The sequence below is a fragment of the Leptinotarsa decemlineata genome, unplaced genomic scaffold, assembly GCF_025532065.1.
Source record: "Leptinotarsa decemlineata unplaced genomic scaffold, Ldec_3_MD MMD2_P_RNA_scaffold_9, whole genome shotgun sequence".
NCBI classification, from domain to species: Eukaryota; Metazoa; Arthropoda; class Insecta; order Coleoptera; family Chrysomelidae; genus Leptinotarsa; species Leptinotarsa decemlineata.
In genome coordinates this window covers 15,535,964-15,596,911 of record NW_027412536.1, presented here as the reverse complement: position 1 = coordinate 15,596,911, position 60,948 = coordinate 15,535,964, and the positions used below count along the sequence as shown (strand labels likewise).

General features: G+C 33.7%; 2 protein-coding genes and 1 pseudogene across 3 annotated transcripts; 2 read left to right on the top strand and 1 right to left on the bottom strand.

Moving 5' to 3' along the window:
• Nucleotides 1-331: 331 nt before the first annotated feature.
• LOC111506911 (gonadal protein gdl-like) lies at nucleotides 332-1,502 on the bottom strand (annotated as a pseudogene).
• Nucleotides 1,503-6,740: 5,238 nt separating this feature from the next.
• On the top strand, nucleotides 6,741-13,048 carry LOC111506913 (lysosomal acid phosphatase). 2 transcript variants are annotated; one of them, XM_023162134.2, is made up of 3 exons: nucleotides 6,741-6,896; nucleotides 11,826-11,924; nucleotides 12,082-13,048. In XM_023162134.2, exons 1-3 carry the CDS (start codon nucleotides 6,798-6,800, stop codon nucleotides 12,985-12,987), a joined length of 1,104 nt encoding a protein of 367 aa, XP_023017902.2. In that variant the 5' UTR covers nucleotides 6,741-6,797; the 3' UTR covers nucleotides 12,988-13,048. The 2 variants fall into 2 exon arrangements, with proteins under 2 accessions (XP_023017902.2, XP_074026801.1); XM_074170700.1 differs by lacking the exon at nucleotides 6,741-6,896 and adding an exon at nucleotides 7,702-7,884.
• A 7,572-nt stretch (nucleotides 13,049-20,620) lies between these two features.
• Nucleotides 20,621-41,627, top strand: LOC111506914 (polypeptide N-acetylgalactosaminyltransferase 1). The gene is made up of 6 exons (XM_074170708.1): nucleotides 20,621-21,291; nucleotides 23,185-23,348; nucleotides 24,472-24,750; nucleotides 25,962-26,209; nucleotides 29,506-29,735; nucleotides 37,238-41,627. The coding sequence occupies exons 1-6, from the start codon at nucleotides 20,948-20,950 to the stop codon at nucleotides 37,683-37,685; spliced, it is 1,713 nt and encodes a 570-aa protein (XP_074026809.1). The 5' UTR covers nucleotides 20,621-20,947; the 3' UTR covers nucleotides 37,686-41,627.
• Nucleotides 41,628-60,948: the final 19,321 nt, after the last annotated feature.

Sequence of the window (60,948 nt, the reverse complement as noted above, 5' to 3'; positions counted from 1 at the left end):
ACGTTCTATGCAAATTGGTATGATGACATCGAGCAATGATGATCAACCACCTGGACCCAGAAGAACTTTTGCATTTTTTGCATTCGAAAATTACTCCCAGCTCCAGGAAGAAGACCTAGTATCCACCTCGAGGATCCTATTGAAGAGATACAAATAAGAGATACAGTAAAAATATAATTTTGAAATGTTCGGTTTTTCTTGTATTTCCGGAATAAAAAAATCCGCGTCGATTTTTATTATCATTTAATAGTACCCGACAACAAAAGTAGGCAACAACAATTCAACCGACTCTCTTACTGTTTACGAGATCACTGTGCATGACATGTAAAAAAATGAAGATAACAGATCAATATTTTTCAGCAGTTTAACTTTCCAGTTTATGAGAAGATACGGATTAACAAAGATATTTTCGGTTTTTCCAACGTAGATAACGAAGTGAATTACCAGTGAACATATTGGTGCTGCTTCTAAAATTAACTGGTCTAGATAAAATACAAATTTGGGATCTATCTTTTCCGAGATAATATGAGAAATGTCGTTTTCATAATGACTTAAGCTTGTTGACTTAGTGGACCTAAATTTCACCGAAAGATTATTACATATGAAATGTTTTATCTTTTTGGGACATTGATTTATAGTACCTATCAATAATCTGCAATGACTGCGTTAATCAATAAAAATCTTAAAATCAATTACCAGGGCTGATTATTGGAAATCCAATATTTCTTCCATTCCATTTCTTTTATTGGAAAAATCATTCGAAAACATATTTAATGAACCAAAAAAAAATTGACGCTCTCACAAAAATTTCAGTTAGATTTTTTGTTGAAATAATGTGTACTCATGGTGAAAAATTGAACATGTTTTTTATTTTTACCCCTCCTCCAATTAAAAATATTTTATTACCCAGTCATCTTGATACTATATTTTGGAAGTTTCGGGAATCCATTATGACTAATATATGAATGAAAACAACTAAACAGGAATTCGCATTATGCTGAGCCTCAAAATAAAATCAAGGAAATGCATCTGTACTTTGATTTCTAGTGGATTTTTTGTAATGTAGAATCCTGGAACTCCTGCTTGCTCGGAGATTTGTTGCTGATCAGCAACTTTTTGTTCTAATTGTAGGACGAGATTCATATCAAATACCTTCAGTTCCTCTTTTTGTTGCAACATCAATTTCGGAGTCCCTCAATTTCCTTATCTTCATCATGTTCATACTGCTTGAGAATTTCTTGGTCTTTAAAATTATTTTGGTTTATGGACTGTAATCTTTGTTGATAAAGATGTTGCACCGTTACATGTTGTATTTCTAAAAGACCTTTCACAATTTCGAAAACGGTTTCATTCAACAGACAATTGGCAAGACTTGATAATAGTTCATAATGTAGTCTCATTCGATATTTTGGCTGCAACTCTCTTGCCATACTTTGTAACTGTTCCGACAAAAAATATAACTTTTTCTGTAAAGTTAAAGGATCTTCAGAATTTGCGGACATTATTTCCCTTTTTGTGTAAACTTGAATACCTTATTCACAGAATATCATTAAAGTTTCAGGAATGCTTATGAGTTGTGTGCTGAGAGATATTCTAACCGACAACATTCTGCACATCAGTATTTTCCGTGTGTTTGTTTCAGGTAAGAAAGGAATCGAGGAGCGACACGAAGGCGACATAAATGATGAAGAAAAGAGAATTGGAACTTTCTACGTTTTTTACAACTTTTATTTGTAATTAACGTTACTGCAGTTTCATCCTATAAACATTTTCAAACTCATACATTGAACTAACAATAATTTATCACATCTACACTATACGACAGTTGAACAAATTCATGACATTCATGAATAATCTCTCAATAGCAACATTCAGTTCACACTCGAAACAGAAATGGAAGAAACTAATTTATGTGTAGGCCCTGTGGATACAGCAGATAAAACAATCACCAGAGAAATAATTAATTGTGAAGCTGGTCCTAGTTCATCTTCACATATCTTCAGAAAATAAAAGCCTTGCTTGAGACAAAGCCGTTCAAGTTAACACAATGAAGTCAACGACAATAAAATATATAAGCAAAGGTGTCACTGTTGGTCCTAAGACAAAAAAAGTAGCATTATCACCGTTTCTAGTACCAGTTAAAAACACATCAACTTCACCTATTTAAACCGCCCAAATTGCCGGTATGAAAAGGAAGTTATTCCTAGATTCAAAACCAACAGACGATTTATCTATTACATCGCAATCTTCATCAATCTCTAGTGAGTCTGAAGAAGAAACTACTTCTTCCGAAGCGAGTTGGTCTCAAGATAACAAGGACAGACAATTTCAAAATGTAATGCGTAGTGCAATATTTACCGCTGTGGAAAAAGAGCCGAAAATGATGTTAGGACTCCCTAAAGACAGTTACCATTTGATAAAACTATCAAGTGATAATATCACAGTTTCCACTAATGACATTTCAATAACCTTGAAGTTAAATGAATCATTTGACATATTAGCTATACAATTTGGCTATACACAGAGCACTATAAGTAGAATATTTTCGAAAACAGTAATTGTTCTAGCAGAAAAAATGAGGGAGTTAATTGTGTGGCCTAAACCATCTGACATAGTTGAAAATTTACCTATTGCTTTCAGAGCACGGTATTCTAAAGTTGTTTCAATTGTAGATTGCTTAGAAATAGAAATTGAAAAACCGTCCAATGCAATCCACCAGTCTCTGTCATGGTCACAATATAAGAAATGTAATACTCTTAAATACATTATTTCTAGTACTCCAGATGGGTTAGTCAATTTTATTCCAGAAGGATATGGTGGAAGGGCTTCTGACATCATTATAGTAGAAAATTGTGGCTATCTAGAATGTTTACTTCCAAACACAGCCTTTGCCTCTGTCTGCCTTGGCATACAGAGGCTTCAAAGACTTGTCTCATTTGATAGAAAAAAAAAATGTACCCTTATTCGGCCTCCTTCAGTGTTCAAGTCTACAGCAACTACAAAACATGAGGTGAAGCAGTCCAAAAGAATAGCAGCATTAAGAATTCATGTAGAGCGTGTAATAAACAGGTTGAGAGAATTTCATATGTTGTTGCCTCATGCAACAACATATGAACAACATATGTTGCCTCATGTGTACATCACAGCTTAGTTCCGATAGTAGATGAAGTAATAGTAATAGCATGTGGCATAATCAATATGCATAACGTTTTAATAAAAAATAAATAAAATTTTCAAGTGTTTTATTTTTATTCATATTGGTGTTGCACACTCAGAAGGTACCTTATTTTCAATGTACAAACTCCAAATAGAATAAATATAGGTTACAAGTAATTTGGCTAACTGACAAATGAAATTTCAACTTGCTCCTCATACTATAATTTATTTGATATTTTTCCACATATAATAGGAAAAATAGCATCACTCCAGAAGAGCATGCTTTTTTTCAAAATATTTGCACAATAGTTCTCATCATAATTCACAATATAAATGTCTACTTCCTTTGATATTTCAAAATCATAATGTGCAACACAGAAAAGCCCTTTTTTTATTTGAAAAATACATCTGCATTTGGACATGAGCCATATATTTTGAGGATATAACATATTTTGAAACATATCTACTCATGACTTTCTCAGATGATGGACATTTGATTTCAATACTGTAATCAATACTCTCACCATCAGGAGATGCACCAATTACGGGAAAATTAGGGTTTGAGATCAAACCACACCCATTAATTTTTAGTTTCATTTTTTTTCGACTTCTTTCAATACTTTTTCTGTAGCAAACGCCCTCTTTTCATCGCCTCTGTGTCCTTTAATTTATTTGCTCCCATTATACTTTCACATAAAGTTCCTTCGAAAACTTTGCAGTGTGCTGCTTCATGCATCTTCGAAGCAGTAATCCTAGCATACCGTAGCTCAAGCCACAGCGGACAGTCATTCTGATCAATTGTAGCTAGATTAGCTTCATTGCAAGATGATGTGTCCATCAAACTCCTGCAATAGTTGATGAACTCTGTGGCGTTAGCCGGTTCATTTGGTAGTGTATTTACTGAATGATGAATGGATAATTTTTCTACTCTGTTTTTTCCTTGTAGTATTTCATGAGTTGACTTTCCATGTGACCGATGTTTTTGCTATGGTTTATTAGAGTTGGCAGAAGGCTTCGAGTATTGGCAGATGAAGCAGGTTTGGCTTTTGAACTACTACCTATCTCTTTAGCTCTTCTCAAGTACCTTGCAGCTTTGACGCCTCTAATCTCAGCTGAAGTGAAATCGGGATGATTTGCGAAAAAACTTGTCATCATGAAGACATCTATTCTCGGCAAATTGTCAGATTGTGCCATGACGAATCCGGCTTCAGTCATTGTATTTATTTTCTGGGACGTTCACAGTAATGATAAAATGATAATAGCCAAATAACTGCTTGCAAAACTCTAATTAGACGGACAAACAATAATAGAATAGTACAGAACACCTTGTAAATAAATGTTGTTGACATGGACTTTGAGGTCATCCTAAGATCCTACCAATCCCGTTGCGTTTTACCTAATTTGAATCTGTCTCATATTTTTACGTTTTCAATTATGAACTATTTAAAATTTATGAAGTATATAGTCATGTGAACCCATTTACATTGATCTGGTATCAAAATAGATTAAGAAAAAAATTAAAATGAGCTATTTTATATTACATGCATATGACCTATTCGTTTGATTTTTGGAAATGGACCTTTTCTACTGCTAGTGATGGTTTCACCCGGTTGCAGAAATTTATAGTGAATCATATCAGCCGCTGACCTTCATACAGTAACCATGATCTTTTTGATGTGGAAGTATCTTAGCCGCACATATAATCGATTGCTGGCGTAGCGACGCATGTCGTGGCGATGAGTCGCCATGCGCAAGCGACTGTGCGATTCTCTTCTACACATATACGTATTCACTGCAGTATACATAACTTGTGTTTTAATGAATAACTTATTTTTTGAAAATGTGTCTGGCAGTGATAATTCAGAAGTGGAAGTAAGCAGCCTCCTGCAAAAAAAAGTAACATCACACTACGACACACTATCAAGTCTACAGTGAGTTAATTATATTTTTATATTTCATAATTAAAATGTGCATTTACCTGTGCATTAGGCCCGCGTATATTTGGTCTGTCTCCAGGGTCAGGAAATGTAAAATCTACTCTCTACGTAACTTGAAATTTACACAATTTTCATAGCATTTGATATTTTCAAATTGAGTCTGTATTAATTTCAATACAGAATTTGTTATTCAAGTAATTTCACGATATTGTGATTCTAGTTTCGAAACAATATTAAATAGTTATTGGAATGCCAATACCCATACTGTTCCTTGACGGGCGAAACGCGCGTCAGAAGACAGTACTTTTGCTTTAGTATAAATAAAGTAATTTCATTCAATTTATTTCACGAAAGGGGTGCCTAATTCTTTTTATCAATTCAATATTGCCATTCAAGTTTCGAAACAATATCAAATGAGTACTGGAATGCCAATACCCATATTGTTTTTGTTTCAGTATGGATAAAGTCTTTTTATGCATCTTATTTCACGACAGGTTCCAAATTCTTATCAACTCAATATTGCGATTCAAGTTTCTAAACAATATTAAATAGGTATTGGAATGCCAATACCCGTACTGTCCCTTGACGCGCGAAACGCGCGTCAGAAGACGGTATTTTTGTTTGGGTATAGATAAAGTAATTTCATTCAATTTATTTCACGACAGGTTCCAAATTCTTATCAATTCAATATTGCCATTCAAGTTTCTAAACAATATCAAATAGGTATTGGAATGCCAATACCCATTCTGTCCCTTGACGCGCGAAACGCGCGTCAGAAGACAGTATTTTTGTTTAGGCATAGATAAAGTAATTTCATTCAATTTAATCCACGACAGGGGGCCAAATTTTTTTATCAAATCAATATTGTTATTCAAGTTTCGTAACAATTTTAAATAGGTATTGGAATGCCAATACCCATACGGTCCCTTGACGCGCGAAACGCGCGTCAGAAGACAGTATTTTTGTTTAGGTATAGATAAAGTAATTTCATTCAATTTATTTCACAACAGGGGTGCCAAATTCTTTCTATCAATTCAAACTTGTTATTCAAGTTTTGAAACAATATTGAATGGGTATTGGAATGCCAATACCCAGTATTTTTGTTTCAGTATGGATAAAGTATTTTTGTTTCAATATGGATAAAGTATTCTCGTTTGATTTGTTTCACGACAGAGGTTCCAAATCCTTTTCATCGATTCCATATTGTTATTCAAGTTTCGAATATTAGATGGGTTTTGGAATGCCAAATTTGAAATTGGAGTTCAGAACAGATATTTGACCAATATCGACATATCGATATTAATATTATTCAATATGTCGCCAGATGTCATGATTCTAACTGTTTTCCATTTACGATATATCCATAGTGGCCCAACATGAAATCGAGTTCCAGCTGAAAGTATGTGTTGCATGGAAAATTAAGATTCACATTATATAATTTGAAAACTTCAAGTTCCATTTGACGCAATAAATTTCAATTGGAAATATCAGAAATTTTCATTGCCACACACAGTATATATATTTTCTCAAGTGTTTCTCCGATAATGAATCCGCTTATATTATTCTCAGATGATTTACTGTCACCATATCCATCATATATGTTCATCCTAACTAATTCCCAGTAGATAGTCAATATATATCTACATATAAATATGTAGGTATGCATCAAATGTCTATGTTTTTTGTCAGTCGTTCAACATCATTATGAAAGGTGTATTATTCACGTTTATAATATCTCTCCATCTTATAAAGAGCTTTGTTGTCATTGAAAAACCTCCAGACGAATTGATTTCTGTAGCAGTGGTGAGCTCTTTATTCTCAATTCTGTTAAAACTCTCAACCTTTTTTTCTTTGGGAGTAGAGTAAAAAACGTAGCTATCAACTATAATAAAAAAGTCAAGAAAATATATGTAAATCATGCATAGAATTTTGTTACTCAATGGTGTACTTCGAAGTTTCGTAAACAGGACACTTGTCTTATGACTTCGAAAGCACCGTTTCAAATGACATTACAAAAAGAAGCATTCATTCATATGATGGCTCAATTCAATCACAGCTATAGAAAATGAATATAAATTGAAAAGGAGATATTTTTAAGAGTAATTGGTTTTTTGGGAAAAAAAACTTTTTCGTTTTATAATTCTACATTTTTGAACAAAAAATCTGGAAAACTTCCAAACAAAAAGAAGAAGAAAATACCACAATGAAGACTCCGTATACAGATATGTATTTATTTCAAAAGGACTTTTTTCCTTCGTATAATCCATTGTTCATGTAGTTTCAAAGGATATATACCCCTGTCAATTTGTTGTTAATAACGTAATGTCATTTCACAAATAATAACTATAAATCTTAAGTGATTTTTTTTCAATGTTCTGACAAAAAATTACCAGAATCAAATATGAAATGAATTACCAGTTCAAACTCGTATGAAATAAATTCAATTCAGTTTCAGAGAATTCAATTAGCAAATTCCCAAATGTTTTGTATGAAGATGGAGAAGTAGATAGCCAAAACCTTTGTTTCCCGAAAATTGATCTGTCCTTAAAATATAACCTTTCAATTTAAACAAGATTTCTATGGCTGAGATTTAATCGAATGAATGTTATTTATGTACTGTCACCGATGACATGTGTGGATTCAACTCATTCAAAAAGTCAAAAAGTCGTAATTTTATGAACGAATTGAGTGTTTTTTCTTATAATGTTATTCGTATTTGGTACTGAAGAGCCGATAAGGAAAGTGCCTTACAGCGATATCCAGGTGTCTACTGTCGATGACAGTGTTCCATGTGAGTGAAATTTCCCTCATTTCATTCATTATATTGTGTAGGAATCCTGTGAATGATATTTTTTTCGATTCCATACGAATGTTTGGAATACAAACGGAATAGAAAAAATGTTTTTCGTATAATCAAGCGTTTATATAAGAGTATTTGTTTCGAAAGTATTTTTCTTTCGTGTATCTGTACCTGTAGAGTAGGTAGGGTGAGTGTAAGCACACAGCACTTAGGCCTCATGTGACCCATTGTACATCCTCCCGAGGAGTTGTCCTCCTAGGTCATCGTCCATCCTGTTCTTTCCAGGAAGGTGGACAGGTCACTGGGAGACATCTCCTTCATATCGTCTCTTATTGACGTCAACTCCGGTCCCTCGCATAGGACATGCCTGACAGCTTCATCTTCCTGCATAGAGGTATCCACTAGCCCCATATTATGAAGGTGTTTCCTTAGTTGACAATGACCAGTCAGAAATCCTACTGTTAGGACGTAGATTTTTCCTGATCATCGCCAGATATTTTTTTGTCGCCAGCTTCCCAGGGTCGCCCAGGGTAATACTGGCAAGATTGTATCCTTTGACTTCATCATCTCTTTGGTGATTAAGCATAGGTGTGATGTTTGGCTAGTTCCACAATTTTCGAAGTCATCAGGCCGTAAGTGTCCCTGGATCCTAAAACTCTAAGTCCAGCCGCTTCTTTGGCTAAAGAGTCGGCAATGCGATTACCTTTACTCCTGTCATGACCTCCAACCCACTTCAGGATAATGTTATCCTGAGGCTTTGGCTAAATCTTGGTGGCACTCTAGTACTAGCCCTGAGGTAACAAGTTGTTAAAGGCTGATAGGGCTTGTCTACTATCAGTGCAGATTTTTATGTTTTTGCCAGACATTCCTTTCCTGGTTATTTCTTTTGTGGCGACTGAGATACCAACCAGTTCTGTTTGAACCACGCTGGTATTTTCCCATTCCCCACTCAATCCTTAGGCTTATTGATCTGGACTTTCTTTCGTGTAATTCAATGTTTAGATGAAAATAGCTGTTTCGAAAGAGCTTTTTCTTCCAGTTTGTTTCTGAAAGTTTCCTCTTTGTATGATCTACACATCTATATATAGAGTTAGTTTTTGAAATTGATTGCTTCCTTCCTTTCTTTGAAAGATTCACACATTTTATTTATGAAGAGGGACAAGTAGAAAGCCGAAATCTTTCTTTTCCAAAAACTAATCTCTTCTAAAAATATACCCTTTCAATTTGAAAAATGAATCAAGAACTATTACCTGCAAGATTTTTCAAATAATTGTAATTTGTTGGCAAGCTGAATACACATTATTGATATCTTCAGGTATTCGAAATAATTGAAGTCATTCAGATTCATTATTTATTACAATTTGTCGATTGACCGGCTCTAAAAAAGATAATTTGCCTATTTTTACCTAAATTTCCTAATCATTAACATTTCATTGTACCTCTTCTCAAGTATAACCGCTTCACTGATTCAGCGGGAGCTGACCGTTTGGCGGGAGTTGGCCGTTTTCCGCTTGATTATGGGTCTCCATATGTTGCGTATCTCTACGCTAGCTTGACTGAATGCGTCGTTGGACAACATATACGCAGCTTCTTTGAATTTCCTCCTAAACTAGTGTTTCTTCTTGCAGATGATCTCAGTAAGGACTACTTGATGTAATGTTGATAAGTATAAACATGCTGATGTTGTATTTGGACCCAATTCTTCTTATCGTTTCCGGCAATCCTCTGATGTAGGGAAGTACAAGTACTGATTGTGGCGGCTTCCCTTCCTTGCGAGGCCCCTGATGTTTTTAGCCAAAGTCTGTTTCACCATCACTTTGGAGTAACCATTCCATTGAAAATATTTTTTGATGAAGCCTAGTTCCTTCTCGAGACCTTCTTTGGTATTGCAGAGCCCGAAAGCAAAGTCTACTAGAGTCTTGATAATAACCCGTTTGGCAGATTGATGGTGGTTGGATTCGTGATTCAGATATTGTCCCGTGTAAATGGGTTTTCGTTATACAGATATTTCCCATTTAGTGTCGATCAAATTCACCAATAAATCTAAAAATGGCAATTCGTTGTGGACTTCTTTCTCCAGTGTGAAGGTGATAGAAGGTTGATCTGCTTCAGTGTCTTGTTCCGGGGCTTCTTGTAGGCTTCTTTAATGGCCAGAGTTTCCAACCACTCCATATATATGGGCCAAAGTATGTCCCACCATCACTTTGGAGTAACCATTCCGTTGAAGATCATTTTTAATGATGCCTAATTCCTTCTCGAAACCTTCCTTCGTATAACAGATCCCGAAAGCACGATCTACTAGAGTCTTGATGATTCCTCTTTTAGTCGATTGATAGTGATTGGATTCGTGGTTCAGATATTGTCCCATATGAGTGGGTTTTCCGTATACAGATGTTTCCCATGTAGTGTCGGTCATCTTCACCAATACGTCTAAGAATGGCAATTCGTTGTGGACTTGTGAAAGTGGTGGATGGTCTTAGGCTGCTGATGTGCTTCAGGAAGGTGTCTAGTTCTGTATTCCACTATGAAACATTGTCAACCAGCTTCAAACAATAAGTTTTTGTGTAAACGCAATAAATTTTTATACGCTGTAATGTTATAGAAGTAGGTACTTGGCAAAGTATGTAAATATTTACTTTGTTATCAATTTGCTTGTCAAGATTTTACCAAAACTATGAATTAATTACAAATTTTGAATTATAATCAATGATAATGATATTCAGTAAGTAGACAGGTATAATTTATTTTCACTAGGATTAATTCTTTATTCTGATCAGGAACATTGGAAGGTAGAACTGGATAAATCCGAAACAAGTTCTAAGTAATGCATACTATGTACACCAAGACACTGCAACTCTCTTCTCGATGCGCATTTCATCAACCAAGTTGGTGTCTTCATGGAATGGATTAGAGACTTTCTACTTCATTACCATTTTGTGGTGTCTAACATATTGGATTCAGAATAGTGGTATTCAATTAATCGTGCATTGTAACAAATGTATATGTGAAGTTTCGGCGCAGTCGGTACCGTTCAAAATCCAGTTTCTAGATTCGTCCTGAACATATATCAATGGATGAAAAATAATTGATTGGAAGCTTGTGAAAAATAGTTATTTCCTTAGGTAGATAGATCTGAAGGTCTTGAGCTTCTTTGATAATATATAGTCATCCAAGCTGGAATGTGCAGCTCTGGAATCGTAACTGACTATTTTCTGGAATATACTCTACAGCAGCCATAACGGCATATTGAAGAGATTCCAACAGAAGGGTTGATATTGAGGTTTTCGAAAGTTTGAAGTGCAAGATTCAAACATTGTTGCTGTTAGCAACTTACCTCTATGAGGGCATCTGTATACGATGATACATTATATTCAGCCAAGAAGTACTTTTTTGCCTCCGGTTTGGGTGAATCATCGTTTGAGCGTAAGCGTTTGCTGACATGCTCAGGGGAGGGGGTTATTTCATCTCCTGGTGCAGATTCTGCTTCTGATGCTCGAAAACTTGGTGTATAAAATATCATGCTCTGGTGAAGTCGTTTCCTAGCTGCGCCACCTACCCTGAGGTTTGTCAATAGGATCAAGAATTGTTATACTGGCAAGCTCACGCTCTTGATCATTTCAAAAATTTGACAAATTCTCAGTTTCACAATTAGTACTCAATCTCTTCGCTACATCTGTTTAACATTTTCCATAATCCGATATGTTTGTACATCTTCGGGTATTATGGTGTATTATGTTTTTGTTAAAATCATCTTTGTTCAAAATGTTGAACGTGACTAACAACTATCGATAATGAAATCTATGACAAATCGAAATAGTTCCATTTCATATTGGATCACAAGAGCAAAGATTTTCTAGTAGTTCAAAATATGTTGAATTGATTTTTCTCAGAACAATGTGTTACCTATCAGAAGTCAGAAATATTTTTTTCAGTTTTTCAGGCATGGTGATAGGTCACCAACAAAGTCATTTCCTAATGATAAATACTTTGATCTCCGATATTGGCCAATGGGTTTTGGACAACTGACAGAGGTGAGAATGTTCAACAACAAATTTTTTTGGTGTTTTATCCTCTCTTAAAATTCTGGATATTATTATTACACAATTTTCATGATTTAATTGATATATTATAATTGTGGTTGATCTGCAAATATCATACCCATCCGTTATTTTGATATTTCTATTGCAGTATGGAATCGACCGCCAGTACAAATTGGGCCAATGGTTCAGATCACGTTACAACTCGTTTCTGAGCGAAGAGTATTCTCCAAATGACATACATGTATACTCTACAGATGTGGACCGTACTTTAATGTCTGCCGCTGCAAACCTTGCTGGATTTTACCCTCCTAAAAACGATCAAATTTGGAATCAAAATTTGTTATGGCGGCCAATACCAATTCACACATCTCCCAGAGTCAAGGATGACATAATAACCAGGAAAAGAAATTGTCCCAAATATGACAAACATTACGAAAAAGTTAAAGAATCCGATTTTTTTAAAGCAATCAACAAAAACTATAGCGATTTTTATAACTTGGTTTCTGAATACACTGGATGGAAAGTTAAAAATATTGGGGAGATCAGAACCCTTCGGTCTGTGTTATACTGCTACAAAAACTACAACGTGTCATTTATACCCGAGTGGGCCCCAACTTTGGACCAGAGTGTGTTGGACTACCTCTCTGGTTTGGCTTATCAAAGGAACTCTTACACCAAAAAACTGAAGAGATTGGGAATAGGACCGTTTTTCGATTACCTTTTCTCTCATTTTGACAACGTAACTACTAACGTCTCCTCCACGAGATTTCTTATGATGTCTGGTCATGACACTTCCTTAACCTCGATTTTGAACGCTATGGGAGTGTTCGATTTACAACCTATTAATTTTGCTGAAGTAGTCATTTGGGAGTTGAAACGAAAGGGTGATACAAAATCATTTTATATAAATCTATATCAAAGAAAGAGTGAAGATGATCTGGTACAACTACGAATCGAGGGATGCGAATTCGAATGTGGTTATGAAGATTTCAAAAGAATCATGAAACCTATTTCTATCAATATACATGACTGGGAAAAAGAGTGCTTTGAATAATACCAAAAATTTTGATAACAAATTGTAAAATTTGCCCAAAAATATATTTTTTGCTCTTCAATTCTTGATCATTTATTTGTTGATCAATTCACTGAACCAGTTCAAAACAATTTATTGGCGATTCACATAAAGCTATTCCTGCCTTCGTCATAATATTCTTCTAAACCTTTTTTTATTTTAAGTGACTACGTCGTCTTACAGCGGGGGCATTAGAGTAACCCTCTCAGAGACCTTCATAATTATGACCTTAAATGTGCTTACCCATGCCTACCTACCCATGGAAGACAGAGTGTTAAACGGTGAAAGTAACCTCAGAATTGATTATATCAATGGTACACCCAAGATAATTTCTTTAAACCATTAACTTCACCCACTCATAGGTGTTTGGATTGTTATTATTATAGTGCAAGGAGTCTCAATATAATTTCTAAAGATTTTCATAATTCAGTATGTTCAAATGACTTTGATATAATTAGTGTAACGGAAACCTGTCTCTTCGATGGAATAGAAGATTGCGAACTGTTTCCAGAATTATATCCAGTGTTTCATGATGATAGACAGTTCTCAATAGTGGACGTACAATCTGGAGGAGGAGTGCTACTTAGTTACAAGAACACATCCAAAGCTACAGCTACGAAGCTACATTTTTGGGGCCTTCACATAAACTGACATCGTGGGATGTAAGTTGAGACTTTCTAAAGATGTATTGATTATATTCAACTATTTATATACCACCAACAGTAGGAAACGGAGACTATGTTGCATTTTTGAAATGCTTGATTCACTGAATTGCTTTAGACTAGATTGTAAAATACTTATTTTGGGAGACATCAACGCATCCTCATTTTACTCTGATTCAACGGATTCTAAATCTGGCGCCATAGTGGACTTTATGAGCTTCATTAACGCTCAAGAGTTTAATAATATTCTTGATGAGCATTATAAGTTACTTGATTCTGTGGTAGCCAACTTTCAATACACGGTAGTTAAAGATTCTAACTTGTTTACTAAAGAAGACTCTGTCTATCACCAGCAGTTATACAACATTTTATTTCAAACAGACTGAAAGAATGTGAAAAAGATTTGTAATGTAGATGAAGCATGCCATTTCTTATACCTCTGTACCAAGCTTTCGATGAAAGTGTTCCATCCTACTACCATTATGAAAAAATAAAGCAGTATCCACCATGGTTCACTTCAGAAATCATTAATGAAACTGATTTTAAATATTCCTATCAATTATTTTCAAACATTCAAGAATCTCGGAGCAAACATTAAACGTAAGATCGCAACCGCATGTGCAGAAATACAGGTTACAGGCAATCCAAATAGATTTTGGAATTTCATCAATAGCAAGAAAAAGAAATCAATAGTTCCCGGTTCTATGCAATATAATGATTCTTCGCAGTCAAATATGCATGGGATTGCGGAGTTTTTCTCTAGTTTATACTTGAACTCTAACGATAATAATTCCGAGACTAGATTTGATTCATTGAATAACCTATATCGATTGGGACCATTTCTGAAGAAGATATAATAAGTATTACTGGGGTTTTATCCCAGTGCAAACCGTTATTGCAACACCTTGACACGTGTTTCGATCACCAAGTGATCATCTTCAAGAGGAACAATGTTATCCTTATTTATACCATAGATACCTGCGTATGTGGATGATGTTTCTGCGATATTCGATAACAAAAAATCGACGATTGAGGACTTTGTTTCCTTTCTAAATAACAGATTTCCATCAATGAAATTCACGTATGAGTTAGAAAATAAGGGACAACTTCCATATCTTGACGTTTTGGTAATGAGGAGCCGATATGGAAGCTAGAATACGATGTATATAGGAAGGAAACAAGCACGTAAAGATATATTCCTGACAGTTCACATCAGTGAACAGCACAAACGTGCTAGTGCACCATCTTTTAACATTTTCTCTCACACATGAGAGGTTCAGAGAAGAAAAACGGGCAATACAGAAAATAGCAGTCAGTATCGGTTTCTCGAGGGGTGTTGTAGATGATATAATAAGAAAGAAAAAATTCAGGTTTAGAATGAACGAAATCTCGACTTTCAAAAATGACGAGAACCAGTTCCATATCACCAATACAAGAAGAACTTTGGAATGATTTGCAAGGATCTAGGTATGAATGTGGTTTTTAAAACAAGTCATACACTACAGAACCTTTTAGGAAATCCAAAAAACAAAGTCTAAAATTAGGAAAAGTCTGGAATTTACGAAATCAAATGTAAGGAATGCCTTGCAAAATATTACGGACAGACAAAAAGATCTATGAATGTATGGAAGACCAGAAAAATAAGCAGTCACCCAACATATTTTGCTTGTTAAAATAATTATCAGATTTACTCGACTATTACAGTCGGGGGGTACATCAGTCGAACCCCAGAGGTCTAATCTAGGGCCACTCATAATTTTCTAGGGCCACTCATTTTGATAAGGATCACATGCCCGCATTTACTTTTCGCAGATGATTTCTACAGGAAACTTCATCCAATAATATGGCTCTGGAAAATGGTGACACGTTTGAAGATTTAGGGGTCGTGTTTGATCGAAGGCTTGCTTACATTTGATACTCATATAACTCATATTGTATCGTCAACATTGAAACTATTGAGATATTTCTCCAGAAGCTGAGGAAATTTTCCAAATGTTAATACGCTCAAATTATTGTATATTACTATCATAAGAAGTGAGTTAGATTATGCATCGTTAATTTGGTCCCCATTATATCAAAATTTCGTTCAGCGATTAGAATCTGTTCAGCGTAAGTTCTTCAAATTCATGTTTTTAAGTGCAATGGGGCACAGCTAGGGGCACAGACCATAATATTTTATTAAATACATTCAACATAGAAGCTCTTGCAGATAGAAAAAAATGAACCACGATTAACTTTTTAGTTGAACTTTTGAATAACAAAATTAATTGTAGTGTCTTGTTAAGACAAATTCAGTATCTTGTACCTAGATTACAATCCAGGCATATGAATACTTAGTACAATAGGAATCCTAGGACAAATTTATTGAAAAAGTCGCCGATATTGAGTTGTTCAATAAAGCGTCCGACTTGTGCGATTTACATCATGACAACAAACAGTTTATTTTAAGAACTATCAAAAATTCAATGTCATGATCGTTTTCCATTATCTTTTTCTCTTTGCAGTTTGTACCCTTTTTTATATATATACTCTCTAATTATTTGTATATTCTCTGTTTGTGGGTGTAAACCCGTTTAGAACGAACACAACCTTCGAGATACGAGGTATCCTTTCGTTGTAGAAAGCGTCGTTACGGTAAAGATGGACTATGAAGTAAAGAGAATCCGACCCAAAATATTCAGAGGAGATGGACGTCGACTAAATGACCTCAACTGATCTCACTGAAACATCAGACCAAAAGAAAGAGCTTTCCAATGTTGCAATTTTGGCTCCTAATCAAAAACCTGGTAGACTAGGTAGTGCAGCCACGAAGTGGAATATAGCCTGCTTTAGAACAAAACATCTTGAGCACCAATGTTTTGAGAAGCAGAATTTGCATCCGTAGGGGAAACAAACTCTTCCTAAACAGATCAGCCGGGGCTTGAACCACCGCCGTATTGGTCGATGGTTCAAGCCCCAGTCTGAATTATCGATTTTCACTTGCTATCATCCAACCCTCATAAGGAATCACACGTAAAAACAGTTTTGTGAAAGCTAAGTAATAAACTGTGTGGAAGCTAATTTCCGGGTGTTTTGGCTGTTTCGTCTACTTCGTCAGGCATAATAACCTGTAGACCACGGCCAAAAAACCCGGAAAATAGCTTTCACACAGTTATTTCCGGCCGTGAAAATTGACATTCTTTGACTAACTAATAATTTTTTTTAATCCATTATTCAATTTGAACACAAAATGTGTGAATACGACTGACTAAATGGACCCTTCTGTGAGAAACATTTACTTATCAACTCTTTACTTATCCAACTATTCCAAATGTGCCTTCGTGCTTTCATGAGGGAATTGTTTGAGGTGATTTCGGATATTCTAAAGCAGTAGTTCCCAAACTTTTTTTTATCATAGACCATTTTTGAAATTTTGCTGGTTCCGTGAAGATTAGATCTAACTATGGAAATTTACATTGAGGCTGCATTCCAATCACTAATTAACAGTTTTCGAATAAAGAGTGAGAATTGATTGGTTGATTCATCAATTGATTTTGCTGTGAGGGAATGTCAAAAAATTGAAGTTGGTCAATCAAAAAGGTGACTTTACTTTATTGACATCTACTCATGGCACAAGAAACCAAACAATTGTCACTTATTTTATTTAGAAAACACCATTCGGTGTGGTGAAAATAAAAAGAAAAATAGAATATTTTCTTGTGTTATTTATTCAAATACGTAATTATTACACTTTTACTCAGTCGTAATGTAATTGAAATCGAACATTAATAACGAACCTTCTACAATCTACAATGACTATCACAAAATAGTCATAATTTTAATGGAAGAAATGTACTTGTTGAAGCCAAATAGGTCAATATCTATTTGGCTTCACTTTTGTTACGAGCAACCGCAAATATCCCCGTTCTGTGATATTCAATCTACAAGTTTTCACGACTAACAGTCGCTGAGCTTCTTTAAATATTATCTGCCAACATTGATAGGTGAAGTTAAATCTACATTTTGGTTCTTCACTATCGAATCCAGATGAATTTTCGTGGACCCCGCTTACGAATTGTAAACCCCATTTTTTGGTAACGCCAACGTAGACCCCCCTACAGTCTGTCGTGGACCCCTGGGGGTCTATCTGGATCACTTTGGGAATCACTGTTCTGAAGTATGTCCGGTGTAATGTTTCAACATTCAGTAAAATGATTTGATACACTGGATGACTGGAATAATATGGATTTACCAACCGATTCTATTTGTCCGAACCCTGATTGTTAGAATGGGGTAGAATGGGGTGTTTCGATCACTTGGTGATTGAAACACGTGTTGAGATGTTGAAAATAACGGATTGGAGTTGGGATAAAACTTCAGTAATATGCATTACTACACCCAAGTGTTCCAAACAGTGCATCACAGAAAAGGTGAGGATCTGTCTGTCTGTTTTCTATTTTTCCGTTAATCAGCTGTCGCCCCCATACGAACGACAACTCTCAGAAGTTGAGAAACTTGTGCGAGCTAAGCATTAACGAGGTCTTACCTTTTAACGTGTGATTACTAACACGGATAATGCCAATATTTGAATAAATAACAATGTCGGGTACGTAATGCGTAATAACAATATAATGAAGGTAAATATAAAATTAACACATACGGAGATATACTAATAAAATTAATAAATGAAATGTCAAATTTTCTTGATATTTATTTTATTACTCTCATAAAAAGTAACACGTTAATTGATATACCTACATAAAACAACATACATAAGGTCTATCAACAAGCAAATCTTTAGTTGCATTTCTGAACTCTTTTCTTTTTTTATTATTCACTTCAAATGATTTGGTATGTGATTATACATTTCAAAATCGCTATACACTTTTCAATTAAGGTAGACGAAGGGATAGAAAGGGATAAATTCAAAGTCTGGCGTGCGAGGCATGCTTTGATGAAAATTAGGGAAGTGTTCCTCTGTGTTTATATACTGAACAAACTGTCTTTAATAAAAAAGAGCATAAAATGGCAATATTTTGTGCGCAAAAAACAAATGCTTGTAAGAATCATGTTGCCCGATCTTACAAAGAAATCTTAGTGATATCTTCTAAAGTATGAAAACATACTGTAGATGTGTCGAAGCTCATACACCCCAGAAAAGGATATCATAAATCAGGCGAGACTCTACGAGTGAATGTTACACAGTTATAGCAGCACTCCCTAGTGCATTCGATGTTATTCGCACTGCATAACATCCACAAGAGACTTTTCTTGAACTCTAGCATGTGATCCTCAAAATCACACCCACATTAGACACTAAGAGAATGTCATCAACGTTACAATTGAAAGATAAAATCCTGGTTTTCGATGTATCAACAGATAGCTTTGTGAAGTTCAGCTATATTACTTTTGTACCAAAATATTGTGATGTCCGCGAACGAAGTAAATTTACGTTACTATTGTGAGAAACCTCTGAAAATGTTGAAAATTCAACGCTTTGACTTCTGTCTGATAGATACGACTCAAACCATTCAAGAGTAATCCCTTCAATACTAGTGGTGAAGTCTCCTGAGCAAAAAATCATGATTCACGCAAAAGACTACAACCAGTGGCATCCCGTCTAGTAATATGACTCTATACACCTCATATAAAAATGAAACTATGGAATCATGGGTATTTTTGTTTGTTTGAAATTCAAATTGTTTGGAGCTAATAACAAAGAATACAAAATAATATCAATAATAATCAAAAAGACACCTATTTCAACCTATGTAGCTAATTGTTTTCATTACCTGAAGGAGAATTGATGATAACCGGAACTGTTTAGTACTAAAAAGTACCTACTTGAGCCATTAGAGAATGGGATAATTTCTTGAACTCGGGAGGTAACTTTAGTACCTGACAGTGATAAGGGTCAACTAATACCTTCTCTTTTGAGAATTACCCTCACTTAACACTTCCTCTTGACTTTGTGTTCAAAAGTTCATTCTTGTGAAATTTGTAAAAATGATGCCAAGGCTCATCAAGATTTAGATGACTCTAGTTTATTTTGTTATTTCAAAGCACATCAACATGAAAATTTAGACACTTTTGGAAATTAACACATGTCTCATAATAGTTTTGGAATGTACATTTCCAACTTGGAAGTTGTTTTTCAACAACATTTCAACAACACTTTCCCCTCATCGACATATTCTTAAAAGTATTGTATCTTCATTTGCAAAAATTAATTTTGAAGACCTTTGTGAACATTTCCGTACACATTTCTCATCAAGCTGCTTGGTCGATTGAGAATATTTTACTCCTTAAAATATACTAACAGAAATTTCAGAAATATCAGTTCTAAATCTAACAAGCGGAAAGCGACAAAATTAATTATTTTGTCCCCCATTGAGTATTTCATTTTGTCATTCACAAAGTGTTTGTGTTAAGTTTATGAATCGAAGAGGTTTTGTATTAAAGTGTATAATATTTTAAAATTCTTGCAAAGCGCTTTCGACTTTCGTCATCATCAGTGCTCACCTGAAAGTAAGTGTATTAAGTATTCTTCGTTTTTTCCAATAAAACATTGCATTTTATATTATACACCCTTGAAATTATTTTTTATAATTATATTGTGTATAACTTTATTTCCAATATTGAAGTCAAGATCTATTAATAACATTTGTCTAGTTCTGCTATAGAAGTTTATATGCCTTTCATTATTTCATGTACCCTCCCCCACAATAAAAATATTCAAATATATGAATGAATAAAAATTCAAATATTTTTGGAATATAGTTCTAGAAGTTCTTCCAGAATATCTGGGACGATATTAAAACTAAAGACGGTCCTGAACTTTTTGTACGTATTGGACAAAGCCGACCCTCAGATCTACACTGAAGTATCATTATCAAGGTGTTTGAAAACACCGAATAAAAATCAAAGGCTCCGCTTTCAACTTACTATTCTGTGCTAATAGTACCAAAATAGTGGTTACGAACAAATCTAAAATTTAAAAAACTGCCCTCAACAGTCAACTGTCAACTGAGTCAACATAACCTATAATTTCTCAAATTTTGATTGATCCAATACACACAATATGATTATAACTTGTTTTTCAAAAGTTTTTTATGTCCAGATCAAAACACGTTCAAGTATAATCTAACGGTAACAGTTTCGAAAAAGCCACCTTAACGATTTCATAAAATGTAAATTAGCATAATGCCAACAAATCAAATCATCTTCCCCAAATGTAATGTTTTCAATGTAGTGTGATTAGAAAATTTATAGTGTTCAAAGCAGCTGCTTCCTATAAAAGTATGTTAATGAAATGTGTTCGATTGAAAAGAATCCACGCCAGGTTGATATTAGCTTTATTAGTAACACTATTATTGATAATTATTGTATCAAAACTGAAGACAAATGAAAATTTAGAAAGTGGCCAACTTGTATTGGATAACAATTCTACCCAAATTTTTGAGAAAAAACTAACGGATTATGAACGTCGGATTATACCAAATTTAGGGGACAATGGAGATCCTAGTTTTCTTGAAGGAAATGATGCAAAGGAAGGGGAAAAGGCGCTCAAAACTTTTGCTCTGAATACTGTACTGAGTGATAGGATGCCTTTGAATAGAAAATTACGGGACCCAAGAAACAAGAAGTAAGTAAAATTCAAGGCAAATCTGTGAAATGGTAAACATAGATAGTATTGAAATAGTACATGGATCAAGTATCCAATGGCTATATAAAATGAACATAATATTTATATATCAATTTGGCAATACATTGTTTGGTATTCAATTTTTTTACGAAATCACCCATGAATTGTATCGATTTTTCAGTGACTTCTCTAGGTCAAACCAAATGAAATAAAATTTCGGATAGATTCAGATTTGCTGCTATCTTTTGGCAGCATTTTATAAATACTGATATGTAGAAAAAGTTGATGTTTCCTTTGGCATTAAAGATTTAGTAAGATATGTGGAAACATAGTAATGTTGATAAATTAGTACTTTCATCATTATTCCATTTATTTTTCAGTGTAAACACTAAACATAAGGTGTGAGAGAGTTGTTTCCTGGGAAACTGCTCTTTAATTTTTAAAACTGGTTTCATGTCTTTGGCAGGTTGGCATAAAATTTATGATTTTAGGGAAAACTTGAGGGTATACCTTCTTAACTCCTTTTCTGGAGTCAGTTTTACCAGCAAAAACCTCTTACAAAACTTGGCTGAATATTGGTGTGTGACTTCCCTTAGCAGATAATGTATCTGAAAAGTATAAACTGATTTGTTTGCCCTAAATATCCATCTGCAATTCATTTGAGATATAAGTCATTACCAAAGAGAACAGGAGAGGTGGAGGCTTTTTTAGAATACTTCATACATATCGTTAGTTGAGTAATCAGATCATCCCCCTCATCCCATTGTAAGAAAGTGAATGGAAAGAATTGTAATCTGAGTATCGAACTGTTTTTTTCAGGATGCAAAAAATTTTATATATTTCCAATTTTGTAATTTTTCAAATTACAAGTAACTGTTACATTCAAATATACATAAATAAATAAAGAAGTGTAATCTGAGTATCGAACTGTTTTTTTTTTCAGGAAGCAAAAAATTTTATACCTATATTTTCGATTTTGTAATTTTTCAAATTACAAGTACTTAACTATTACATTCAAATATACATGAACAAATTATTTGACCCAGGTATGACAAACCAGCTTGAGCCTCAGTATTATAAAATTTAGAGTGATTACTAGGAATATAATAAATTGCATTGTCCATAAAATCATCTGATTTGCTCATGTTGAATATATGTATTCTTTTACATGAACTTCTACACCATGAGTTGAATGTATTTTATACCATTTTAATTTTAGTAAGTGACATACATAGTAAGTGAAATATAGTACAGAAATATACTACAGGAAGACAAATATAGAAGCTCAGTCAAGACGAATGAAATTAGAGAGAGACGAATTTCTAAACTTATTCGTTTGAATATTGAGAAGTCGCAAAAGTCATCTATTCTTAACTAATCTTTGACAAAATTTAATAACTCGAAATTTAAGAAAATGAAGCAACAGTTCTATAAGAACTGCAGGAGAGCCCTTTTCTTTGTAAATTGGGTTCTACCTGTGAAGTATCAGAAAAGACACTTTCCAGAGATTAATGATATGGATGATGAACATCAGTGGCATTTTTTTCAGTTTCAAGTTTAGTTGTAAAGTAATATTTAGTTTGGGTTATGATTTTCTTTACATCCTAACTGTTTCTATACCTCTTCTGGTCATCTTTCAATTGTACACTTTATTATCTGCAGTCCATATTATATATTTGGTCAGTATTTAATTCAATTTGATCTAGGTGTTTTCAAACCTTTTTTTGTGGTTAATATGAAATAACTTGTGAAACTTTGATATTTTTTGAAGCATTTTACTTAGTTTCCTCTGTAAATTCCAAACTAATTCATTTTACTTGGTTGGGTAGTATTCAAATGGATTTGCAATATTTATTCAAATAGATATTTCTATTAAATTAATTTTTTTTTCAGGTGTAAAAGATTCAAATACAATCCTAAACTGAAAACATCAGTTATTGTGATATTTTATAATGAGCTGATGAGTGTTATTTTGAGGACAATATGGAGTGTTATTCTACAAACACCCAGTCACTTATTAAAAGAAATTATTTTGGTGGACGATGCTAGTACTGAAGGTAATTATATGTTCATCTTCAATACAATTTTATTTGATTACTATCGTAATAGTGTAATGAAAAATTTTTAAAAATGTCACAAACATTTTTGAGAAATCCGTGCTACAGTTGTGTGACAACCGGATTTTCGGAATGACGCAGATTAAATATTTCTGCCGTTTCTCTATTTGTTCTATTTTCTCCATGAATTAGAATTATTTCAGTTTTGTCATTTGCACTCAGCATTATGAATGAATTTATACGGACAAATCTCTAATTAGGTAATGAATTTCATGATGCTAACACTCACACTTGAAAAACGCAAAATTGTTTACTTCTTAAAATGTCAAAAAGTCAAAGGTAATGTGACTTTGACAATTCATAGACGAATTTTCAAAGTGAAATATGAAATTATTCCTAATTAATATACGATAAACGTTAATATGTACTGTTCTAATAAGTACAAACTTTTGTTTGGAAAAAAAGTATGTTTTTTTAAGAAAAAGTGTATGCTGAAAGACAAATTTCAAAATATCAATGGTTTAGAAAATGTTATTAGGCAGGGTTGTACTGAAATCTATTTTATAAAATGTCAATAAAAAATTTTGTGCACGAACAATAAAATGTTTAGCGATGGAAGGAAGACATGTGGAAATTTAGGATTTAGTGATTGATTATTCAGGTTTCTGAAAGTTTTCGTAATTTGGTTTTTATTTATGTTTATTACATATGTAAATTAGAAGTATCCTTTAAGGTAATACTATGATTAAAGTGATCGTAAACTTACAGATTTGTATTACTTAATTGTTTAGCATTAATTAATTTAGTCAATTATTTCTTGTCATTAAATCATACTGATAGTTATTATGGACATACATACACAGTGAAATATCAATTATGCATAAAAAAAATAGTAAAAATTTAAACCATTTTCAACAAACATCGATATACTAGTTCGAATAATAAATTGGACTAAATTTCGCATTGAAATATTACTATAGTAATATGAAGGAGGCGCCTAATACACCAAATTTCATCAGGAATTCAATTTTCTGACAAATGGATAATAAAAAAGTTTCCCTTACAGTACAAACTTTTTGAAACTCACTGTATCATTGCAATTACTTCCAACGTTTTCTTCTAGAAAATCTGAACGGTCTCCTCGATTACTATATAGAAACTAGGTTGAGAAACTATAACATTAAAATTATACATCTCAAGCACAGACTCGGTTTGATAAGAGCTCGATTACAAGGGGCTCGAGCAGCTCAAGGTGATGTTCTGATATTCCTGGATGCACATTGTGAAGCAACTGAAGATTGGGTGGAACCTTTACTATCGAGAATAGAAGAAGATCGCACTGCTGTCCTAGTACCCATTATAGATGTTATTGAAGCTAACAATTTAGCTTATTCTACAAATGGTAAGTTTTCAAAAATAGAATTATTGCTTCGAAATGAATAGTTACCTTATATGACAGTGTAAACCTAAACCTGGTAATTGAGTGAATGAGAGTATGTTTATCTAAAGAATATAAGCTTATAAAACCCACAGTATATTGGCTTTCGATCTAATCAATGAAGATGGTAAATTAGAAAAACCCTCAATCACTTACATTATATCCTTTCATTTTTTGTTACCCATATCAAGAGAGTGCTTAAGAAACTATTCGGACATCTTTGCAGTCCACCATATTGTATGTAGAATGGCAACACTTAGTTTATCATGCAGCAGTTGCAAGATTTGGCCCGAACTGATGTACATAGAGATATACAATCCAAATTAAATAAAAGCTTGTAAAAAATCAATACTTTTGAGTTTGTGACTACGTTAGGCTCACACCCTGCGGTGCATCTGAGCCATGTGGCTCAAAAGGCAACTCTCATTTCATACAAGCAGAAATATGTGTATTAAGTATGCAAAATTTAATTATTTGTTTAAATTTTTTTCAAAATTTTTTCATGCGGATAAATGTCGAAAAAACATCTTTCCAAATCGGGACCTGTTTTCTTTGAAAAGATAGAGCACCATCCCATCTGCAGAGACAGACAGACAGACGGCAAACTTTTTTCATTTTGAATTTTCGATTCTGAACTTCTCCAAAGTAACCATTGGTCTATCTCTTCAAATAAAAAAGATAGGTTCCTCTTTAGGGCCCATAGTATACTATTGTATAAAAGTGTGAACAAAAGTATTCGTATCTGATTTATTACAATTTAATAACTTCTAGAAATTTTCTTTCAATATGATGGAATAGGCCATAGGAGAGCTTTTTTCCGGTTTTTTCTGGCCATGGTCTAACGTTTAATCTACAACTGCGTTAGACATTATCAAAGGCGATTTGGTAACGGTTGCAGTACCCAAGCTTCAATAGGTCAATAAAAAATGTTAAAAACAAAATACATGGTATTTCATTCGTCATTTCGAACTCATTAATTTTTGATATAATCTGAAAAAAACTTATTGAAATCATCATTCACCCTTTTGTTCAAATATTCATATTTTGTCTAAAGAATTTGTATTGAAAGTTTTGTCTGGAAAATTGTGTACTATTCTGTAAAATTTACTCAACATGTGGCCTTTAATTGAATTGTCAGAATGTTGATTTTATTTATTTCTGATTTTTGTTTCAAGGAGACAGCAGCTTTCAAGTTGGTGGATTTTCGTGGTCTGGCCATTTCACTTGGATAGACATTCAAAACGAAGAAGATAAACATAAATTGACTCCAGTGAAGTCACCTACCATGGCAGGTGGATTATTTGCAATAGACCGTAACTTCTTCTGGGATATTGGTTCCTATGATGAACAAATGGATGGATGGGGTGGAGAGAATTTGGAAATGTCTTTCAGAATATGGCAGTGTGGTGGACGACTAGAAACGGTATGTGTATAATTTATTTCAATTCAATTCAAAATATGCTTTATTACCCAAGATATATACATCTTATTGGCAAAGTCTAGTAAAGTAAAACATGTATAAGGGACAATTAACAAATATAAATTATAAAATAATGCTTAAACACAGGAGCAGAGTATATGGACAGAACAATATTGAGTCCAGCTGAACAGCTACAAATATAAGTACATGAATTTATGAATATTAAGTAAACGTAAATATATAATTCTACATAATGAACATTGATAGCCATTTCGTGTTGGTTTCAATAACTTGTTTACACAAAGCTACATGTCAATTATTCGATAGAGCCTTGTAGAATTCGTCCACACTATAATAGGGCCTCCCAACAAGGAATTCTTTCACTTTCTTTCTGAATTTCTTTTCATTATATATTCGCCTTAAATTAATGGGAAGGTGGTTAAATAACTTCTTGCTATTGAAAATAATAGAATTTTGTGTAAGGGCTAGAGAAGGTGTGGGAAGGGAAACGGAGTAAGACTGACGTGTACTATAAGTTGCGGTGTTACAAAATAATCTGATCTTGTGATAGTAGTGTCTAACTCTCTTGCAACAACTCTCACTGCATGACATCCTGCAGCTAGTCTTTTACATAAGTAGTCGACATGGAAATCAAATTTTAGATTTTCATCAATGAAGAGTCCTGAAATTTGTTTTTCTCCAAATTTTCAATTTTTACATTTTCCAAGTGTACTTCCCCTATGTTACATCTAAACGTGATCACATTTGTTTTATCGATGTTCAATGATAAGAGATTGGAATCACACCTCTCTTTAACCGTTCTTATGTCGACGATGATTTGATCAAGTAAATTGGAGGCTGTATTGCTATGCCAGAGGATAGTGGTGTCGTCAGCGAAACATGTGAATTTACCACTTATATTAACATGGACCAAGTCATTGACATAAATGAGAAACAATACCGGTCCCAAAACGGAACCTTGTGGAACCCCACTGTCAATGAAACGTTCCTCTGATGAAATTCCATCTTATAGAACATTCTGCCGCCGGTGAGAAAGGTACGTCTTAAACCAAAGTAATGCCGATCCTCTAAACCCGTAAACTTCCAGCTTGCAAAGAAGCAGCATGTGGTCTACACAATCGAAGGCTTTGGTTAGGTCACAAAACATGGCCGCCGCAGATTCTCTGTCATTAAGATTGATGTAAAGGTTTTCCAGGAGTGAAAATATGGCGTCTTGTGTACCTGTTGAAGACTGAAAGCCAAATTGGAATAAATTTATCACATTCTTTTTCTCGAGGAAGGATATTACTCGTTTTTTTACCAGTTTTTATATAATTTTAGACAAGATATTCAATGATATTCAAGCCCCATTACAACATCAGACAAAATTACCAACAAACATGGAGAATTTGGATGATTTTACTCAAAATCCTGGGTTCAAAATTTCATGTACCTAAATACTTTTCAGTTCATTACTGTATCCAACATTTCTTACGAATGATATATGTCAGTTTTCGTAGGAATGTTTTAGGTAAGACCTGTTAGTCCTTAGCTCGCACAAGTTTCTCAACTTCTGAGAGTTGTCGTTCCTATGAGGGCAACATCTGATTAACGGAAAAACAGATTTTAAACAGATAAACAAATTAAAGCAGAAAAAGTTATTTCTGAGTGAGCCGGTATACTTAAGAGGAATAAGTTGTATCAGACATTTTTTACAGTTTAATTCTGAAAGTAATATGAATAATCAGCATATTTGTGATGATTTTTCAATAATATTTGTAATTTTTTAGTGTCCGACCGAAACTGGTTTTTGCGACCGAAACTAGTTTTTGCGACCGAAACCGAAAACGAATTTCGGCAACGGTCTCAGTTTCGGCCGAAACCGAAACTTCCTTACAAGTATTATGTTTTGAGGGAAAAATAAAAAAAAAAACGTTATTATAATCAGTCAGTTTTTATTTTCTTATCTTTAAATCACAACGTTATGTACTCTTCGACATTTTTACTTATTTATAATCAACATATAAACCCTTATTCAAGAAAAAATATTAATTGCACCTTAAAAATACTTAAAATAGGTGAGGTGTTCATTTGAGTATGTGTAGATTCTTCTTTTGAATATTATTGATGGGTTTTCAATAAATATTAAATATGAAATTACTTATTTGAGTTGATACCTAATATCACAATAGTTACGACATGATTAGGCATGTGGAAGCGGCAAAATATCTTCGTCGATTGTATGAAATTCAAAGCGCCGAACATGACCGATCACAGCGCGGGAACTCCCGAATGCAGTTTCGGTCGTAGTTTCGGCAGGGTTGGCGCCGAAACCGAAACTAAACCGAAACCCGTTTTTTTGCCGAAACTCGACCGAAACCGAACTTTCGGTCGGACACAAAATTTTTTTTTTCGATTCTGATCAAGTATATGTTCACTGAAAATATATAAATCATCAAATCTTTGACTCAGGACCAGGCGAAAATGACCTTCGTCGACTTCCTCGAATTCTGAGCATTGGCAAAAGGGCACTTATTACAGTATTCTCGTTTCTTGATCTCGATTTCTTTTTCATTTCTTGTTGTTCTGTCTGACGGAATTGGCTGATACTTGATGAAAACCCATAACGTACTTTATTGTGAGATTTTCACTGGACAGTACACCGCAACACAAGTTTTGTTATACAATAGCTTTCTCAAGCATTTTCATACTGACTAAAGTCTACCTAATGTGAGCTTTATTTTGTAACAATTTGGATCATATCACCTTCCATGTACCTAATGACTTCAAGGGTGATATTTGATAACTCAACATTTCTTACTTCAACTACATTGTTTTACTATTTCACTTGTTCACTTTCACTTGCTTTTGGAAATAGTCTTGTAAATCTCCGAACTGACTTAATCTAATCTTCTAACTATTCTGTGGGGATCTCGGCAATTCGCTCGTATTTATAGTCAGGACGAATATTCCTGTATGTACACTACCGTAAGCTTCGGCAGCTTCTGGATAATTCGCTTGCGTTCAATATGTGTAAACAGGGTGATGATCTTTATTTAAGATAAGTACATTAGACAGCTGCACTCCATTGTTCCATAGGCGATTTTTTGATGACCTTCTATGCTCTGACTATGACCTCAACAGTATTCTCCTTTCATTACTTTTGATTGATTTATATTTTCAAGAAACAACATCAAAAGCAGTTGAATACGAAAATGTTTAATAGTGAACGTATATTTTTTTCATTATTGGATTATGTTCTTCCAAGAAACTAAAATATGCGCAATATTCATTTTCAGGTTCCTTGTTCACGAGTGGGACATATTTTTCGTGATTTTCACCCTTACTCCTTCCCGGATAACAAGGACACTCATGGCATTAATACCGCTCGATTGGCTCATGTCTGGATGGATGATTATAAGAGATTATTCTTCATGCATCAGCCGGGACTTGAAAATAACCCAATAGTTGGTGATTTAACACACAGGAAACAACTTAGGCAGAAACTACGATGTAAATCTTTCAAATGGTGAGTGATACATACATAATAAATAGAGCTATCTATTTCAGATGCTTTGACATTACCAACAACTTACAGAAATATTGTAAAATTCCTAATCTGATTCTTTATACTTCAAAATATTTCAGTCATTGCAAACTGTCCACCAATATCAGAATCAAAACATGCTTTATGGTCATAGAACAATTTTCATGTCTATATACCTAAAACTGAAATATTGTAGAACATATACCTGATGACATGTAGAATAAAATAATGATAGAAAACATTTTGAAAAACAAGCTCTAAAATTCAAAAAAATGTTGGAAACAGGTAAAACAATCAAAAACATACTTTTATCAACGTGCTCTAAAATATAAAATGTTGTCTATCCATTCCCAATTGGAATGACAATAAAAATAAGAGCACTACGAGGGGTGTTCATAATCACTGCCTGGCAAATGGGAAATGTATATACTACCAGTGATTTTATGTTCAAAGCGTCCCTGGTACAGTCATAAACATTTCTTGCCTGTGGCCCCTAGTCGCCGAGATAGTAAGTAAAACGTGCTATCAAATGTAGTTAAGGAATAAAGGCTCGGATAGCTGGACTGGCTGAATACCAATTTTTTGTCCGTTTCACAATATTTCTTTATCAGTGCCGTGTGTTCGTGGGGTTAGGTGAGGTAGTGTGTGGTTTTGCAAATCGATTTTGAAAACTTTTTCTAGAGATCAATTACCCTAACACCAAACTAATATTTTTGCACTCGACGCGCGTTTCGCTAACAAGATTAGCATCTTCAGGAGAAGCAAATTGATACTGAATCTAAAGACAAGGGTAAGCTGTTTATATATCTAAAGTTTTTTGCTCCGATGTGGACTTTGTTAAATGATGATAATCCTAATTGATTTTTCCTTAATTAACTAGTGGAACCTCTACCTGCAAATTAATTTGTCAACAATAGATTAAAAAGCGGACAAATTAATTTGGAGGTTCCATTAATTAATTACCGAAAAATCAATAAGGATAATCATCATTTAACAAACCAAGTCCACATCGGACCAAAAAACTTTAGGTATATCTGTTTAAAAAAATCTGTATCAATTTTCACTTCCTCGTTAATCCTTAGCCTGCACAAGTTCAGACTTCTAGGTCTTATCGTTTGTAGGAGGCGACAGCTGGTATTAGTTATTTGTAAGTTTCAATTCTATGTAAACTGAATTGTAATTTTCTCTTTTTTAAGTAAATTATTAAATAAATAAATAGATATTTCGAACTGGGACATCAAACAAAAAAAGGATGAGTAATCATGTGTTCAACCACCATTGAGTACAGTTAATCTACCATGTCTAGTTTCAACTTCCACGTCTCTTATGTAGGTCTGGCCATTCACTGCCTTTTTATTGCGTTCTTGTTCCAAGTCGGTCTAGAATCTAGTATCTCTCCCAGATATTCAACCTACTACATGGACTGAAAAGTCTCAGGCCTAACACATAGATGGCGCTAGTCTTATTGTATTTACCGCTTTTCAGTTAGTTCTAACCTTCAAAAGACAGCTGTTGAAATTTCATGATATTCTACCCATAAATTTGTGAGTTATTGTGCTAAGAGTGACACTACTTTTGTTATTTTCAAAACAATGGATCAAAAACAATGGGGAATGTTCCTCCTGACAAAAATCAAGTAGTTTTAATAAAAAAGCTCTAAAACAACGCATTTTAAACTCATCATTTCAACCTTTTTCTTTAAAAAATTATTTAAATACTTGAAAAAGAGGAATGAAATAATGCAGTCAACATTTAAAGGGATTCGTTTCTATTTCACCATTTGGCAACATCGGTTATAGCTAATAAAGGACAATGAATCTGTGACCTGTGTGAGGCAAACAAAGAGGACATATTTCAGAGGCGTGCTGTTCTGTTTACTTATGTTCTGAGTTCCGAGACATTCTGTGACATGACATTTCATGCACCTAACCTATCTTCCTCTATATAAATAAATAACAAAACAACTGTTGTTTATGTGGCTTGTGGAGGTGGTATTGAACTATAATTTATATTTTGCCTTAATTGTTGATTTATAAAGATAATTTTCCTTCTTTAAAGTAGAATATCTAGGTAGGTATAAATTATTTCTAGGCGCTGTTGTCAATATGTGAATTAGAAACAAATCCCTTTAAAAATTAAAACCCAACATTTGAAACATCAATGTGAATACTTTTCGAAGTGAATTTGAAAAACACATGAATTGAACTCAACTTTATTTTGTTCAGAATTGCATTTGCTGGAATAACCCAAATTGAGGAACATTCCCCATTTCGTTCAAGCGAAGCAATGGCTTTAAAAGTGTTATAATGACTCCGCTCCATCAGAAACAACAATTGAACGTTGGTTTTCTGACTTCAAACGTGGCCGTAGACACGATGATGCAGAACGTAGTGGACGTCCAAATGAGGCAGTAAACACCAGAAAAACATAAAAAAAATCCACAAATTGAATGATCAAAAAGTGAAATTGCGCGACTTAGCTGAAAAAAAGTCTTGATGATTCTGAGAAGTGTTTGAACATAACAAACCAGAATTTTTGCGTCGATATGTGACAATGGATGAAACATGGATCCATCACTTCACTCCGGAATCAAAATGATCGTCATCTGATTGGAAAGCAACTGGTCAACTTCATCCAAAGCACCCGAAAGCACAACAATCGGCTGGAAAGGTTATGCCCTCGGTATTTTGGATTGTGCGTGGTGTAATATTCATCTACTATCTTGAGAAGGGAAATACCATTAACAGTGAATATTAAATAGTATTATTGGAGCGTTTTAAAGGCTTAAATTGCGGAAAAACGACCTCTTTTGATGAAAAAGAAAGTGCTGCTTCATCAAGACAAGTACAGTGTCACAAATTAATGAAAACGATGGCAAAATTGCATAAAATGGGCTTCGAATTGCTTCCGCATATACCATATTCGTTAAATATGGCTCCCAGCGATTACCGGCTGTTTGCAAACCTCAAAAAAATGCTCATCGGTAAGAAATTTTGCTCGAATGAAGAAGTTATTGCTGAAACTGAGGCCTATTTTGAGGCAAAAAATAAATAGTTCTACAAAAATGGTATTGAAATGTTTGAGCGGCGCTGGAATGATTGTGTGGCTCTTGATGGAGATTACGTTGATGAATAAAGTCAATTTCGAACAAAGAAAACGATTTTTCTTTCTTAGTGGCTGGGACTTTTCAACCCAGGTGTTATATAGACAGTTTTATATTTTCATCGAAAAGATGTGGAGGTCAAAGTCTTTCTATCTTGGTCCTGGTGCTGATTTTGATGGGCCCATGTTAAGTATTTCTTCCTTGGTTCATCATATCAAAAACTCGGGATCTGTTGTATGTATCCCTTCAGGATATTTACCTTAGACTTGGCTGAGTAAGTTGCCTGCATAGCCCAGTACTTTATTCATTATGGTTCAGAATACCTAGTAACTTGACTAATCTAAAAAATAGTGAGAACAGGACCCTCCTTTAAAGCAGTATTTAACTAGTGTCACTATTGTTAACAGCTAGAATCATTGATATCTCTTCTTTTCGTTGCCTAGATGATTGATCTCAAAGACCTCAGTATGCAAAAATATTGCAGCTAAAAGTACTTCCTGTTTTTCATTAGCATATTCCCCTTTTTCCATGACTCGCCGTAAAGTAATTACCATTGACATATTCGTGATTTTGAACTATTAAACAAGTTATCTCAAGACCTCCTCTCTATTTGGAAAAACTTAATAGCACCTTCTTGACGACTAGTGATGCCACATTTTCGTTTTCCTTAACAGAAAGTTCTAAAAAGTATGTATTATTACCTAAACTTTGTATGACCTTGACATCTTGACCTGTTCAGAAATTAGCAGGGGGAAATTTTTACCTCCGGAGTGTATACTAATATAATATGCTGCTTTTTTTTTTGGACCTTGGGAGCTGCCTGACTTGTCCATTTAGTCCAAGTCTCCAGGAAACACTGCAGCCTCTTGGGCTTATTGCGTTTGTTCTCCCATCTTCTCATGACACCCATTCCATCAGTCTCGTTCCCTGTGCTAGTTTGTACAGGTTCCGTGTTGGATGTTCGTCATATTCTTCTGGACGTAATTTCATACGTCCATATATTGCCTGCCTCCTGTGATTCAGTGTCTAACATTCGCATAAGATGTGTAGAACTGTTTCTATCCTTCGTTGCATAATCTGCAGCTGAGGTCTCCATTGTACAGCACCATTTTATTAAGGTGTTCTCTGAGCGGACAATGACCGGTTAGTAACCCTGTAATTATTCTGAGCCGATACCTACTATATTGAAGTAGTTCATCGGTTCTTTTCTCGGACGGTTCCCCAATGAAGGTTCTACTGTGTTTGTTGCCAGGTACTTTTGTCCAGTACTCTGTGTGCTTCTTATTGGTCCATATCCTAATCTGGTTTCGTACCAGTTAATATGCTGCTTTCATGACTTCAAAACTAATAATACCAACTAATATAAAGAAACTTCCTGAGGATTTTCCTTCCATGATTTGTAGAATATTGGATTTGAAGTTGTCTTCAAATATTCTCAAATTTTAAAATTGAATAGGTGCTTGAATCCTTGAGGAATGACTGTTTGTAATATCAGGCATTCTGAATAGAACGTGGCTTATATGGCTACTTGTTGTTTTCTTGATATCAGATGTCAGATTATTATCATAATATAGTTGATACAGTCAAATGCTTTTGCACAACTCCAGAAACAAATTTGTTATTAAAGTTATTGATGAGTATTTTGGGATCATCTTTCTCAGGAGTTTTGATTTGGATTTATCTATTAATTGCTTATAATTGTTAATTATTTTTAATTATTCATAATTTTCCAAGTTGCTTTTTGTTAAACTAATTGCAGAAATTAATATATGCATCTTAATGTCCAGGGTAGATTTGTTCATCAGATCATCTAAAGAAACAATTCATTCAGCCCAGTCTCAAGTCTCTACACTGTCGGTTAATGGACTATGGACTGACACCTATCAGAAAACAACTACTCCCGGGCTAATACCATGAAGGGCGTTGTATTATATCCGACAGGTGTCACTGCAGGATTCTTCACTGAAGTTATTCCTGCATATGCTGTTGGCAATACAACTGCCGCAATAGATTTTCAATTATTGGAACACGCAGACCGGTTTCGGGCTCTTTAGCCTGTGAAGGAAGTAACCAACCGCATATCCGAAATTTGTTTAATAACTCGTATAAGGAAAGAAAATGAACGAATTGTTCTTTCAGATGATTTGATTTATAGCCAGTTTTAAAGTATGCCTACTGACTATATGTCACAATTTTTATTTCCTTCACAATTTTTCTTTCCTTATACGAGGATTTGAGAAAATTTCGGTTGGTTACCTTGTTCACAGACAGATGGGGCGATGACAAACCTGTTGTTTGTTGTCCGCTTCAGCCTTGTTCGAGGAATGCATATGCAGGAATAACTTTAGTGAATAATCCTGCACTGACACCTGTCGGATATAATCCAACGCCCTTCGTGGTATTAGCCAGAGGAGCAGTTGTTTTCTGATAGGTGTCAGTCCATTAACAGTCCATTAACAGTCCATTACAGTGTAGGGAGTTGTGACTGGCTTGAATGAATTGTTCCTTTAGATGATTTGATTTATAGCCAGTCTTTAAATATTCCCACTGATTATATGTGAAAAGATTTGTTTATATTTGTTTCCTACATATGCTAAATTTTGAATCGTGTTAATGTTTTCTTTCGGAAAAATTCAGATTGTTTTACAAATATGTACTTCAAAAAAAGTTTTTTTCCACTGTTAAAAAATATTCCGCTATATTTAGATAAGTTTGAAGTAACAATAAAAAAAAAACTGAACATTATTGTCATACACCATACACCCAAGATAAATAATTACTGATTTAAATTATATTACTCTCTTTCTTGAAATATAATAATATTAATAATAATAAATCGGCTATATTGATAATACAAAAAAAAACAATACAAAGATATATTTGAAAATGAAAATAGTTTACAGGAGATTCTACTCCTTGGCGAAGTCTAGCTCAAAGCTACTCTAACTCAACCAACAAGCACCACTCCATAATGCACGCAAACATACAAAAATAAAAGCAATTAACAGTGATGGTACCACGAAATGAGAACCGTAAATAAAATAATAATTTGTGATTACCTTCTAAAGATAGTTGATAAATAATTTAATTGAATTGATCTGTTGTCTAAAAAGTAAAAGTTGACATTACTGACTATCATAGATATAATTTTTATATTTGTATTTGAATTTCCTGATATTGAATCTCTTCAATTACTCAGGCAATGAATTATAGAGTTTTACAGCACCAAAAGAGATGATCTCTGAAACTGTGCAGTGCGATGTTGTGGCATAGTTAATTTGTTTTTATGTCTAATGTTTCTTGAGTGAATATTTTCACGCAGAATTAGTTTTGTATTGAAAGAGGAGAATGGGGAAGGGTGATCAATTTATGGACAAAACAACCCAAATGATGAATCAAACGGTTTTTCATATTGAGCCAGCGGGAGTTTTCAAAGGCTTCAGAAATTGAATCATACTTACGAAGTCCATGAATTAGACGGCAACAAGAATTTTGTACTTTTTGTATTCTTTTTTTATCTGAAACATATAAGTATGGCCCATATATGAAGTCACAGTAGTTAAAATGGCTTAGCACGAAACTATCACAGAGCATTCTTTTTAGAGGTTGGCTCAAAATAACCTTAACCTTAACCTAACCTAACCTAACCTTTGGTGAGTGAACAATGTTGATGCCCTTCAAACCTTGAATATTTTGACGGTCCATGTTATGTTCTTCATTATTTAATAATGCACCTCCTTAATATCTTTCGGAAATCCAGAATGAAAAAATATCTTTCCCAAAAATTGATCGTTATTCATGTCACTTGTGAATCAGGAAGAACATTTGTTTGAAGGTGATTGACAATGTTTCGTGATGAATTTCACTAGTTCGGACTTCCATTGTCTATTATATAAAATGATTTGAAATCCCTGAAACAAGTAAAAAAGAATAATTAAAAAAAAATTATATTATATAATAGACAATGGAAGTCCGAACTAGTGAAATTCAGGAAGAACATTCTAATTATTTTTACCCAACTTCGGACAGATAGATAAATCAATTATTTAATCTGAATCATCATTTGTATCCACCACTTGAATCATCATTTGTAGAAATTTTCTGATATTTTAATGGTAGTAGATCTTAATGTATTAGAATCATAAAAAATAATATTTAGTATGCATATTTTATTTCTGTTTGAGTCCCCAACTACTACTTACTTTAATAATATTTGGGGATTAATTTTGATTTTATACTATTAATTTCTTTCAAATGCCTAATTTATGCATATTAAACTGAATATCCATATAATTTAGGAATTTTATTTTCAATTGTTCATTTCAGTTATTACTCTCAAAATTGGAAATGACATATTCTATGTATTTGTTTTTGTTTTCAGGTATTTAGATAATGTATACCCAGAAAAGTTTGTACCAGATGAAAATGTTGTAGCACATGGTCAGGTACGCACAGAATTCGAAATGTGTTTGGACGATCTTCAATTGGCAGATGATAAAGTGGGTCCTCTTGGCCTTTACCAGTGTCACCCTCACATGGCAATGTCCCAATATTTTTCAATAAGTGAAAAAGGTGAACTGCGCAAGGAAAATTTCTGCTCAGAGGTATTCAATGAGCATGATGTTCAACTAACAGAGTGTCATGGGCATAAAAGGGAACAGTATTGGGTGTATCATAAAAATGGTACTATTTTCAATCCAAGTGTGAACAGATGTTTGAGTAGCGAAGGTGTAGAAAATGGAGGAGGGGTGAAGGCTGATATTTGTAAAGACACACTTTACCAGAGATGGAAATTCGATAAAGTCAATGAGACTGCTATGGCTGTGTAATATTATTTTATAAAGCAAATCATTCGAGCAAACCATTTTGGATGGCAGCTACTAGAGGTATTTTCAATCTTAGGGTCCAACAAATGAATGAATATTCGACAAAACTCCCGTTTTACTTCATAAAGTATGAATGAGGTGTGATTTGAAAAATCATCTAGAACAGCAAGATGGGCTAATATTAGAACATTCGAATAAATAAATAAAAAGAAATAATTTCAAGTAAAATCACGAATGATCAGAAATAAAATGAACTGAAAGATATGCTCCTAACTAAAGAGCAGAGTAGTTTGGAAATGGAACGACAATCCAATTATGACCGTTGCTCCTAGGTACAGCAAATTAGATTTCTTTCAGTAATTAAGAATATTTATAAATTCTGAATAGTCAAATTCGTTAATTTTGAATCACTGTCTTCTTAAACAATGACCCATTTCATACTAATTAATAAGGATTGATTTCTATTATTTAGTAATCTTTGTAAACTACCGTGGATATCTAGCAATTGTAAATCACTGAAATCAATCAAATGATTACCTACAAACCAGCTTCTACCACGAAAACATTATTTTGAATCTTCATCATGACTGTCAAACTTTCCTCCCTATACAACATTTGTTTGAACATGTTTTTTAACTATGTCAAAGAAGTGTCGACTTCTCATAAACAATGTTCGAGTCGAGAAGAACAATTTCATGATCTACTTTGTTGTTCAATCAAAAACACTCTGAATTTCTTCACTCGATCAGCAAGTTGCACTGCAAGGATATCCTTTGTGAGCAAATTAGTTCATCGTAATTCAATAGTATTAGCCAAGAAAGTGGTTATTTTCTGAATGGCATATATGTCTTTTCCTTGCTGTTTTATATCAACATTTGAGTGAGATAGTACATAGAATACTTCTTTCCCAACAACAAACCCTCACCAATGGTTGTTTTGTAGAAGGAAATTCAACAATAGGACTCAGGATACCATTTAATCTAATTGTCGTCTCATTTTTTTTTATAATTTCAGTCTTAAAAGAATACCCTGATATCCAGAAAGGTTGTTGTTTTCTAATAGGTTTTATTTGTCAAATTCTACTATACAGAATAGCTGGAAAAGATTATTGTTGCTGGAAATGAAAGTTTTTTTGAAATATTTATGCTTCATGGATACAGTCTTCTAACTAACCTACTTGTATTTCTATATTGAATCTGCGAATATGTCACAAATATCAAGAGACTGTATATTTATAAATTGCAGTTTGGGTTTGATTTATAGGTATGAAAGTTGATGTGACTTCTTTGATTAGATCAATAGATAAATAAATCATCATTATCAAGACAAAATACATCTCTTCCTTCTAACATGCATCAGAAAATGTGATGGTATAATTACCCAAAATAAATCAATATTTATTACTGTTAATATATACAAGAACTTTCTGAATAATGTGCAATTGTACATATCATTATCAAATATTGGAGTTGAGACTGAAAGTAGAAGTAGTATATTCATCATTGACGTAATGACATGAAATTTATTTAAAAATTTTATCCTTTCAAGATATATAAAATTTTTATCCAATTTCTGCTCAAAAATTCAACAAACATCATAATCTTTTGTTGAAATCATGACAATAACTTAGTAATACTTATTCAACCCATTTAATCCCTGGATTTCAATAAACTAACGAGTACAGAATATTTTTTCTCTCTCGTTGAAGTAAAATATTTTTTGGTTTCTCAAAAACTGTCAACCACTTTTTTGTTTCCAATTATGTGGTGAATTGGTCAATACTTAATTAAAATCCATGATAATGTATTTAAGTAATACTTTATTGTGGGAATTTTCACTATACAGTTCACAAAATTGTAGAATCCCTTTCAGTGTACAATAATTTCTTCAGGCAGTGTTCACACGCCCGGTTTTAAATTTTCAATAAAAATTGATCAAAATCGTAAAATGTGTGGGAATAAACTTGCACAATCAACAAAAAATATACTTCAACGTCCGTTAATCGAAAAACCGAATGTTTTTGTAGCTGATTCTGAAATTCATCAGTGGGATGAACTGTAAAACTATATAAATATGTCATATTTCTGGACTGAAATTGTTCTCTAATGCAAAGAGAGGTTTATCTGTTTTTTTTTGTGGATTTAATCACTAATTAATGTCCCCGAATGGTTTATTCATCTAAAATTGAAAAATAAATGGGTACGTAAAGTAGATTTTGATAACTCTCTCGCATTCAATATGCCGACTACTAGTTCACTGAAAAAATTGTGTAATTCCCCCCAATGGTACGGCGGGAATTACACAACGGCTTCAGAATGTTGTGGCTGTAGTAAACTGTGGGTCTAGTAAACCCCAAGAAAGACTACAGTCTAGATTCTAGATTATCATTATTGTCAAGATGATAATACATTGTATTCAATTGCAAGAGTGTTTATCCTGTTGAGTATATGAGACATTACAATAAAGAGTAAAAAATACATCAATAATCAACTGCCAAATAACCGCAAAAATGTACTTGAAAAAAAAATGATGGCGGACTTTATTCGTAAATATCTTAGGTTCTCCTATGCTGCACCAGCTTTTATGAAAAGAAGTATTATTTTGCAGCTGGAATTCATTTTTCAACTCAAAGCGAGCCTCAGTTCCAATTACAAACCAAAAAGATAAAATGTTCAATTGCGTGGAAGTTCAATTTGGAACAATTTGGTTGCTCAATTTCTGTACTCTATTTTAATTTCAGAATCGTGGGAAGACCGTACAAAAGAAGCAAAAGTACAACAGTATTCATGTATGCTAACCGTGAAAACCTATTATACCCACGGTGTTCATAGACCAATACAAGTGGCATCTTCCATGATTTTATTATTCATATATTCCCTATAATGAATTGAATCAACATTTTGATCTCCAAGATGTTTCGGACTGAGTATAAATGATGATTTCATAAAAATAATATGCATTTTTTCGCAACTCCCTAAATGGGTTAAATGAGGTTCAAATGAATGTGTTCCATTGTTTGAGCTGTGGTTATTGCCATCTTATGAATATAGCTTTATCAAAAAAATTCAGAATCCGATAGTTTACACAAAATAGTGTGGATTGCTCTTTATTTATGAATATGTTGATTGGTGATTACTAAAATAACAGGGTTTCCTCATATCATATGTATGATTTTTTATTGTTCTAATTGTATCAAAAATAATTATGAAATCTTCAATATTTGATTTTGTATGAAGAAGTGTACAACAAATGGAATTATATCAATATATAAACTCTCACAACAGAAATGTAGTAGAAGGAATTATATACGTTAAAAATAATATGGATTTGTGAACTGTACTGTTATTTTGAAGCAATATACATTTTATGTAATGTTAATCATATGTTAATTGTTTCAAGTTCATCACACTATGTTCTTGTCAGTCAACAGTTGATAATCAGCAATTTTCTTTAAATTTTACATATAGTATTTTTAAACAATTCAGTCACCTTTTCACTTCACAATTTTCATAAGAAATAGAACTAATTTGATATAGTAGTTTTAAGTGACCTCCTTGTTTGTACATTCATAGAGAAAAAATTGTTACTCATTAAAGTAATTTTTCTCCGTGTTACTTATCAATGGCATTCTAATGAGGAATGTTCAAACATTACCATTACAATTGACAACTTTCAAATGAAATGTTTCAAGAGTCCCCATGAGTACAACTGTAAAATCACAAAGTTGAGATTATGACACAGAGGTGATTTTCTATAACATTTTTGTTTTCTGCACATTTAGATTCGATGGATAGAATGATTTTGCTAACATACTTCGTATTTTACAGATTGATGCTCAATTAATAATTAGTATGACAAAAAAGACAGTATAACTTTGTGTGCTTACGAGTATTTATATTATTCTGTTAAATGACATTGTTGATATACATATTTTTATTATCAGGATTTTTTTTTTTTCATTTTTCCTCCCCTCTATTTATAGTCATTGCCTAATATAACATTTCCCAAATTCCCATGAAATCTAAAAATACAGCAGTTTGACCTGAAGTTTTATTTTATAGAAATACTCATATTCAACTAACTGAAGTAAGATGAAAATGTTCGTGGAATAGATAGTATTTTCAAAGAAATATTTTGGCATCTTCCAGAGCAAGAACTACAGAAATTGACTGAAATAACAAACCATTTCCTTTAATACGTTTTTTACTGGTATTTGTGAGCTTAGTGGTAATAATATTCATAGATAGAACAAAATTATAGAAAACAACTTAAAAAATAATGCTATTCCTGAATAATCACAAATTAATATTGAAAAAAAGTGTTTTTATTTCGACACAAGAAAACACAATGATGAAACACAAATTAATTTCAGCAACGTCCTCAGTAGAATTCTGAGACTTCCTAAAAGCTTTCGATTAGAGGAATATCTGGATTCGCATTTGGGACAATTCTAAGATGGTTCAAAATGGTTACACAACTGCTTTTTTTAGGAGAGAAGGAATCACAGGGTCATATAAAATCGTATCTTTCTGTTGTTTTATAGATGATAGCCCGTGAATTTGTTCAGCAACCTGTATTATTCTGTTCAACATTCATATAACAGAAATGGAACTATCTGATATGTCGTCCAACATAACGGTACTGGCGGCTCTACATTATTGTTCAGGTGTTGCAAGATTTCCTGATTGTGCACAGCTGGTTGACAGAAAACATATTTTTAAGTCATGAACTTGCACATTCGCACTTTTTACTCACATATCACACACATCATCTTCATTCATTTTTTATTTCTTAATTCAATGGGACTGGAGGAATGATATACAGTGTCACCATTAAAGTGCGCACCATATGGGAAACTTTTTTTTCGAAAAGTTTCAATGCACTTGTTTGTGCTTTAAATTTAACTTAAAATGATGTGGCCAATTGTGACCCACTGACGTTCAGTGTTTGTCAAATTCAACTTTTTTTTTGAAAAAAATTGAAAAAGTGCATTTTCAGATCGAATTTAACAAAAAGTTACTTGAAAAAGTTGTGTCTACGGCAATTTTATATCCATATGCCAAATTGTATGCAACTAGGATAAAGTTAACGTTTTGCTTATTTTTGACAGATATCCCCTTTATTTTAAAAAACAAGTTCGGTTAATTGTCATCAACTCATGTATACATAACAAACTCATCATGGAGTTTAACTTTTCTGATAAATTTTCACGTATACGGACATTTTTAGACATAAATTAAAATTGTGCTATAAAATTTTAACATGACTGGGGCAAAGTTTCAATCACATGGCTATTTTCTTAAAGAAACGTCAGTACCTTCAATTTTGAAAAAGCAGACACAACTCAAAAACTGCAATAAGTATTAATAAAATTACTAGAGTTGAAATTACATTAAAATTTCAATATTCAGTATTTACAGATTATTTATAAACACTTAGGGCGGTAAGGATGCTTAATCACGTTGAATAAAATTTTTAAGTAAGTCTTGAGATATTTTGATGTTCGTTTGGGGTTTTCATTTTGGTTTCAAGGAGAGAGAGAAGAAAATGTAAAGTTTTCGTATAAAATTTTATGGACAGATGAGGCAACGTTCTCTTCAAATGGAACGGTAAGTTCACAAAATTGCCGATGGTGGGCCCAAGAAAATCCCAATTTCACAGTTGAACGTGGTGATCAGTATTCCTTTAAAACTAATGTATGGTGTGGGATACTTAACGACCAAATAATCGGGCCATTTTTCTTTAGGGAAAATTTATCATCCGTCGGTTATATCAACCTTTCAAATAGTGGGGTTAGTGAAGTTTTAGATAATATGCCTTTAAATATTAAATACGACCTATGGTATCAGCTTGATGGCGCACCAATACATCACACGGTTGCTGTAAAACAGTCCCTCCAACAAATGTTCAGAGGCAAAGTTATTGGGCGTAACTGGGAAAATTATTGGCTACCTAGATCACCCGACTTGACGCCTTTAGACTTTTTCTTGTGGGGTTACCTGAAACAAAAAGTGTACCGAAGTAGACATTTACTGACATACAACATCTGGAAAATACCATTCGCGAGTGCAGTGCAAATATAAATCCCCGATTTATTAAAAATGCAGTTACAGATGTCAGTAGAAGGACCATAACTTGTATTGAACGTGGAGGACGACATACTGAAATGTAGGCTATAAGTGTTTGACAACCTCATTTAGATCAATAAGTAATTTTTTGTACTCATTTGTATTTTCTATAATATTATTGTTGTTTAAAATTTATAATAATAATAATAGTTCTATCGAAATTATTTGCATTTTTTTTTTTAGTTGCTTCTGCTTTTTCGAAATCAAAGGTTTGTTTAAGAAGATAGCCAAGTGATTGAAACTTTGCACCAGTCATGTTAAAATTTTTATAGCAAATTTTTAATTTCTCTCTAGAAATGTCCGTATAAGTAAAAATGTATCAGAAAAGTTAAACTCTATGATGAATTTGTCATGTATACATGAATTGATGACAATTAGCCGAACTTGTTTTTTAGAATAAATGGGATATCTGTCAAAAATAAGCAAAACGTTAACTTTATCCTAGTTGCATACAATTTGGCATATAGATATAAAATTGTCGTAGGCACAACTTTTTCAAGTAACTTTTTGTTAAATTCGATCTAGAAATGCAATTTTTCAATTTTTTTCAAAAAAAAAAAGTTGAATTTGACAAACACTGAACGTCAGTGGGTCGCAGTTGGCCGCATCATTTTAAGTTAAATTTAAAACACAAACAAGTGCCGAAGTTAAACTTCATTGAAACTTTTCGAAAAAAAAGTTTCCCATATGGTGCGCACTAATGGTGACAATATAAAAAAGACATTGAAAGGGGTTCATTCAATAGTACCTAAACTATACACTGCAATAGGGTATTCACTTGGGTAATAGCATCACAGCATGTCCCAAGTGAATATCCTCTATATGTTGAGAATCTTAAATTGGCACCTTTCTCACTTCCGCCTTGAAATTTTTTTTTAGATAGATCTAACAATTTTTCCTGGCACATAGTGGAACGTAAATGAGTTTCAATCATTTTCACCATTTGCAAAAGTTACAGGTAAGGTTAGCTTGATTCTAAATGCTGACGTTAGTTTCGGGAGTACGAGTATATCTTTTTTTATTAATACTACTGTTGTTTTATCGTCTTATAATGGCTTCATACTCGAAAGCACTTCATCCAATTTACTGAGAAAAATATTACATTATATACACCATCCGTCAAAATGTTTTGCAACTATACCGGGTGTCAACGAATCTATTAGACAAGTCATAATTTCTAGACTATTAGGAGAATTGAAATGAGATTTGGTATAGTTGAATGGTATGTGGAGAGGAATGTTTTCACATATTTTTCACTTTCCGGTCACTTCCGGTTTCAGCGGAAATGGCTCCGGTTCTGAATTTTTAAATGGAACACCCTGTATATTGTAACATTTTTGGATTTCTGAGACAATTCTGGATCAGAAACTGACATTTCCGGAAGTTTTTCAGCCTACTTGATTTTTTCAGAGTCACTTTTAAAATTGCATCTAGGTGGCCATGATCGGACGTAAACTAATCTATGGACCTCAGGTGATATCAGAAAATTGCAATAGCGGAGTTTTAGTGACTAGTGTGTTGAATATGAATGAGACAAGTTTACAAAATAACATTTTCGTGTCTAACTATTATTTTTCAAATGGCGACCATTTTTTGACAAGCAATTTCCGAAAAAAGGATTTTTTGACGAATCTAACGTTACTAATTTATTTGCGATTGGATCAACATATTTAACAAATTTAACTAATAATTTCAGCGATGCACTTAGATTTTTTGCAATATCCTAAGTTCTTGAAAATTCCACTATAGTAAATTTTCAAAGTGCATCCCTCCTTGTTCAAGACACATTTCAGCTCGTTCAATTGTTTCTCTCAACACGTTTTGTAACATTTGAGGCGATATACTTCTAAATGCCTGTTGAATCCTTTCTTCTAAGATTTCGAGAGTGGCTGGGGCTGTTGCATAGTAGACCCTTTCTTTTACATATCCCCAAATGAAGAAATCTAACACAGTCAGATCCGGTGAGCGGGCAGGCCACCGTACTGGACCGTTGGTTGCAATAACTCTATTATTAAAATGCTCTATTAAAAAATCAAGTACGTCTCTGCTATTATGGGGTGGTGCTCCATCTTGTTGGAAGTAAATTTGCCGTAAAACTTCTAAAGGCATATCATTAAGATGATCCTCGATTTCATTTTGAAGAAAATCCAAGTATCTAACCCCTGTTAACTGACCTTGAAACAATATTGGACCAATTATTCTGTTTCCAACGATACCAGCCCAGACATTGACGCCAAACCTTTCTTGAAAATTGCCCTCTCTCATTGCATGTTTTGTTGGGCCCAGTACCGACAATTCTGCTTATTAAACATGCCATTATTTGTAAACCGTGATTCGTCGGAAAATAGAATGGGTTAACTCTATGATTTTGAAGCAACCAATCACAAAATACTACTCTTCTATTGCCGTCGTCAGCATACAAATGTTGATGTAACTGATATTTAAATGCTCGATATCCGTGCTTTTTCAGTATTTTTCTTGCTGATTCGTGACTTATCTGCATTTCTCTACTAATTTCTCTTAAAGAAACCGTTTTGTCAACTTCTACCATAGCAAGAACGTTAATCTCAGTCTCCTCATTTATGACAAACCTCTGTTCTGCGTCTCGATTTCCCTCTTGCCTAAAACGACTCTCAACATAGGGAAAATACTGATGAGATGGGTGTTGCCGATTGGGATATCTCTGAGCATACAACTCAGCAGCTTTCCTTGAATTTCTGTGGCATTCTCCAAACAATAACAACATATCCACTTTTTCACTTTGAGTATACATTATTTCGACGAAAAATTAAACTAAAATTAACGAAAATCAAGAGAAACTTCTACTTTCTGCTCATAAAGCTTATGTCACTGTCATAACCTAGGTGAGCGTTTTGTTTTCCAAAGTGGACTTGATGGAAATAACCGCAAAATATTATGCATCATTCCTATCCATGGCACCCTTGACAAAAGTAAATGAATTTGTATCGAGTATTTTCCTCAGTAATATTTAATTTATGTTCTTATTTGTAATCCAATCGCAAATAAATTAGTATCGTTAGATTTGTCAAAAAATCCTTTTTTCGGAAAGTGCTTGTCAAAAAATGGTCGCCATTTGAAAAATAATAGTTAGACACGAAAATGTTATTTTGTAAACTTGTCTCATTCATAATCAACACACTAGTCACTAAAACTCCGCTATTGCAATTTTCTGATATCACCTGAGGTCCATAGATTAGTTTACGTCCGATCATGGCCACCTAGATGCAATTTTAAAAGTGACTCTGAAAAAATCAAGTAGGCTGAAAAACTTCCGAAAATGTCAGTTTCTAATCCAGAATTGTCTTAGAAATCCAAAAATGTTACAATATACAGGGTGTTCCATTTAAAAAATCAGAACCGGAGCCATTTCCGCTGAAACCGGAAGTGACCGGAAAGTGAAAAATATGTGAAAACTCTCCTCTCCACATACCATTTATCTGTACCAAATCTCGTTTTGATACACCTAATAGTCTAGAAGTTATGACTTGTCTAATAGATTCGTTGACACCGGGTATGCAGGCTTTTCCGAATTCAATTTTCCATATAATTATTTGTATAAAAATGACAAAGAATTGTTGAATTTTGTGAGTTTGTCTTGTGAGTGATCAATGCAATCTTGACTGTATCAGGATAAGAAACCTTTTATTGTCTAATCTATACTCATAAATGCAGAAGTCGACTCATTCATCTCTTTTTCTTGGTATTGGTAGGAAGCTAAAATTTGGTATATAGATGCTTCTTAAATCTTAGATGCCCACTGAGAAAGGATTTTCAAATATTCTAGCTGGACCTCCCCCCGTGGGAGTAAAAGGGACGCGTTTACACATGAAAATTACCTTTTCATCATTATTTCTACCACTATGTTTTCGGAGGTTGAAATTTTGTATGTAGGTTCGTTTTATGTTGTAGATGTGCAATGACAAATGATTTTTAAATATTCCAACTGAGGCGCCAACCGCGTGGGAAAAGGTGCGTTCATAATATAAAGTTAACTTTTCATCACTGTTTCTCCGCACTGCTGACATTTTGTATGTGGGTTTGTTTTATATTTTAGATGTGCAATAAGAAAGGATTTTCAAATATATGATACTAATTTTGTGTATTTACATTATTAGTATCATTATTTAATTTAATCCTACTGAAGTAACAATTGGCTTATGGTAGCGATAATATATGTACATACACAAAATAATCAATGCAAGATTATATTAAAAAATAACCTTTCCTTGCATTATTATATTGATATTCATAAAATTTAAGTAATAAGCTAAGCTTTTCTCAAGTTGAACAATTTCAATATTGAATAGTTCAACTTCGATTAGTTTAAGTTATCATTTCTGTCGGGCATCCCGAAATGCACACGTTTTTTTTTTCATCACTGTTTCTCCATACCGGTATATTTTCGTAGGCTGAAATTTTGTATGTAAGTTCGTTTTATGTTCCAGATGTGAAATAAAAAATAATTTTCGAATATTTCAAGTAAGACGCCAGCCAAGGGAGAAAAAGGCGCGTTTATAAAAGCCAAGTTACTTCAACTTGGCGTGAAATATTTTAATTTTCATTTCTTTTTTATTGTTCATTTTTAAATTGTTGCGTTTGTTTTATTTTATTGTAATTTCATTTCAGGGTTTTTTTGCTTGACATAATTGTTATTTTCAGCTATTCATTTTAATTTTATTGAATATTTCAGGAATTTCAAATCATTTTATATCATATTAGACAATGAAAGTCCTAAGTAATGAAATTCCCAATGAAACATTGTCAACCACCTTCATATTAATACCTAATAAACCTTAATTTCAAGCATACTTTCTTAGTATATTGGTATCAACAAAAATTCGTACACAAACAAAACCTTTTTTATGACTGATTCAAATACACTCTTGTCCAAGTAAAACTCTATTGACATTTTCACTGAACAGTTCAACGCATGTTTCGCTATACAATAGCTTCCTCATTCACATGAAACCCCAACAGGTATTTTCTTTCTATATAGCTTTCTGAAGCGTATAAAAACCCTTGAGAAAGCTATTGTATAGCGTAACACATGTTGTGGTTTTGTAAACTATCCAGTGAAAATCTTACAATGAAGTGTTCTTTGATAAGTTATGGATTTTGTATCGGCCAGAAAAGTCAATATTCTCGAATTAATTTTCTGAAGCAAGAATGAAATTGACTGAAAAAAATGACAAATATTCATGGACCTCTTAACTTGAATATGATGTAGAATATATTCTGATTAAACTAAAAGCAGACCGCAACACATGTTATACCAATTCAAAAATAATGACTTTAAAAATTGGGAAACGAATAATAATGATACAAAGCCGGCTCCAGCGACCAATGGAATACGCCCGCCTACCGAGTCTTGAGGACGTATAGGCGGCGCTGACTAACCACCAAGGAAGTCAAGGAAAGACGTTAATGGAGAACATTCTAGAAGCTTTACTCTTCTCATTTGAGCATTCGGAAAGGGGTTAGTTCACTCCACAGCACGATAGCTATAGCAAGCGAAGTAAAGCAGGAAAATAATTGTAATGTAATATTGAAGTCAGAGAGTTCTTAAGTTGTATTTTTGGGAAATGAAAAAATCAAGTGAAAGAACAGGCAAAACAAAAAGAACATCTTGAACAGTTGTGGAATTGGCCGCGGTGGTAGTGCGCCCGACTCAGTATCGGAAGATCATGGGTTCGATTCCCGCCTCGATCAGATATTTTTCTCGAGAGAATTTATCTGGTTGAAGCTGGAATGATTCTGCAACCGTGTTAGGAATCACACGTTAAAAGGTAAGACCTCGTTAGTCCTTACCTCGCACAAGTTCTCAACTTTTGAGAGTTGTCGTTCGTATGGGGGCGACAGCTGATTAACGGAAAAAACAGATTTTAAACAGAATTCGAACAAAAATTAAAAGAAGAGACAGAATGAGAAATTGAAAGAAAAAAAAAAACTAGAAAAATCGGGAAAGAAAAAAAGGAACGGAAAATGTTAGTAGAAAAATTGGGAAAACAAGATTACCCTATCAGTAAAGAAGTATGGAAAATTGTAAAAATAGTAAGAACAAAAAGCTGAACACATTGTGTAGCAATCCCGCTGATGATATCTGATTCAATTCCATAACGAATGTTTGTAGTGAAAACTAAATAAAAAAAGTGTTTTTTGTATAATTCAATATTAATACGAAAGTAGTTGTTTCAAAAAGGCTTTTTCTTTCAGTTTTATTCTTGAAAGTTACTTCCCTGCATGATCTACATATCTTTGTAAATAGTTTATTTTGAAATGAATCGTCTTTTTCCTTTCTTTGGAAAATTACCATATTTTTTTATGAAGATGGAGAAGTGGAAGGCCAAAAACTTTTCCCAAAAATCACTCCTAAAAATATATCCCTTTCAATTTGAACATAAATTCTCTATTTGTTTGAACTATATTATTCTGTGAGGAAAAAGGTAGGTTATCTTGCGCGGGAAGATTTTGAATATGTTACAGAATAATCTAATTCAAACAATTTTTTTTAAATCTCAATTTCGTGCATTTGTATGAGAGCTTATCTTGAAACACGATTTCTTTTATCGATTGTTCAATCTGATGAAATTATGAAACTTGGTGAAAAACAGTGGCGTACAATGATTTTTACCACGAATATCAATCATGTGATGCCACTGAAATCATTATACGTCATCTTTGTATATGAAGCCATTATTAAATGGGAAAAAAGAAGCCCCTTTTAACTGCTAACAAAAACACCTAGTTTCAACAAAATCTGCGAAAAAACTTTTGAGTTATTGATAAAAGAACAATATTTTTAGTGAAACATTGACATTCCGTTACTCGGAAACGAATAAAGATGTGTTTTCCTTTACTTAATTGATAATATTGTGGTGTCTGTAGCAATTTTTGGCATGAGAACCTATTTAAGGGAAAGAAAGATTTTGGTTTTCTACTTCGCCATCTTTATATAAAAAAATGTGGGAATCTTCCGAAGAAAGCAAGGAAGCATTCAATTTCAAAAAAGTACCTTTATACAAGTTTATATAGATCATGCAAAGAAGTAACTTTCAGACACAAACTGAAAGAAAAAGCCCTCTCGAAACAGCAACTTTCATATGAATATCATATGATCACTGAATTATACAATACTTTTCTCTATTCAGTGTGCATTCCCAAAATTCGTCATGGAATTGAATCAGATAGTATTCACAGGATTACTACACAATATAGTAAATGAAGGACGTGAATTTCACTTATATAGAACACTGTTATTCTCACTGATGGAGATCCAATGTTTCGACGTAAGACACTTGCCTAATCGGCTCTTCAACACCAAATCTGGATAATATTATAAGGAAACGCACCCAATTCATTTATAAATTTACGACGTTATGTAACGAATTAGTTTAATCTACGCAATGTCACTGATGACAGTACGTAATGGCGTTCATTTGATCATTATTGAATAAATTCCAGCCATAGGAAACTTGTGATGCACTGTTTGGAACCTTTGGTGTAGTAATGGATATTACTGGAGTTCAACCGTTATGTTTAACACCTCGACTCGTGTTTCAATCACCAAGATTAAACTCTTTGGTTTGGTGTTGGGATTAAACGTCAGTAACATTCATAGGAATCTTGTTTTACACTTCTCCATATCAATAAAAACAATGTGGGAATCTTCCGAAGAAAGGAAGAAAGTTATTAAGTTAAAAAAGGTAAGTCAATACAAACTAAATAGCAAACTAAAAACCATAAAAAAAACTCGAATTTATGTGACAATGAGTGAACACGGCCCTATGATTTCACACCAGAATCAAAACGATCGTCATCTGAGTGGACTGTAAGTGGTGAACCGATTCCAAAGTGTGTAAAGACGCAATAGTCGGTTGACAACGTTATGGTATCAGTATTTTGGGATGCGCATGGTATAATATTCATCGACTATCTTGAAAAGGGATAAACCATCAACAGCGGCTATTACATAGTATTATTGAAGTGTTTGAAGGGCGAAATCCCGGAAAAGCGGCCCCATTTGAAGAAAAAGAAAGTGCTGTTTCATCAATACAATGCACCGTGTCACAAATCAATGAAAATGATACATCCACCTTATTTTCCAGATCTGCACCCCAGCGACTTTTTCCTGTACTAAGACCACAAGAGAATGCTCGCTGAGAAAAAATTTAGCGCCGAATAAAAGGTAATCGTCGAAACTGATGCTAATTTTAAGGCTAAAGACAAATCGTATTATAAAAATTGTATCGAACTATTGTATGACCGCTACAATCGTTGTGTCGCTTTCGAAGGCAACTATGTTAAATAAAAAATCATTAAAAAAAAAAAGTTTTTCTATGTTAGCGTACGAACTTTTCAGCCCAGCTGTAATGAACTCAAGTAGTCACTATAGTATGATAGGTCTTGCAGAGAAGCAAATGGTGAAACCTCATTCGTTTTGTAATGTGTTCTTTTTAAGAATTGTGTATTCGTAAAATACAAGTCATCTCCCGAAGACGATTGTGATTACTAACAATCGAAACGTCGTGAATTAACTTGGTTTGAAATCTCTTAACTTTTTTATTTTATTTATTTTTGTTCAATTTCACTTGAATTTTATTTCACTATTATTTCATTTCAGGTTTTTTGCTTGATACAATTGTTTTTTTTCAGCTATTCATTTTTATTCTTCTTTAATTTTAATTCTTCTTTTTCAGTTATTTCAGGAATTTCAAATAATTTTATATATTATCAGACAATGGAAGTCCGAACTAATGAAATTCATCATGAAACATTGTCAATCACCTTTAAACAAACAATTTCTTAGACAGTTTTTCCAACGAGCGTAGTTTACAACGATTTAAATCCAATCTAGATCGGTAAGATCGGCACAAGGATTATTCCGCATCGTCTCGAAGTTTTAATAAAATGAAAACAATTACATCCTCACATTTCATCATTAAGAAACTAAATTTGAAGAAAAATGCCGAAATTACAGTTTCTCAACAGGATTAAAATGGTCAGTTTTAAGATCCTTGGAAAACAAATCACTACATAGTAACGGTAGGTTGCCTTTTGTGTTTCGGGATTTGGCAACCCTAGTGTTGCAATCTGGCAACTATCGTAAAGTGGGACATATTTGAGTTTATACGTACACAGAACGTTTTTACATACGCGCGCTATTTGTGTTGTTTACAGTAACAAATATTCATTCCGGCCCAAAAATGGAATTGAATCGTGAACATTTTCGTGCGATTATTTTTCACAACTTTCGACGAGCATTAACTCAGCAACAGTGCATGGATGAACTTAATTAAATTTTTGGCGATGAAGCTCCATCAAGGACTTGTGTTTATCGATGGTATGGTGAATTCAGTCGTGGCCGTAGTTCACTCCAAGACGAATTTAGTGAAGGTCGTCCAAAATCAGTTGTTGTTCTGAAAACCATTGATGCTGTGCACGAACTGATATTGCAAGATCGTCATGTGACCTACCGTGAGATTGAGATAACCTTAGGCATTAGTGGGACCAGCATACATTCAATATTGCATAAACATTTGACTGTCAAAAAAATTTGTTCGCGTTGGATCCCACACAATTTGTCAATCGCTCAAAAAAAGGCTCGTGTCGATTGGCCGAAGGAAATGCTCAAAAAATACGATCGAGGTGCTTCGAAACACTTCTATGACATCCTGACAGGTGATGAATCGTGGATTTACGCGTATGAGCCCGAAAGTAAACAGCAGTCGACTGTAAAGATGAGCCAAATCCAACAAAAGTTGTTCGCGCACTAAGCACTTTCAAGCAAATGGTCGCCTGTTTTTTCGAAAAAACTAGACTTGTCGCAGCCGTACCACTAGAACAACGCAGAACAGTCAATTCTGAGTGGTACACAACCATTTGTTTGCCAGTTGTCTTCCAAGAAATCAGGAACCAACCGCCGAAGACTCTTCACCACGAAAATGCGGGCTCTCGCACATCGGCTCAAACAACTGCATTTTTGAGCACCCAAAACATCGATTTGGCATCGAATTACTTCTTTTTTTATTCCCGCACGTAAAAAACAAACTGAGAGGTCAACGTTTTTCGACACCTGAAGAAGCGGTTGGTGCATTCAGAATGCATGTTTTGGAGATACCTCAATCAGAGTGGCAAAAGTGATTCGACAATTGGTTCAAACACATCCAAAAGTGTATAGATTTACATGGGGAATATTTTGAAAAACAATTAAGTGGTTTTCGATGATTAATATTTGTTTTTGTTCTATAATCCCGAAATATAAAAGGCAACATTATCAAACAAAGTCGCTTTCCGCTGTCTGTCCCTATGTATGCTTAGATCTTTAAAATTGCGCAACCGATTTTGATGCGGTTTTTTTAAATAGATATTGTGATTCAAGGGGAAGGTTTATATGTATATAACCTGCATAATATAATAGAGAAACTACTACAGTAATGTACACCTTAAAAAGTTCTATAAAAAAGTCTACGATGGTATATGTCTATAATTTATGGATAACCCAGAATAATCATCTTTTATCCTTCACTTTTTCACGAAGCGATTTCAAACAATACAGCAACAGTCTTTATCGAATTAAGTACCTTAAATATATTATGCATTAAATATAGATCAATATGGCCTTTCACAGCAAGTAATTAAAATGAAATTTTCGAAGATGTCACAGATTTAAAATGCAGGGACATGGTGGTTGCGGCGGTACCGGTCGAGGTGCCGCGCTATTTATAGGCGCGTGCCTATAAATAGCGCTTTGAAGGCCGCGCTTTGCTGTATAGCACTTCATGATCAGCAGCGATTGCACACATTTATATACAGTGTAACCCATTTTTAATGGAAACACCCCCTAAAATTTGAAGTTGTGAACCGATTTTAATAATTTTTTTTTAAATGTCAAGTACTAAAAGGTCTACCTTGGGACAAAATTTGAGATGTTTATTAAAGTTTCAGGGCATACTACTATATTTTTTCTTAGTCGAAAATCGGGATTTTTCATTAGCGATTTTTTTATTGAAAAAATCACTACGCCACTGGATTCAGAGTGCCTCTAAACAGGTGTGACCAAAATTTCATGAAAAAATATTCGTTATTAACAAAGTTATGACAACTCAAAAATTCGAAAATTCACACAGCTAACAGTTACAAAAAACACTCTATATCAACAGATATAGCCATGAGAATATTTTTTTATGATTTCAACAATAAAGTGCCGCCAGATAAAAAAAAACAAATAGCGTAAATATTTGTTATCTAAATAACGCAATTACATTCAAGTTTTCACGCAAATTAACTAAAACTAAGACCTAATATTTCAATTTAAATCTTAGTTGCCATGGAAATGATATTACAGTTTGACACTTGTGAAAGATTTAAGTATACTATTGTCAACAATATTCTTCTTACAGTTCTTCGAATTATTTTGTATCATGGCTGCAAGATTGAGCGTAAGAGAGAAAATTGAAATTGTACGCCTTTCGGGAGATGACGTTAGAAGTGCTAGAGAGGTTTGTAGAGCATTTAATGAGAGACATCCAGATCGTCCTCGTATTAGCTGCGGTACGGTAAATAAAATGAATAAAATATTCAATGAAACTGGTGCAGTATCAAAAATGATGTTAAAAAGTAATCTTGTACAAAGACGAAACAGGAATGATCAAATCATTTTGATTATTTCGGAAATAATCCTAATGCCAGTATAAGGAATACCACTTTAGATTTGAATATTCCACGAGAAACTATTCGGAGATGTCTCAAATCGAAGAATATTAAACCTTTCAAGCCAAAATTTGTACACACACTTCAAAAAGGCGACGAAGCAAGACGCCTGGAATATTGTTTATGGGCCCAAGGGGAATATTTAAACAATAGAAGACGAAGCCACTTTCACTACAAATTGAGTAGTGTCATCACAGAATTGTCGCTATTGGGCAGCGTATAATCTTAACTAGGTAATAAACTGTAAAAGCCAGTATTCCCAAAAACGTCTGGTGTGAGATATTGAACGAACGAATTATTGTTCCTTTCTTTTTTGAGGAAAATATTAATGCGCCGAGGTTTCTAGAATGTTTAAACACAGAGTTTTGGGGTGCTATTCACGAGCTGCCAATCAATGAACGATCAAATTCAATTGTCCAGTTAGATGGGTGTTCAGTTCATTATGCCAGAGCTGTGAGACAATGGCTTAACGAACATTTTCCAAACCGATGGATAGGCCGTGGTAGTCCGTTTATAGAGTGGCCACCCAGATCTCCAAACCTCACAGTTTTGGACTATTTTCTCTGGAGACTTCTCACACAAAAGGTTTACAAAAACCGCTCAAGAGATGAACTTTGTGCAAGAATTCGACAGGTATGTGTAGATATTACCCCTTAAGAACTAAGGAACGTAATCAGAAACATTCGTAAGCGCTACGACACATGTATCGAAATACGTGGTGCATAGTAGAGGCTACTAGAATATGAGTTAGAATTAATTGTTGCACTGAATCGAAACATTTCAATAATTAGTTATTAGTTACCTTTATTAAAATGTTTTGCTTCATTGTTAGTTGAATTGTGTGAATATAATTCCGTTATTTTCATTAAAAATATTTACGCTATTTGTTTTTTTTTTCTCATCTGGCGGACTTTATTGTTGAAATCATGAAAAAATAATATATTGTGACTGTTAGCTGTGTGAGTTTTCAAATTTTTGAGTTGTCATAACTTTGTTAATAACGAATATTTTTTCATGAAATTTTGGTCACACCTGTTTAGAGGCACACTGAATCCAGTGGCGTAGTGTTTTTTTTTCAATAAAAAAATCGCTAATAAAAAATCCCGATTTTCGACCAAGAAAAAATATCGTAGTATGCCCTGAAACTTTAATAAACATTTCAAATTTTGTCCCAAGGTAGACCTTTTAGTACTTAACATTTAAAAAAAAATTATTAAAATCGATTCACAACTTCAAATTTTAGGGGGGTGTTTCCATTAAAAATGGCTCACACTGTATATATTCACTATCAGCATTGCACCCGTGCAGAGGCGGGCCGGACGCTAGTTGATTATAAAACTGAGTGTTTTCAATATTATGAATATCACTAAGGTACTAGGGGTAGCGAAATAGTATTTAAATTTATTGGACTATAACATTAATATTGTTCATGAACATGAAAAAAGTACCAACCAAAAAACACTGAACCGAATCTGCTCAGCCATCACTTAAGAAATCTCATCTTCAAGAATTTTCATTTGATGAAAATGAAGATGAAACACATCGGTTTTTTTGAGTTGAGAGTATTAAATTAATTTAAAAAGAGCCTGATTTATAATATTTGACATACCTATATGGCTACCAACTCCAACCTGCCTCTCATCTACTGAACAGATTTTGCGTTTATTGGAAATCTCAATATACGGTGCGCGAATTAGCCACATTTTCAAAAAATTTCAGCGACAATTGTGTAAAACAATTGATTCCGGAACGCGTTAATGTTAAGAACAACTGAATGGTCAGCTGATTGGTATTTTTTCTGAAATATGGTCGCGATAGAGTGATTGCAGTTTTTTAACGTTCTGATACAGTAATTACTCTGTTGGTTACTAAATGATAGAAACGAATTTGCCGATACTTGAGCTCGCATATTATTACTAATTTACGAAAATCACGTTCTCCCCTTTTTAACAAAGGACGGTATAATTAAATATAATTGGTTTGTTTCAAGTGGATAAATTCGAATCTAAAAAGTGTTTGGTAGCTCGTGTTGGAAAAAGTAATTTTTCACGAATATTATGTCAAAGTAATTATTTTCCATTTAAATAGATTTGAAAATGAATGATCATTTTTCTGATGATGAAATTACAGATGAAATTAATGAGGACCAGCTTGAAATAGTTTGATTATAGACTACCTTCAGATTTGATAGGTGGAATTTGAAGCTTTTGAAGTGAAATTAATTGATTGAGAACACTTCTCCCTTACCAGAACAAAATTGCCGTCTTCTGACGTGCGTTTTGCTAGCCAAGTTAGCATCATGAGGAGATTACTAGTAGTACTCCATACAAGCTCTGTTAATGTTTCATATGCATCTATACGAATCAATACTTGGCATAATGAGGATCAATTAATTATTTCCTATTATTTTGTGATTGTCCTATTGTTATTTACTACCTGGCCGATACGTAAGATTATTGAAACTACTCCTCACGAACTATGTCGATGTTTTTATATGCATCTACACGAATCATTACCCTGCATAATGAGGGTCAAGAGAGGAAGTTCACAAAGTGAACGATGTAATAGAATTCTGGAGCATTAAAACATTCTAAACTCTATACAACCAAGCAACGGAGTGCTCCAAAACATTATCATGCATAGTGTACGTGATCTCCCAGACAAGGCTGCATGTACAGAGTCGCACTGAGGAACGACCGGTTTTTTAATTATATGCGACTGGGTATAGGAAACTTATTCAAAGTTTAACTAATGAGGAAAACAAAAAATTTTGTGTATTCAACATTGAATAGACTACAAAAAATGGGGTCACTTCATTTCAGCAGGTCAAACGTGTAAACAATTTTTGATCTCATAATGATAATTTATCGTATAAATCAAAAAAATTTTAATAAAATGAAAAATCCTCTTTTCATTTTAGCTGGTTACTGATTCTGAATAATTGCTACTAGAGAAATCATCATTAAGATTAATTATCAACGGATTTCTGTCAACTGAATCATCCAATAGATGGTCTTATCTTAACAATTTCATTTCTACATTTCTACTTTATCTTCAGTGGTAACAGACGAAACAGCTTCACTAAAAATATTTTTGAGATTACAAAATTTAAAAGTAGTCTTTTTTTGGCAACACAGTTTCTTATGTCCGGCCAAGTAACTCTATTGGGTTGAACTCGTAGTGCTAAGGTACAGCTTCTTACAGCGTTTTTGTGGTTGTAGTAGGAAATTTTTCAGCTTTTCCTCAAGATAGTTACCCCTTTTCTTCGACTCGAAGAAAACGATTTCGCGTTAGTTTGTTTTAGTTGAAACAGGAGAAGCATTTCTTCTCAAACGAATGACATCACATAACAATAACAAGTTTTCTTGTTCACAAATATACGCGGTTTCTTGAGGGTATACATGATATGGTGATTCTCACCTAAAGGGTTCTTGAAGCCAGTTGAGAGGCTATCTAAAAAGGCTTGTCTTGAAAAACTTATTGATTCATCAACTCAAATTTTGGACTTAGTGTGACCTACGTTTTCCCAGGTTTCATCCAGATGAAATATTTTTCTATTCTACCTTTTGTAGGCTCTTATTTTCATTAAATATTGTCTGGTTTCGCGAGCGACAAACTATTTCTCCATCTTTCCTTAAATTTAAAACTTACTAATTTCAATAATTTGTGGAATGTTGACCTTTTGAAATTCGGTACATCGGAATAATTGTTTACAACTTTTAAAACTGAATCTATTGTTGACATTTCCTTTCGAAAAAAAGATGTACCTACTTTCATTTAAATAACGTTCAAACTCTTCTCACAATTCACTCAAAGGACAATAAAGGATTTGCTTCAATATGATTTTTGTAAATGTTCACAAGCATATTTGTTTCATTGATATTAAGGTGCAGTTTTTTGGTCTTCTTTTAGGTAGAGTGTAGGGACACGATTTAGCAGTTTAAGACATTATAAAATTTAAACTTTAAAATATCTTTTATGTACACACCACATGCGTTAAAACGTAACTGACCACTCCGACACTGTAGCGATATACCTGAAACAATGGATTCCGCTAGCCGATTGCCGTTAAATCTGATTGGTCAGCGTAAGGAGGCTTACCTTACGCCAATACATGTACGTGGTGATCATGCTTTGATCACGCATCTGTCGTTATTTGGGTTGCTTTGTTTGATGGATGTATATAGTATAGAGCAAATTTACGACTACTCACGAAAAAATGTAGTTTCATCACTCTGACGCAATATTTGTACCCAAATAAAGTTCAGATTATCCATGAATGATTTCAGAAACTTTTCATATAGACATGTCATCTTCGGGAGAAGATGTATGTTTTTTAGGAATATTCTCCAATTTACAAAAATTGTGAATGAGTGCAGTTGATTCATAATGAGTAATTTGACACGTTTTAGATGTTTTTTTGTTATATTTTCCCATTGAAATGTATCCAAAAATACTATTGAATGCAGATGGTTCATCCAGAGAATTATAGATTGGACTACTGTGTTTAAAATCTATTTTTCCGTTAATCAGCTGTCGCCCCCATACGAACGACTACTCTCAGAAGTTGAGAAACTTGTGCGAGCTAAGGACTAACAAGGTCTTACCTTTTAACGTGTGATTCCTAACACGGATGCAGAATCATTCCAGCTTCAACCAGATAAATTATCTCGAGAAAAGTATCTGGTCGAGGCGGGAATCGAACCCACGGCCTTCCGATCGTGAGTCGGGCGCACTACCACCGCGGCCAATTCCACAACTTTGTAAAATAGACAAAAATAAATGTGCTCCAAGAAGAATATGAATAACGTCGTTATGTGAATCATTTGTAGGAACACAGTAAAAATTTGTGGCGATATAATAGGTACCTGTACCGATAAGATTCACCTTGTAGTGTCCAACAATACTGAAATTTAATAAAACTCTTGCTAAACGCTATTGAATAACAGTATCACCGATACTTTTAATATCAACATCAACCTGTTTTGTTGGCAGTCCTGATTTAGTAACACATTTTTGGCAAATAATCATTGATTCAATATCAATGATCGTACAAGCTTTTTGAAAATTTCCACAAACATCCGAACAGTTGAAAGCAAAGCATGACTAGAAATATTATAGGTCTGATGAACTGGTCGTTGAAACAGCGGATACATCATTGTGACTATGTTTTCTTCATCTCCTGGAGTCGCCAACTTGGTTGGTGAAATGCGCTTTGAGAAGTGTATGGAAGTTCTGATGATTGGGAAAAGTGCTTTTTTTGGATTGTGACCATGATTCGACTTCTAATTTTGGAAGTTTTTGTTGCAGTTCCAGAAAGCTTGTGAAAACCACCTCACGTTTTTGTAACAATTTACCAAAGTTTTATGTGCATACTCATAAATTTCACTCGTCTTAGGCATACATTC

Coding starts and splice junctions, on each gene's coding strand:
- LOC111506913 (XM_023162134.2), top strand. CDS start 6,798: ATGAAAGGTGTATTATTCACGTTTATAATATCTCTCCATCTTATAAAG. Junction 6,897..11,825: donor AATTGATTTCTGTAGCAGTG/GTGAGCTCTTTA, acceptor TATTTTTTTCAG/TTTTTCAGGCATGGTGATAG. Junction 11,925..12,081: donor GTTTTGGACAACTGACAGAG/GTGAGAATGTTC, acceptor TTTCTATTGCAG/TATGGAATCGACCGCCAGTA.
- LOC111506914 (XM_074170708.1), top strand. CDS start 20,948: ATGTTAATGAAATGTGTTCGATTGAAAAGAATCCACGCCAGGTTGATA. Junction 23,349..24,471: donor GGACGATGCTAGTACTGAAG/GTAATTATATGT, acceptor GTTTTCTTCTAG/AAAATCTGAACGGTCTCCTC. Junction 24,751..25,961: donor TTTAGCTTATTCTACAAATG/GTAAGTTTTCAA, acceptor TTTTGTTTCAAG/GAGACAGCAGCTTTCAAGTT.